The sequence below is a fragment of the Cinclus cinclus genome, chromosome Z (genome assembly GCF_963662255.1).
Source record: "Cinclus cinclus chromosome Z, bCinCin1.1, whole genome shotgun sequence".
Taxonomy (NCBI): Eukaryota; Metazoa; Chordata; class Aves; order Passeriformes; family Cinclidae; genus Cinclus; species Cinclus cinclus.
Genome location: NC_085084.1, coordinates 48,128,952 through 48,193,351, shown reverse-complemented (window position 1 = coordinate 48,193,351; position 64,400 = coordinate 48,128,952). Strand labels below are relative to the sequence as shown.

At 39.2% G+C, this 64,400-nt stretch overlaps 3 protein-coding genes across 8 annotated transcripts; all 3 read right to left on the bottom strand.

Moving 5' to 3' along the window:
• Window positions 1-6,717: 6,717 nt before the first annotated feature.
• KIF27 (kinesin family member 27) lies at window positions 6,718-30,696 on the bottom strand. The gene is made up of 16 exons (XM_062513216.1): window positions 30,393-30,696; window positions 28,180-28,380; window positions 25,930-26,867; window positions 20,569-20,712; window positions 17,765-17,971; window positions 17,043-17,218; window positions 16,501-16,634; window positions 15,868-16,023; window positions 14,666-14,871; window positions 13,608-13,805; window positions 13,135-13,248; window positions 11,926-12,102; window positions 11,074-11,289; window positions 9,827-10,033; window positions 7,304-7,502; window positions 6,718-6,863 (listed from the first exon to the last, which is right to left on the bottom strand). Exons 1-16 carry the CDS (start codon window positions 30,688-30,690, stop codon window positions 6,718-6,720), a joined length of 3,717 nt encoding a protein of 1,238 aa, XP_062369200.1. The 5' UTR covers window positions 30,691-30,696.
• Window positions 30,697-34,059: 3,363 nt separating this feature from the next.
• On the bottom strand, window positions 34,060-41,872 carry QNG1 (Q-nucleotide N-glycosylase 1). Its single transcript, XM_062513324.1, has 4 exons — window positions 40,825-41,872; window positions 39,608-39,867; window positions 35,984-36,179; window positions 34,060-34,700 (listed from the first exon to the last, which is right to left on the bottom strand). The coding sequence occupies exons 1-4, from the start codon at window positions 41,159-41,161 to the stop codon at window positions 34,468-34,470; spliced, it is 1,026 nt and encodes a 341-aa protein (XP_062369308.1). The 5' UTR covers window positions 41,162-41,872; the 3' UTR covers window positions 34,060-34,467.
• A 714-nt stretch (window positions 41,873-42,586) lies between these two features.
• Window positions 42,587-62,436, bottom strand: HNRNPK (heterogeneous nuclear ribonucleoprotein K). 6 transcript variants are annotated; one of them, XM_062512995.1, is made up of 16 exons: window positions 62,342-62,415; window positions 60,088-60,166; window positions 59,902-59,981; window positions 58,943-59,040; window positions 57,512-57,568; window positions 55,998-56,041; window positions 55,044-55,116; window positions 54,436-54,549; window positions 53,374-53,502; window positions 52,594-52,901; window positions 52,177-52,231; window positions 48,445-48,495; window positions 44,653-44,674; window positions 44,491-44,573; window positions 43,869-44,038; window positions 42,587-43,107 (listed from the first exon to the last, which is right to left on the bottom strand). In XM_062512995.1, exons 3-16 carry the CDS (start codon window positions 59,948-59,950, stop codon window positions 43,074-43,076), a joined length of 1,287 nt encoding a protein of 428 aa, XP_062368979.1. In that variant the 5' UTR covers window positions 59,951-59,981; window positions 60,088-60,166; window positions 62,342-62,415; the 3' UTR covers window positions 42,587-43,073. The 6 variants fall into 6 exon arrangements, with proteins under 6 accessions (XP_062368979.1, XP_062368981.1, XP_062368977.1 ...); XM_062512997.1 differs by having other exon boundaries at window positions 42,587-43,046; XM_062512993.1 differs by having other exon boundaries at window positions 58,943-59,053; window positions 59,903-59,981.
• Between the last annotated feature and the right edge of the window lie 1,964 nt (window positions 62,437-64,400).

Sequence of the window (64,400 nt, the reverse complement as noted above, 5' to 3'; positions counted from 1 at the left end):
GGTCACACATGTTCCTTTTGCCCATTGGTTGTGACGCTACAAGGCACTGACTTCTGTTGCAGCAGAACAGTTGGACGTGTGTCTGTGCCACATTCTCTTGTTGACTGGCAGAGTGAGGGACAACATACAGCAGCACCCTGCACTGCAATCAAGCAGTGATTTCAAGCAGAAATTAAGTCAAAGAGCAAGGAGATATTCCTCATCACAGGCTGCTTGGTTTATAGCTATAACTCATGCTGACTGTATCATTAACACGAGAAGACTTTGTACCAGAGTAGCTACAACTTCTACCTGGTTGTAGCTAGTAGAAGTTTACTAGTTAGAGGAATAATTTGCGTTATTTACTGAAGTGCATTTATTGTAAGTGGCAAGGATACTAAAAATTTATAGAAAATAGCTTGGGAGTTATTGAAAGTTCTTAATTAAGCAAGCAGGGAACTTTAACAGTGTTTTTATCTTCATGTTGGTTTTGGTGCAGATAACAGGAATATGGGATCTCATTTGCCAGAACTAAAAGGGTCCAGATGGAAAATAACCTAAACCAGAACAACATGCATATGGGCTCTCAGTCAAATAGTTGAGAACAAAGCTTATAAATAATGCATGGGAAATGAAAATGATACAGCAAAGAATTTTGAGTTGTTTCACTTCTTTATTTCCTCTTGCTTTTTCCTTTTCTTTCCCACTTTCTTTCACCTGTGCTTTTACTTCCCCTTTCTAAAACCACCTGTGCAACTTTTCTTCATTAATTGCTGATATTAGAGAACAGGATTCAGCATGTTTATTAGATAGACCAGCTTAATTTTTATGCCACTTCATTTTCCTCACCTACGGTTACTGGTGTTTACTGCAGAAGTCCAGCTTTTGAGTGTCCAGTTTTGACTAGACAGCATCAATTTAGTATTTTTTTCCCACAGTTATTTGATGTAACCAATGCATAGCCATCTAAATTGGCTTCAAACAAACAAACTGAAAATGGACATGCAGTGACCAGACAGTATTTTGAATCAAAGTGAAAGCAGTGGCTCACATCAAGTTGAATCAAATTAGGAATATTAGCAAAAGGTTTCAAACCAGTTCGACTGAATTCTGTTTCATGTTTTACCTTAGTTACACAATCTTGAATTTATATGAAGCCTCAGGTTTTCTAATGACAGTAAAACTTGCATACAGTATCTCCAAAGTTCTGCTGTAAATGGTGCATAACATTCCTTGTATTTCTGAATATTCAAACCAAAACATAAGACACACCTGTGATTTATTTTTTATGTAAAAGGGAAGAGTATAGACTTCTATTTTCATGTGGCATTAAAAATATATTCTATATATATTTTCCATTCCTGATTTCCCAGAACAAATGTTAGGACTCTTGTTTTAAGCTCAGTTAAAGGGGTTTAATTAAAAAAGCTTCATGCTAAAGTGTAACTGGATAGACAGCAATTATCTCCTACTTTGGACAGAGGGCTCACTGTGTGGATTCTCTGCCTTTAGTATGGCAAATCTCAAGCACATGCCCTTGTTAGGTCTCAACCAGAAGGCAGCATCCTTGCCAGGTCTTCATAATAATTTTAATAAATGAAATCATCTTGTCTCACTTTCAGTGGGATTTGTTTCTCAGTGATTGTTTTTCTAGTTCTTACAAAGAATCACCCATTCAAAAGTCTAGCAAAAAGAATCATCCCTTTGATTATCCTGATCTATTAGCAGGTGTTTTCCAATTGTTCTCTGCAACTTTTGCCCTAACCTGAGTTATTTTTGTTAGTTTGATTAATAAAAATCACATTTAAAGTTTTGTAGTTGTCTTTAGTCATATCCATCCCAGAATTCTTTTCTCTAGCCCCTCTCTACATGTATACTGTGCTTTGGTCTTGCCAATAAGCCTTTATCTCCCTAGCCTCTGTTATGTGGCACTTTTTGTTTTGTTGCCAAAGTTCCTCTCCTTTCAGAACTTTTAACTGCCTATTTAAAGATGGCACCAAATCTAAACTCTTTCAGTCTTCAGTAAATGAGAGCCTTTTGTTCTTCATCTTTATTTTCTCACCTCAGCCTTAGTTATGAGAGTTTGTTTTTTCTTAAATTACCTTTTGGAAAATCAAAGGTTGTATTGTGTTGCAACACAATTTACAGCTTTTTTTCAAAGTAACTAGAACAGATACAAAATATTGTTGAACATTTGTACAGGAAGTCAAAAGAATAGCAAAGCTGTCTATTGCCAATTAACATACAGTCACATTCTAAAGTGACTCATTGTGAGAAAATAATATTGAAACATTCGCTCAATTTTCCAAAGAAAGCATACAAGAAGTATCCTTCCTGAAACAGTCTGCAACAGCTGCAAAAAAATCTTTGTCTTTGTGAACATTCAGTTATTACAAATGTAAAAGGAGCTGGATATGAGAAAATACAATTAATTTTTTTCCAAGAGACACAGAAAGAATTTAAGACTAAGAACAACACAGAAGAGAAAAAAAATCAGCTGACTGAAGAATTTCTGTGTAATTTATATTGCATAGGTTTTATAATCTGATTCTATACTGGACATACTAATACAGCAAATGGTGAACAGGGAAAGGAGTTGTGTTGAGTAAGAACTGTATTAACATTGCCCAAGTTAGAAACATTAACATTAGAAACTTAAAAACTGGTTTTTTATGGACTTTTTTATGATGTCATCCACAGGCACTTCTAGAATCCAATTTTGATTTCATTTAAATAGAACTCCTGTTAATCAGCAGGCATAATACAAACTAATTATTAAGTATGTCAAACTCAATACCACAAGAAACAACACAGGTTAGTTCTACAGTGGGGGATGACAGGGCGGGGAGTGGGTGAAGCTTTAACTAAATGTCCGGAAAGAAAAAGAACATCAAACCAAATCTGTCAAATAGGGACAGATGGACAAATTAAAACTAAAGGGAAGACAAATTTATAGAATGGAAGGTAATCAGTCTTTTGGATTTTGGCTTCTGTTTCATAATATAGAATAATCAAATTACTCTCTCTAAAAATAATCTAGCTATTTAATGATACCTTGAAACAGACTAACTCATTTTTGTGAAAAGATAAATATCCTGGATTTCTTAATTCAAAATTGCTTACAAATACAAACATGTTAGAAAGGAAGTCATATTTCCAAGTTATGGGCACCACTGATTTGATTAAAATCTTGGTCTTGTAACTTTTGGTAAACATTTTCTGTGGCACAGCAAATAATGAAAACACATACCACCTCTCCAGATGAAGGGGGTTTAGTTTGAATCAGACAGGCAACAAAACAGAGTACTTCATTCCACCCAGTAGCATTCTATCTGTCAGGATATAATTATGCACACTTTATCCTGTGTAGTCACAGGGTCCACAGTTGTGAACAGTGGCATCAGTACGATCCTGAATTTATCATATTTGAAAATTATTTTCAAAGGGTTGCCAGAAAACAAGCAAACAAATGTAGGACAAAAAATTTGTGAATCTACAATAAGACTTTCAGCATTATTATGAAATCTAAATAAACGCGGATTCTTAGTTGCATTGTCTCATTTCTTTGAAAAGTCTTGTTTCTCTTTTAGCATATTCATGGTACTAGTTTTCAGAAGTCAGTAGTAAGTTGTAACAGCATTATAGATTCATGGTACCTTTATTAATAAAGACTTCTGTCCCACTTTCCTTTCCTGCTGCTCACCCAAGTGAACTACTCTCTTCACACATACTTTGCTTTGGAAATGGATTAGTGCTACAGTGTGTGGGGAAAAAAAGTTTTCTTTTGAATTACAGGTACTTTGCTTTGTCCACTCTCTGATCTCTTCCCTGGTTCTTTACCTCCAACTTCCATGTCCTTTGCTTGTTTCCCAGGTAACTGACAGATGTTTTCTAATCTGCTTCTAGTCAGCCAGCTCCTAACTCATAATTTAACATTCTGTAATGTTCAGCTTCAACAACTATCACTAAGATCGATTCCAGGATTTAGTACCGCATTCAGTGCTACACAAACAATTCTGCATTTTTATAGCTATATTGCATTCAGTGACAATTAGCATGGGACAAAATAAATGTTTGAGCTTTGTCTTCGTAGCACAAGAGAAATTGTTTATTACTAGGCTAGCTCTGGAGAGTGACATGCAATTTCCTTAACACCTAACAGGCAGGGAAGAATTTTTTCTGTGGCAGTTGCACATGCTGGCATCTGCATTTTGCAGCTGAAAATCATGTAGGTGTAAACAAGACAAAGACCATAACATTTCAGAATCAGAAACAGAACAGTTTGGGTCAGAAGGGACCTTTCAACATCTAAGTCTGTTATGAACTGTCTTGGCAGTCTCACTGCCAGGGTAAGGAAGATCTTTCACTAGGTTAAGGTGCTCAAAGCCATATTCAACCTGACCTTGAACACTTCCACGAATGGGGGGCATCCAAAACTTATTACTATCCGAAACCTATTTCCAACTTATTTGTTTTCTTAAATTCTATTCAGATTTTCTTGCATTTAAGAGCTACATATTGTTGGGAATATTTCTGTACATTCAGTCCAATACTGAACTAGTTACAGAAAATCAGTATTTTGTGAGTTTTACAAGAGGCTCCTTTAAAGCTGCAGTATAACAAGAATGGAGACCTGTCCTTTGTTGTATTTTCTCCTATTACATACAACTGAAATTGGAAATCTGAGTTACCACCAGGAAGAAAAGATTAATTCGTTAATAATCACACAGTACTGCTATTCACCACAGTGGCTAAGGAAAAATGCCATCTCTCCCTGTTTTCAGTCCAGGATACCATTGTCTAGATAGTGCCTAAAGCAAAACCCAAAACACTTCCACAAGAAATTTGCATTGTAACAAAATCTAGTAAAGCAGTATAGAATTATTTTAAAATATTTTATTACAATTTTTATTCATTGCTTAAATGAGTAAAATGTTATTCGTTACACTGAGGAGACTGACAGATTGAGAGTTCTCTGATACTTCAGAAAGTACTTTTACTTGTAGTTAGTACAAGCATGAACTTTGTTAACAGCTGTTTTCACATGAATTCTTCAGAAGCAACTTCTGCTTCCTCTTGACTGGATAACAACACCTAAAATCTAAAATATTATCTGAAATGAAATTTATCAGCAGAAAAGTAACTAAAAGTTACAGCTTCTCTGAGTGCCTGACTTAGGAAGGCAACATGGTTTTACAGCATCAGCAACTTGTAGCATGAACATGGTAAAAAGTTACCAGCACCTCACATTTTGCTCTTTCTATTCAAAAAGTTCACTATCTACAAAAACATCGGGGGTACTTGCTGTTACTCTCCTCTGAAAGGTGCTGTTCATACAAGGCTCACCATTCTAACTTATCATGTATCCTAGTAAACGGTCTAAAAACTGAACCGTGACAAATATGAAATTATTAATATATTGAAAAACAGTCAGCAGCTATCTAGTACAACACAAAAGACATTCAACAAATTTGACTGCAACATACAAACAGGGATTTTATTATTTCTAAAGCTCAGTAACAAGTTAGGGTTTTATTGCATTGTAAGCAACATGTTTCATAATGTATTGGAAAGAAAAGTAACTAAGTTCAGAGCATTTCTTATAAAACTTGCAAATATATGCATTAGAAAAGGTTGGAAACCCACAGGAGTCTTCTCCCTTCTTCCCACTGCTACAATTTGCCAAGGATAGGTGCTTCCCCACATAGATACATATCCTAAACTTCATGCTTATTTGTATATTAAGACACAGAATAATCTTTCCCATGCTCATTTATAATCCAGTCTTTGGAATACTCATGTTTACAGGTTGATAGTGTACTTCATAGTAATGAATCTGTAGGCTCATTATTTTGCCTAGAGGGAAAGGGCTGAGCCCTAATTCACTCTGAGAGTATGTGATCAGCATCTCTCTGTAGGAAGGCCTGGCACTGAGTGGAAAGAAACAAAAGCATCTGTTGGGAGAAAGAACCAGTCTTTCTGAGCCTTACAAAGTAACACCAACAGGCCAAGAAGGCTATATTGTGCATGTGAGGTATTGTGGTGACATGGAGAGGTATGAGACAACAGAAACAGTGATGAAACTGAACCTTCTTTTCTCCTCCACGTGAATAGCTCTGTTGGACATCTGGATTCTGGCAAGAAGGACATGGAACAATTAAAAACTTGTAGTAATGGTTGTAGTTTTCTGTTTGTTCAGTTGGTTAGGGTTTTTTATGTCAAAGCATAGAATGGCAATAGAGATCCTTTTTCCTCTTCAAGTATATAAATGCTCCCTTTCAACTTAAGTAAGTAAGTAGCTAAAGTAAGTAACTGAAAGTGCAGCATTTTTCACTGATGATCTCCCAGAAGCTTTTAAGAAATCAAATGCATGGCATATAACGAAGTTATGAATTACATTACCATTCAGATGCTTTCAGACAGCAAAATTCCTTTGTCTTAACCATTGGTTAACAGTTTGAGGTTGTAGATGCTGAAATTATGTCAGAATCCAGAGAAAACAGAGCAAGAATTTAAACCACTCACTGGCACACCACTGCTACAGCTATAAACAAATGTCTCTCACTTGAAACGGGGGTAAAGGTAGAATATATTCCTGAAGAACAGTTAATTCAGTAAAAATATTATTTTTTACAGCTATACAGCATATTTCTATGTGTTCACCACTCTTCAAATGATCTACTGACAATTGCATAAACATTATCAGATAATATGCTTACATTTAGTGGACGACAATAATTACTCAGATGACTGTCCAAGAAGGCCCTTCAATTTCTTTTTCAGCTCTCTGCTGGTTTTCTTATAGAAAAATAAATCTTTCTCCAGTTGTTGGATTTTTATTTCATACCCTTTCAGGGTTTCTGCAACACCTTCACTATTTTGTTCTAGGAGAAATAAAACTAGTTTAAGAACCAAGTATCTGTGTCAAAAATCAAGATGCCCACCTAGACAGAGTATCTTGATGGCATTCTGCTTGCCACGTGCATGTTTTAATGAACATGGACTAAGATCAAAAAGCTGTGCCAACCCCACCTTTTAGTTGCAACAGTATTTAGAAGATCAAGATCAACAGAACCGGTACCTTACAACTTTTCAATATCTGTCAATTCAATATGAAAATACAATAGTTCTGATACTGCTTTAAAAAAAATATTCAATTTTGCATTCATATGGACACCATGTGTCTCTTCCTTGACATCTTACATAGTGACAGCCAAAATATATCTCATAACCTTATTCTTTTTTGTTAGTTGGAATACAGTATTTCTTTGTTAATGACCAAAGAAAATATTTGGTATACAATCCCTGCCCAAGAAGAAAATACCTTTGAAATGATTCAATATAAACTGTATTTTTTTCTCATGTTCTTGGCGCTGATGAGTCAGCTGCCTGTCACACTGCAACCTGATGTGTTCAAGTGCCGATTCTAATTCACGCATCATGTTTTTCTGGTGTATGGACTTCATTTCCTGTTCTTCAATCTGCACTTGTAATTTTCGTTCAGACTCACGTAGGGCAACAATCTTAGAAAGAAACACACTTATTTTGATTTATCAAATCGTTTTACAAAAACCTTTTATCCTTCAGCCTAATAGATTAAAACATACAAAAGCAATGGATCTCTACAAGTAATTAGGCTTATACTAGAGATAGACTTGCCACTGCTACAGAACTGAACTGCATATATTTTCTTCACATGGACTAGTGGATTTTTTTTAATACTTGTGCAAAATTCAAACTGAAAGAACATTGCTTTCTGATTCTGAAGAACTTCCAACTTGCATCCCACAGACAACTTTTTTACAAAATTACCAAAGGTTCATACAAGGTCACAAAGATACCATGTCATAATGCATTCAATATTTATGTTTCCAGATGTCAGAATGATTCCTAAGCACATAGCTGCACACACTGAAGAGAGTGTATGCAAAATCAGTTTATACTGGTGTCGTGGTTTGACATTGACTAGAAGCCAGGCACTCACAAAAAAACTTCACTCATTTTCCCCTCCTCTAGTTTAGCAGAGGAGGGGTAAAGAAAAACTAAAGGGCTCACGAGTAGAGATAAGGACCAGGAGGAAGCACTCTAAGGGCAAAACAAGCTTAAATTTAAATGGTGTAATGAAAAAATTATTAACAGAATTAAAATAAGATAATGAGAACTAAAATGAAACCTTTAGAACCCCTTTCCCCGCCCTCCAGCTCCTCCTTCCTTCCCACCGACAGTATAGGGAAAGTGGGCGTGGGAGTTTCGGTCAGTTTTTTCACTTGAAATCTTTCTTCAGTTCATTTAGGGAGAGTAGTCTCTTGCTATGTCATGGGGTCCTTTCCACGGGAGACAGTTCTCTGTGAACTTCTCCAGTGTTGTTCTAGATTTCACGAGTAGCAGTCCCGCCCGACCTGCTGTAACGCGAGTCCCTCCCACGGGCAAAACTATCTTCCCAGAACTGTTCTGTACGGGTCATTCGGTTCATGCAGTATAGTCTTTTAAGGATAAGGTGTTCTAGTTTGGAAGTAAGGGCTCTCTATCTTCTCCTCTGTTCGAGTTTCCCACTAAATTACAACTTTTCAGCTGTAATCCAGTCCCTCCATTATAAGCACCTTTTCTCACGGGCAGTGAGTGGATCTCTGCATCCCCCTATGCACTTCATGAATTACAGGGAAATAGTTATATTATAATCCTCACCAGGGCTTGCAGAAGAATCTCAGCTCTGACGTTTGGAGCTCTCCCTTCCTCTCACTAACCCTAGAGAACCATGCTGTTCTCCTCAGGTGTCGTCAGCTACTTTTTTTTCTGACTCAAAAGAAAACTTGTCCGTAAATTCATTTGTTGTCAAGTTCTATCCATTGAAAAGTTCTTACAGGGTTTTGCCGCGCTAAAAGGCTGATCTCGCCTGGGCTCTGTATTGAGGAAATGCTCGCCAAGCCCCCCGCAGTTTCCCCAGCAGCCGCGTGGGCAGCGCTGGCCACCGCGGTGCTGGCACCATTCAGCGCCTCTCTTCTTGCGGGGCGCCTGAAAGGAGGCGCCACTGCCGCCGTCCCTGCCCTCGTGCCCGCAGCACGGCTGGCTAAGGGCGGCCAAGAGGCACAGTTCGCTGCGGACTGTGCCGAGATGGCTGCGCCCGCGCTGGGAAAGAGAAGCTGCCGCCGCCGCCGCCCTGCCTTTCTGTCCGTGGCCTGGCAGGCTAGAAGTGACCAGGCAGGCACAGCTCACTGCTGGCCATGCTGAGATGGCAGCGCCCATGTGGCCGGAGCGCACACCACCCCTCGGAAAGGAAAAGCCACGCGCGCTGTTTTTCCTTCTTAAATATGTAATTCCCAGAGGCGTTACCCACTGCTCTAATTGAGCCAGCGACAAGTCCATTGTCACAGCCTTCAGAGATTGGCTCAGCTGGACATAGTAAAAGCTTTGAGTAGCTTCCTTCATCCCCACTAAAAGCCACGCTGTGTTAAACCAGCACAACTGGATATAGGAAAAAGACAATAGGAATAGCAGCCTGAGATTTAGGAAGCTTTCTGAAAGCCTGCAATCAGGAAGAATTTTAATACATCACCACTATTTAAACATGTTGTTTCTCCATACGTCAGGAACACTGAGCAAAGGGGCAAGAAAATTTACAGATTAGCAGCACCTTTCTAGCTAATGACATCAAAACAAGATATACAAAGTTAACCCACAAGTATCCTATTCAAATTAACATAAAAATTAAAAATAATTTAATAGCAGATCTATGTAATCTGAAGATATGTTTACCAAAAGCTTCTTAAATTTATTTCTTGACACCATCTCAATATCTTGAATAGTAATAGAAAATGGGATAAAATATTATTAATTAGCCAAAACAAACCTTGTTGAAGTAATTGATGATAATAGCTCTGAGATCAGCAGCAGACAGGGAAACTAGTTTCCCTATTACATTATGCTTGCTCTGTGAAAGACTCTGAGAAGATGACCTAAGTAAGTGCTGGCGATTATGAATACTTTCATTCTTGTAATCAATTGCAGCTACAAGGGCTTCAATTCCTTCTTCTAGCTGGAAAAGAATATGTTCTTCCTACAGAGAAACACATGAGGGAGATCTTTAAAAAAAACCTCAGAATTAATCTTTCAGGACATTTTTAACTTAATTTTCATGAGTGAATCTAAATCTTAATGTTAAGATGAACTAGCTGTAGCACAGACAGTGGAGTGGGGAAAATAAGAGGTAGAGTGCAAATCTAAACATTTGTCTCTCCTGCTGTAGCACTCTAACCAGAGGGTGATCTAATACAGAGGGTGATCAAATGGCTCATCACAGAACTAGAAGTCATGTTTCTCGTTTTATCCTTCCCTCATCCTCACCACAGTTTGACTTCTGTTATTATCTTTTAAATTTTTGGTTGTACTAGTTTTCTGTTGGATTAATGAATTAATCAATCAATCAATCAGTAAGGATCTTAGTGACCGCGACATGTGTAGGGAAGTGGCAGAAATGCCTGAAGCACGGCAGGTGCTTTTGATGAGTGAGGCAAGTAGAGATCTTTCTGGAACATTATCACCTCAGCCATAGTTTTATATTGCTTCTCAAGACCTAATAGTAATCTACATTTTATGTGAATTTATTTTATCTTCAACATAATGATACTGATCAACACCAAGTAATGAGCCATCCATGTAATATGACTTATTTTCACTATGAAAATATGTAGTCCTTCAGGTAAAGTTTGCTTTTTCACAAGATTCTATGAAAAAAAAAAAAAATCAAAGGGCATCACTATGTGGATACATTGCTTGTTCTGTATCCTGATATTAAAATACCTGCCTGTGATAAACTTATCAACTCCTAGTTCCTTAACTTCTCATTATATGACTCTTAGACCAATAGAGTTTGGCAAGGCACTGTGACTTAAATGTCTCTGATCTTAAGCTTCATTCACCAGTACATAATTGGTGCTATCATAAAAGTATCCTAAAATTGCTATTTACTAAAGTATCCAACTTCTGCTCCTTATTTCTAGCTTACCTGATATTTGAAGACATTTTAGGTTCTGACTGGAATTCTTTATTATCAAACAATACCTAAAGCCTGTATTTATCTCAGAGTTGCTTACTTACTTCAGTTGACAACACTTTACCATCTTTCATTTTCTCATCCATACTATTTCTCCTTCTGAGCAGCTGATTCCTTTCCATTTGGAGAGCCTGAATTTTTTCCAAAATGTCTGACTTGTCTTCAGTGGTGCTGTCCTGAAGCTGCAGACTTTTATCACACAACTCCTGATCCAGCATACTTAAGCGGGTAGACAATTTCATACTATCTTTGTTTAAAGCCTAAAAAAACACCACAGCAACCACAGATATAAAAATGAGATATTCCTTTCCAGCAGGAAAAAAATAGTCATATTCTGCCACATTCTGAAGTTAAAAAATTACTTGTTTCTTGCTGTGGGACCTCATTTACTTTGAGTGGACAGATAGCATTAAAAAAAAAAAGAAAAGAAAAAACAAAACCAACAATGCTCAACATGCAGTTTTGTACATAATAAAAGTGAAAGGTGCTAATCATTATAGGTAACAATGATACTTTGTATTCACTCTTTCTACTGAAAGAGTAGAAAATTTCCCTGCTGTGTTCTCTAGATTGCAGAAGGACTTATTCATATTCATAAATAATATATAATAGATATCATATCATTTAATGCTCTGCAATAACAGAATTCCACAGTTCAGAATTGTTTTGGTTTCTGTTTTGTTGAAATTTTGGGGAGAAAAAGTAAATAAAAATGATTGTCTGTGTTAATTACATTTTAAATGTCAATAGGTCAAGCTACATAATATTTACATCGCAGTGGTATAGACACAGGAGGTCCTTTGAGCACCCTCCGCTATTTTATCTGCCCTCCCTCACCACCAGTCTTTCAGTTAGCCTTATGACTGAGGTGAGTTTTGTGGGTTTTTTTTAATCACCTGGCTAGATCTCAGTTTCTTGATTTCCAGGTGGCTTTTCTCTTGCAATAATGCTTCTTTTTTTGCTATAATGGCTTCTCTTTTCTTTAAATCTTCTTCTAGCTCGGCTAATTGTTGGTGCTGTTGAAGAATTCTTTCCATTTCTTCATCCAGCCACTTCTTCTGCTGTTCTAATTTCTAAAGTTTCAAGAGAGACCCAGATAACATTAGCCAATACATTTTGAGTCAGAATATTATGATTATGTTTCACCTTTCTTCAGAATTAATGATAAAACTGTAGAAGACATTAACATTTCTAGTGTCAATATTAACTCTGCAACAGAATCCTTACTCAGAATAGTACGGAAACTGGACTGATTAAAAGGGTCCCCAGCAATGTTACACTACTACATTTCATATAAAGAAACTTGTATCAGATGCAGTATATTTTCTGAAGAATATCTTTTTAAAACTAGTTATATAAATAGATGTCATCTACCCACCCACAGCAACTGTGAGAATTCAGCTAGCCCAGCCTCACTGCAATTTCGTTGCCAAAAAACACCTCTTTGTGGATAAACACTAATTGACAAGAAATAATGATGTTGAAAGAGTAAAAGGCAGTAAAGGACAGCTCTGATCATGCAAGCATGGTCCATTATAAATTTATTCTGAAGCCACACTTTATACGTGGATATATTCCTGTTAAGGCTAAAAAGTTTCCCTTATTTAACCTTTCAAATTTCTTTTCACCTTTAGGGTTGACTTAGCGTAATTCATATTCTAGCGTTCACATCTGAAATAACGCAGGTGGCACTGCTACATAGGATACATACTTTTCTAAACCTGTTATCAACAACCAAAACCAAAAACTGTACTGTAATTTATTTCAGAGTATAAAAAATAAAACAAAATAAAATGCCTGAACAACCCACGGAACACTTAAAACATAGCACATCAAGGTCACCCTCAAACCTACCAGACAACAAAAGCTGCCGAAAGAAAAAAAAAAAAAAGACACTAAAGGTGGTTGTCCTTTCTTTCATTCAAAAAGAGCAGAGTACAAGAACTGCTAGGCTCTACTCCCAGATTTTGCTACAGCAAAAGAAAAGAAGACAAAACTATGATGGAATATTCTTCTTCCAAACAGTTTACAAAACTAGATAACTAGGGATGAAGAAAGGCTTTTTTTATTTCAGGGGTCACACATATTTGGAATAGATTAACTACCTGTAGTTTCTGTGGAGTTCCCACTGAAGTATTTTGCTTTTTTTTAAAAGCAGCAATTTCTTTATCCTTAAGTTTGAGGATCTTTTGTTGTTGCTCCATCTTAAGTTGAAGTTCCTGTGAACAAACAAAAAGCACCATTCTTCCTACATTACCCACTCAAATACTTTTCATGTGAGAGTCCCTACAAGATATAATCTGAAATACTGACCCTAAATTTATTTGTAAAATTGCAATGCAGAACTAGACATCAGGTAATAAAACAAAAAAAAAAAAACCCAATAAAGCTGAAAGAGAAAGGCAAAATGGAGATTAATGTAAAATGTGTATAGACAATTTCTTTGGTGCATTTATCAAGAAATTCATTAAGTCATTACTGAAAATTAGGGAAAGCCTGATGGTGTAGTTAACTGGGGAAGCATGGGCAAAAATTATTCATCCTAGTCTTTGTCACAGGGAAACAGGAAGAATCCTACTTTAATTTGTTGCTGGTCCTGCTGAAGCTCTGCTTCCAGTTGCTTCTTCTTTTCACTCTCCTCACACAGTCTCTTCTGTATCTGGGATTGTTGATGCTTCATCTGAGCCACCTTCTGCTCAAGTTCTCTTGCTTCTCTCTCACTTTGTTTAGATAATGAAGCCAAATTCTTGGTATCTTGCTGCTTCTTCTGTAAGGTCTGAATATTCATGTCAAATTTCAGCTTAAGAACAAGAAAATTTGTGACTAAAATATGACTCAGGTTCATTCTTTGTTTCACTGAATTATTAGGGTCAGCAAAATTTACTAGCTTCTGCCCGAACAATGACTTGTTATTGCTGTAGTTTCTGAGCTTCCTGATAAAGTTGGAACAGGCAGAATTAAACAACACAAAAAGGTACAGTTCATGCTTGGGAATACAGTGAAAGTACTAAAATATAGCAGAAACCACAGTTCTGGAAAATTTGCAGAGACACGGTGGTGTCGGAATGCTGGTCCTGAGCTCAAGTCAATAAGCAAACTATCTCTTTCTGTATGGAACTTTTCTCACCTACCATTCTAAGACTGAGATGCACAGAACATCTAAGATGGCCCTATGCAGAATACTAATTTAGATACAGAAGAACTTAAAAATAGAAGGTCAGTGTCAAACAAATACACCTGTGTTGGGCCTGATATTGCAAAGCATCACAGGGATTTGCTTAGAGCTATAATTTATACAGTATTTTCATAAAACATAAATTTTATTTATGGCAGGTAGTAAATTTGTAATACCCTCTCTTAGATAAGTTCTTCTATTGGACTATATACAATGATGTATGGACATCTCATATTTCCCAATACTTTCTTAGCTTCTTACATACCAAGAAGGTATTTTACATAGCTAACCAAGAAGATGTTAGACAGCACTTTGATTATAATAGTATTAAGTTTCTCACTAGCTACTTCAATCCAACAAACTTCCAGTGTGTAAAACAGGTAAGAATTTTACAAGCAGAGTGTTAAAGTTCAGACATGGAGACAGAGATTTGCAAATCTTAATAATCAGATCAGAAATACCTGTACTTTCAACTTAGCTGCCTCCATCTTCTTCTGGCACTCTTTCTGTAACATGACTTTCTCAGGAACATCTCTCAGCTCTTTACTGTCCAGCTCCTGAAGCTGCTTTTGCGTTTCAGCCAGTTCTCTTTTGGCCTGCTCCATTTCTTGCTCCAGTTTACTTATCTTCAAAGAATACTGCCTGCTTACAGACTGAGCATCCTTACCTTAAAGACAGCATGTACAAATAGTTTAAAATTAACATGACAATCAGTTGAAATGTAATACTCTTGGAGTTGAAACCTTACTTACTTTTTTCTGGCTAAGTCAGTAATTTCTGATAAATTTTCCAACACTAAAGCACCCTACAGTTCCCTTCTAACTCTGAAATGGAGATAAGGAGAGTCTTATATCTGAATGTTTCATGAGTCGCCTCATGCCACCAAATAAAGTGCCACCCGAGTGTCAGAGTTTAATTCTTCTGCCTACTGTAGATTTTGGCAAAATGGCTATCCTGTACTTCATAATTTTGTTTGGTTGTTTTGGAGTTTATTTCCCCAGAAAAATATGCCATTTATTTATTACTCAACTTCCAGTTTAACAATTGGTAAATAATCTTGGATTGTGTTTCTACTCTGTAACTTGTCCTGTTTGGGCAATCTGGGACAGCACAGAATCTTTCTCAGATCACCTAAAGAAGAGTGTGATTGAAGGGGCTGAGGAAAGAGATTCTTTCTATCATCACAAGGCTACTTTCTGTATCAGGACAGATGTGTAAGGGATGTAGGCTACCAGGGACACTGACTTTTTCCTTCATCCACTTCTGAATCTCATTTCTCTACTGTTACAGAATATACAAGATACAGTGATGTATCTTTTCTCCTATCCCAAGACTATGTCACAAATACATCTACAAAGAGAACAGAAGCACTGACCATACATTAAAAATTACACTACTGTTGGATAAAAGCAATAATCAACAAAACACAAAAAATATTTAACAAATAATCTTCATATAGTAGTAGAGTAGGCTGTAATAAAAATTTTCAGTGAGATCATGGCAAGCAGTTAGCAATATTTATGGATTTTTGGGTTATTAAGATAGTAATGTAAAAACTAAGTCATACTTAGGACTAGGGACTTCAGGTTTTCGGTGCCTTTTCTCTTGTTCACGAACATCTTAATTCCTTACAGTGTCCAGTATCCCTACAGTAGCCATTTACCTGTTCTTACTAACTCCTTAATGAGGTCCTCTTTCCTTTTGATAGTAAGTGCAAGTTCTCTTATTTTTTGCTCAGCCTCAGCGAGTCTCAACTCTGAATTCTTTAACTTCTGCATGTTAAAAACATGGATTTTCTGGAGGCTGTCAATCTCTTTACCTTGAAAAAAACCAAAGGAAAATAGAGTTAAAAAATCTGGAATAGATGCTGGATTCAAAAGCTAGTGCTCTGCAATATTGACTGTGTGTAGTTCTTCCATATGAAGTACAAAAAAAAAAAGGAGAAAAGAGAGAAAGGTATTTTTCTCTGCCATGTGTCTAAACAAGAAAAAAAAAGATGGTATGCAATTCAAGCATCCATTTTCTTTCACTGAAGCAGCACTTAAGATTTGCACTGAAGATTTAGATCTGACCAGCTTTTTCATAAGTGAACTGCTTTTAGGTATTACTTAGAGGTTACTAAATCAGTTTCAGAAGGGGAAAGAAAAACAGAAATGGGAAAATTTATATTGAATTACAACAAAAAAAAATTTGTAAGAATACACATATTTTGCTGGGAAAACTAATTACGTGTGCAAAAGAATTACTGCATATTCTGATACTGAAGTAAGATTTGTTCTAATGACTTCCATTATACCTGTGGTTGTATCAGTTGGTAGTGCAGATTTATTGGACAAACCAGACTTGTCTACTTGACATTTCATGTCTCTTATATCAGGAAGGAAGCACAGAGAAGTGTGATTTTGTGTCCATGTCCGGTTCATGGAATGCCTATGGAAGAATGATAAACATGCTACTCTGCAAATACACAGGGATTTTTCTTTCTTTAAGCATCATGCAAAGCAGATGATCTTAACAGAGAAGAATCTCAAACTTACAAAAGCATTTATTCTTCATTATTCACCTTCTTTCTCATTCATGCCATTCCCACACACACCATCACCAAACCCCCAATCTTCAAGGTAGATTCTGACCCCCAAGCAAGGATTATACAATCTTTGCTAAACCTACATATATTAAACTTCTTTTGCAGTATGCCCAGTTGGTCCCTCAGGTTTACTGTAAGTATCATTACAGATGGTCTCATATCATGGAAGGACTAGGCAGTAATACTACCTTTGATATACATTTTTCTGTAACAAAAATTAAAGAACAGAAGTTAAAATAACAAAAAATTACTTATATGAGGTTTTCTCTTCACTGCCTGTATTGTCTTCCTCTTCATCACTCTGATCACAGAGGTGGTGATGAAGGACTTTATCTTGATCTTCTAACTTGCTAAGTACAATCTGTCTACGAACATGGAATTCTGCCATTATCTGGGCCAGGGACAAGACAGGGTGACTTGTATACCCCTGTCAAAAAGCACACAAAAATAGTGATGGGTAAATATGCTTCCAACAGTTTAGCAACTCATTACTCATATTTTAAAAAATATTTCACCACCTGAGCTTGTAAGCAAAATCACACAGGTTTTCTATAATAACTCTGAATACCTTTGTAACAAAAGGTTTTGCAAAAGCCTAGAGGAGTCATTCTAAACGTGAAAGAAGACACTGTTAGCAATTCATTATTCCATGTACTCAACATATTGGTAAAAATAATAACTGTTTTTTTAATAATGTTTCATACTTGAACCCTCAAAACCCCCAGAAAACTAGCTGGGGATGAAAATACGAGAGCCACAACACTTGTAAGTGGGAATTTTAAACCTAAATATTTTCAATAATTGTGACATAAATAAATGTGACATAAATAAATGTTACAAAACTAATTTTTTAGAGTCTTCAGTGGGAACTTAAGCACTGTCTGAAAAAGCCACCATATGTTATTATGTCATGTCTAATCACTGGCCTATAATCATTACGAAGTAGAAGGGGCAAAATTTGGGTAGACCTTACCTTTTGGATCTTGGTCCCTGAAGGCAGGTGAAGGGGCCGTACCAGGTTTTTTGTGACTGGGACACTGTAGGGCCTCCTAGCAAATGCCATGACACCTGGCCCATCTTCATAAGCACTTGGGAAATCTAAAGCTTTCACATCTGTAAACTTCTCTAATTTCAATTTTAGCTGATCAATGAGCATTTGCTGTTCCACCATTTTCTCAGTCTCATGGGCAAAAAAAAATAAAGCAGAAGTAAAACTTAGTACTGTATCATATTCATGACTTTTAATTCCTCACAAAGATCGTGAATCTTGTAAATCACCTACTAACCCTAACTTATTCTGCAGGGCATAGGCAACTTCTGTAACAAACTGAGAATTCTATGACATATCATCAGTCTCAGCCCACCCCCCACCCCCCCCCCCAGTCCAGTAAAGTTTAGGCAGATTTTTGTTCAGCAAACCCCAGTGTCCTGGAGTACTGAAATAGTGCCAATGCGGTGTGTAATTCTACACCATTTCTGACAAACTATTATTGATGGGTTGTTTGCTGTAGGTGCCCAGTACACAGCTGACACCTCAGGCTACAATCTGTGTGTTAAATGAGATAAGGTAGAAGAGCCAAACCCTCTGAGGATGGGAATGTTTTTTCTTCACAAATTACTCTGCAGTGCTAACTCCTTCTGGGGAAGCACCAGCACAGTCCCACCGATCCTGAGGAGGTCATCTCTGCCAATGTGCCATGATGGACTCAATGGCACCAGCATAGTGGACAGCTGTAACAATGTAGACCACCAAGGATTCCCAAAAATATCATAGGACTCACAGGATTACATCATTCCCATCGTGCACTGTCTGCCGTGGGGTAGGCACTGAATACTCTCCCCTGAACCTGACCATATATAAATTTGAGACCCCCACCACCCCTGGACGAATCCAGAGGAGGACCAGAACTTCCACAGGACTACCACAGGATTCTATGGGTCTAATCCACTTTTAACGTGTATCATTAAATTTATTTTAACCTTTCTATTAAATTGTAACTCTGACCTGAAATCTCTCTCAAGGTAATTGTGCGGGTTTAATTTTCTACACTGGTTTACTTTCAAACCATCACACCCAGTTTAGTTACACTGGCCTATCTAGGCATCTAGTGAAAAGTGGATGACAAAATTAGGAGCTCATGCTTGTTTTATATGTGTGTTTATGGAGAAATAAAATGAGAATTAAACAAACATTTTAAAATTAAACTTATTGTCTTATTAATTAAACATGTATGTGGGTTTACTCTTCCACTTTGAACAGTTCCACTTTAAAGATTACTTGTATTAATAAACTAAACATGTACATGATCCCAGAATCACTTGCTGCTTTTTATTCCACCCAGTCTCAGGTTTGTTGATAATGCTAGTTTGGACACCTTATCTGCTTCTCCTAAATCATTCTCCATACATCGTTTAAAAGTACTAATATTATCTAAACTGATTCATCCACAAAGCCAAGATTTTCTGCATTTTCAAATCACTCTATTGTTTATTTTTGAAGTATGGTTAAAATCTGGCCTAGTAACAGTAGGGAAGTTGAAAAACAGTTCATGATACATTCTGCATTCTTCTACTTCAAGAAATACTTTTTTATTCAGTCTTTATGTTGTTGTCTTAGATTGAAAGTTCCTTCCAAACACAAATATACAATGCCTTACAAGTTGACATTGTGTTGGAATACAATACATATTATTCCTATGTCATAGAAAATAGAATATGTGTATGAATATCACATTCGTCACCATTTTGGAAGAAGTATCAGCCAACTGATCCACCTTGAAGCTACTTGTCCCTGATACAATTGCACATACAACTCCACAATGTAACACCCATTGCATAAATGCATATGTGTATAAACATTTATTACCTCATATCTCATACCTGCTACTCTAAAAGTCCTTATTCTATCATCTATCATTAAATTACACATGCCTGTGAATACAATGTAAAATATTTGACAGAAGCACTTGCTTTTCATAATTCTTCCTACATCATATGTTTTTAAATAGAAGTGGCAGTTTAGTGAACTACATGCCAAAATGGTGCCAGAATGCTCTCAAGATCCCTTCCTGCCTCTGATACTGACATAACCTTCTATCTACACTGTGACAGATACCTTGTATCCTCCAAAGTTTATATAAACATTTTCACAGTATAAGTTGATACTATGTTGTGCAGGCTAAAAAAAATCTGGCCATAAGTGACAGAAAAGAAAGAAAGTGACAGAAGAAAGAAAAAGGTCATGATTAGTTTACATATCTTGCATGCACTGACTGTCCCCAAGCCATTAGCAAAGAAAATGAAAAAGGAGAAAAAGTATAATGAGAAGAGCATTAGGTATCCATGGTTATGCTCTTCTCTTTTAAAAATTCATATAACTTTTATGTAAGGCAACACAAGCAGAATATTAACTACTTTATTTGCCATCTTATTGACCTTGAAATGTGTCACTCCAAGACACTCCTTAACAATGGCACAAATCTGGGGAAAGGGTTGTGTGTTATGCTTAGGAGGCACGGAGAGCATGAATGGTTCACTTCAAGTTATGCAGGAGGCTTCTGGCACAGCTAGGCTCATATACAATTTCCAGGAATCACATTCCTGTCATACATTCCCTAGATGAACCCAACTCATTCAGTAAAATAGCTTCAATTAAAACAAAATGTCCCTAATATTTACCAGTAGTTAAGTAAAAAAAAAAAATTGAGGGACCTGTTGAATGTATTCACGTTAGAAGGATGATTCAATACAGATAAATGTGTACTGGTGAAAAAATACCTCTAATCTTTGTGTTTCTTGAGCCTTCTTTAAAAATTCCTGTAGTTCTTTCTTTTCTTGTAGTAATGTCTTTATCTGGTTCTGCAGTATCTGCACTTCATGATTCTTCTGGCTAAATAGTTCTTCATCCATAACTAGTACCTGCTAGATAATAAAAGTTCAACGGGGTGAAAGGGACATTATTAGTCCTACAACTGGAATAAGAATCAAAATAAAACCTCATTTGTTGTTAAAAGACATGACCAGAGCTGCAAAGTCTTGAGGTACGTATAGCAAATTGTCTAAGTGGTTATCTGCAGTTTCCAGCAGCTATTTCTTCACTTCTGTCTCATCTATTGATTTTGTTCTGACAAGTTTCATTCTTCCAAAGGAGACAATGTACTCATAACCAAACCTAATATACTGAACTGTATATTAAATACAGTTATTCTCTTCAGTATGCTGTTACATGTAGCTACAAGATCACATAATCTTGTGATTAATACACTTCTCAAATGAAAACATACGAACAGCTGTCCTCAATCTGCAACTTGGGTAACAGTTTCAAGAAACCACAAGAATGCTTCTTCATATGTTCTTGTAAATGAACTTGTACTTATTGATGGAGACTTGCAAATGTTGTTACTCTTCCAGAAAGCCTGAATATGCCAAATACAAAGTACTGAAATATTACTTTAACCCACAAACCTTCTCATTCCTGCTCTTCCTGTTTTTTCTCCAAGAGTCCTGGTGGTGGATGTATGAATGAGTTTGGGTGTTAGCTACAACCAATCCACTATGCCAGCATTTTAATATCACGTAAGATAGCATTATTCATACAATAATAGCTGCTAGCAAAGAAATGTGTATGTATAGACAAGATTGTGTCCACTACTAGTTATTAAATCTGTCTATATGCAAACCCTGCTCTAGAGCCTGTAGGGTCTCATCTATTTGAGCCTTTCTCTAACCATCTCTTCCTGGATGTGGATGGCATGCTCACATGGGGAAGTGAGTTTAAACTAAGTTAAGCTCAGTTTCTACATGGTTTTGAAACAGAGAAAAACAGAGAACCCTGGGAAACAGAGGTTTAAAACAAGCCACAGAAGAAAATCAAGAAGAAAGAAAAAAAACTGTGATTTAAACTGCTTGAGAACAAAGAAAATACAAAATTTGTTTATGCAATTGCCTGATAACAATTCATAGGTTTATCAGTTTGGTTGCAAACTAAAAATGGGTTGATGTTACAAAATTCTAAGTTACTGGAGCAATGCCTCCTTCTACACATGACAAACTCAAATTAGTTTTTCTGAGGTGCTCATCTGGCATCAGAACTTCACTCGGTTTCCAAGCAGTTTACAGTTGTTTTGAGTCATAAAATTAATTTTGATTTGAGATTATTTTCACTGTACAATAATCTGCATGTCTTTTATTTTGTTGTTCACAGTCAACATTTTAATTCAGCACATCCAGTATATGTACTTCCTAAATGTATACAGGGATGTTTCCAAAAATAATTATTTATTTGATCACGTGTCAGTTCTGTTAGAAGACATGCTCTCAGAAGGCTGAGTTCTTCTCCCCATAGGTCATCTCTAGGACTATTATCTGCTGTGAAAGAAACAGCTAATCAGCACTACCAGGATCCTTATGGGATATCTGCATGCTAAGACTACCAGATGTTGCTTTGAAATTTTCACCTCATGTAGAAACCCATAGTGAAGTATGATGTCTCCAGAAAGCAAAAGTTGGTGTTTAACACAAAAGCAAGTGTTAGAAAGTGATTAGACAAAGTAATCTGCAAGTAGTTTAGAAATTCAGTTAGCTAAAGGCATGGCAATGGAAAAATAAATACAGTAAGTTTTGTGAGTCCATAGCTGAGGAAATACAGTTTAGGAAATTACTAAGAGGTAAGAGATGAGACTGTAATTTCATAATATTAGACAGACTAGCACATTACAGACATAGTATTAGATAATATTAGACAAAAGTTGCAAAATCTAGTCCCTCTGTTATCTGTAAGTTCACTGATATATTTGAAAATATCTATATTGTAACTATATCTGTGATACTTCTGAAAGAGTAATATATTTGCAAGATTCAAAACAGTTTCTGAGTTCACAGGACAACTGCTGAGGATATGCAATTAAATACACACTTCCAAGAGAAAAGGAAGTTTCCTTTCCCTCTTTCTCTCTCTCCTTTTTCCCCCAACTAAGTACACTCCCTCACTTCCAAGCCCCCAGTCCCAAGGAAGAGTAAAAGAAAGAAAATTTGTGGATCAAGGCAGAAGTTGTTCAGTAATTGAAGGTGAAGTAAAAGAAGAGAGAAAACAACACAAGTAATGCAAAGGTAGTTAATTAATGCAAAACCAATCACTCTTTGCCTTCAAAAGGTAGAGTGATGCCCACTAGATCCTGCGCAAAAAGACAACTAACATAACTAAATCCCCCTCCTCTCCCTTTCAGTTTCTGAGTACATTATACGATGTGAAATATCTCTTTGGTTGACTTGGGTCATCTGCCTGGTTGTGCTCCTCCTTGTCGCTGGATGCACTCACCTATCTCTTCACTGATGTCACAGACAGTCAGTCCCTTGATGCTGTGCACTCTGCAGCAAGACCTAAAGCACTAGTGTTTTATCAGCATTGTACTAGACAGAAATGTAAAACATGGCACCCTGCGAGCATTTATGAAAAAAATTTACTCCATCCCAGTCAGACTTAGTACAACCCCCACTTCATATTCCACACCATTTATGTCATGCTCAAGCCCCACAACCTTATGGTTGTGCAACCTTATTCAACATCCTTCCTTCCCTTCTCATCCTTTGACTTATGCACAGATATAATTCCTTTAGTCTATAGGCCACTCCTGTAAAATATCCATTAAATGTTCACTGACTTTATTTAGTCCTTGATGTGGGCTCTCTTTGGTCAGAGTGATCACTCAGGACAGGAGCCCAGGCTATGCTACAAGAATGGTTGTATAATCCTTCCATGGTGTCAGAGATTGAAATGTTACCACTCATGGCTTAAACATTTCCCTCAAACATTAAATATACTCCTCTGTGGCAGTCCACATGCCTCACTAGATGGCATTATCTTCATTAAGAGAGTCTTTGTCTTCTTGCTCAGTAGGAGTCACCTCTGGAACCTGGAGGTGACTGACCCTCTTCTTAATCCCTCTGTCAACCTCACAATCCCTAGCAAAGAATCCCAGCTGATGAGGTAGCTGATTTCCCTGCCTTTTAGCTCCAGACTATTAGTCCTACTATTCCAGCTCCGGAGCAACCAGGTAGCAATTAGTTCATCTTGTCAGGCAAAATCTTTACACATTATCTTGCAGCTAGGTCATATATAGGGACCAGCTTCCACTACCATCATCCACTCTTATGGTTTCTGTCTCTTTCCTTTTCTATCCTGCTGTGGAACAAGATGCCTGTTCTGATTCTTCCTCTCTCCTCTGAGCAGGAGCTGCTGCTTCTCTAACTTGATTACTGTTTCCGCTTCACTGTTTCTTTTTTATTACAAGATCAGCTATTACAGTTGAGGATTCGGTCTCTGGTTTAGTGTCTCTATGGCCTCATACCAAGAGACCTCAGTCTCGGACCACCACAAACCTGTTTGTGGGCTTTTAGACTAGAACCTCTTGCAATTATAAGGGCACTGGTCACTGACTTTATATACATGGGGCAGATCCAACACAGCTATAGAAGTCACTGTGTTTCATCTTCACCCCTTCAAATGATGTATTAGTTTGATGGGTTAATGAGCCTGTTCAGACATTAAATCACAAGCTGTCAGAGGCAGCAATGGCCCTGTGCTTCTGCCCAGCTTCTCCCATATATACTGACACCCCAGAGATAAATCACCTTAGAGCATGTTCCTGTGTGGCAACCCCAAACAGCTGTTTAACCTTATGAACAATAACCAAAATTGGGATCACAACATACCGGTATGAACAGTCAGAACATAAGGATACTGAAGGAACTCAGAAGCCACTACATCAAGGCTAATAAAAACTGTCCTGGAGTAGAGGAAGGGATAGGTGCCACTTTTTACCCTCTCTCCGCAACATGTCTCTCAGAAAAGAAGAGGGGAAAATTATAGTTGCTGGTTTTATCCATGAGGTGGTTCATTGTGGGACATCCACAATGTAAGATCCAAGTACCAGATTAGGCTGATGGCCAGTGATTTTGTCATAGCCCTCCCAAGCAAGGGAAAACAAGGTGATAAAAAGCAAACAAAACAGCAAAATCTGGAAATAGTCATTAATGATTTTTGGAGGTTTGTACAACTAGAAAGGAATCAAACATCTAAATATTCAAGGACACATACAAATCAGCATCCTAAGCAAACATGCAGCTTCAGGACCTGCAAACAGTTATCCAACATCTTAACTAAACAGGTATTAACAGCTACAAATTTAATCTAGCACACTCTAATCAAACCCGTTATTATCTTGAAAGCCTTGAGCCACAGGTTGAGTACCAGAACAGACTGTTGTGGGTTACCCCAGTAGTAGCTAAGCACACGGAGCTATCTTTTCACTTCCCCCTACCCCCATCTCCTAGGAGGACAGAGGAAAAGCAAAGGGAAAGTGAAAGTAAGAAAATCTGTGGGTCAAGAGAGAAACTGATCAGTAAGTGATGATGAAGTGCAAGAGAGAAATAAAATAAAATAAAACATGACACAAAAGCCCACCACCTCCCAAGGCTGACTAGTGTTCAACCAGTTCTGGGCAAAATACACCTAATCTCCCTAAACCTTCTCCCTTTTACTGATTGCTTGGTTGCTGAGCATCACGTTATGTGGTATGAAATCTATCTTTGATTGGTGCAGATCATCTGCTTTGTTGCATGTTTGTGTCTCCAACTATTCATGCACTGTCCAATCTATTTACTGGGGAGCACAGGCAGAAAAAAAAAGGCCTATCACTGTACAAAACACTGTTCAGTGAGAGCAAAAACATTACAGTGTTACTAGAATTGTATTGGTCACAAACCTAAAACACAATACCCTCAGAGATGCTATACAGAAAACTAACTCCAACCCAGCCAGACTTAATATACTACCATAGCTAAACCCAAAAATCTAACAGATAAAACAGCTCAGCCTCAAGAGCAATCTTGAAACCGACTAGAGAAAATATAACATTACTTCACTTATCTCTGTTGTTACTGATTGTGTATTCAAACACCCATTAAAATAAACCTATGTCCAAGAGATTAGCTGAATGAAATTATACAAAACTGTACATTAAATTTAATTGTCAAATTAAGTACATGTGACAATTTTATCCATCTTTCAAAACTCAGTTCAAATTTTGGCAGATTGCTTTTTCACTTAGTCATTTAAATAAACAGCTTATAGTTAAATACCTGGCATTTCTTTAGCTCCCTCTTCAGCTGAAGAATTGTGATGTGATGTGGTACTGGGCTGGTCTCAGTCCCTGTGTCAGTTTCCTGGATGGTGAGAGCTTCCTTCCTTACTTTCTCTACCAGAGTGATCCAGCTCTGCAACCTGTCCCGCTGACTTCTTCTTAAGCTAACATCATGATTCAAATCAACCAGAAAGGGAAAGGCTTCATCTACACAATTTCTGTAACTGAAATATTGAACCTGAAGGCGGGCGAGCTGCTCCTCAAGTGAACTGATACGGGTTTTTTCTTCATTTAAATCATGTAAATGCTGATTACTGACCTGCTGGCTCTGCAAAGCTTCCCGAAGCAATCTGATTTCAAGTTCCATTTCATCAATTCGGTCTTTTTCTGGGTTGTAATTTACTACTGGTTTATTTCTAATATTTTTGGCTCTGTTGGCATATTTGAGGGAACTTAAAGACTCATCAAAGTCCAGTGAGGATGGACTTATACATGTTATCATAACAGTCTTGGCATTTCCTCCAAGGGAATCTTTCAGAATACGAGTGATTTTAGCATCCCTGTATGGAATATGTACACTTTTCCTTTTAGGGTCTCCAAGGGCACTGATGACATTTCCCAAGGCCAAGAGACCACTATTGATCTGAATTGATTCTTTGAAGCGTTCACCAGTATTTCCAGTCTTTGCTACCCTCTCTGATCCTGCCAAATCCACAAAATGAAACTTTGAAGCGATTGAATCCTGTGCAGCATCAGTATTTTTCTGATACTCTGCAGACTGCTTCTGATGAATACTGATGGTAAAAATGGCATGAGATCGACTAGAGTGCTCATTCATCTGTGTTGTGCCTGTGTGACGAGCTGCATTGCCACTTTCCAGCAGGCTTATCACTTCATCTGCACATTCTACTTGGAATTCCTTAGCACCGACAATCACTTCAAACATTAAAACAGGTGAAAGTAAGAATAATTTAATTAATTCTAAACTCTTCAGCAAAAATAACTATAAAAACGTATTAGAGAAAAATACAAGCCTGCATTATTATGAGGTCATAGCATATAGCTATAGAAACAGAAGACACAATATGTGAAAAGCATGAGGCACAACACATCTGAAACCTGCAGATATTTAAGGTATGGGTGTATTGTGCCATAAGATTTGAAACAATATCATAGATACAAGACACAACTCATTTACACATTGCACACTGCACATTACCTTTAAAATTTACACATTACCTTTAAAATTTACACATTACCTTTAAAATTTACTAAAAAACTATGAAGTTTTTAGTAAAAAATATTCCCAGCCTGTACTAAGAAAATAATTTTAATTCTGAATAGTGCAAATAGTTGGGCCTTTGGGACAGGTATCTGTTAATAATCTAATAAAGTGTTAAGTGTACTTCTACCAAATATTCTTACTAATTGTATTTTTTATCATATTTTTCTTTTAATGAGAGATGGACAACATCCTAGCACAATTCACTGAAGCTGACTCAATTGTACCAAAGAAAAGAAATAATTTAAAACATATTGTGGGATTCTTTTGAAGCAATGATATTGTCTGCAAGATTTATGCTAAACTAGTGCTTTCTCCCAGCTACAGACAAAAGGACAGCTTAATACAACAGTATAAGACTAGAGTAAACAAAACAATTAGAATCTAAAGAAAAAAAAAGCTAAACTGAAAACAGATTAGATACTTTCAGAACAAAATACCTCTGATGTGGATTCTTCTAACATTTTCATGGGGAACAGGATACCTATAGGGCAAGTGTTAATCTCAAAGCCCCTAAAAATATCTACTCCCCCACCTCCTAATGAAATGGTCTCTTCCTCTCATTTCATTGTAAAAGGGGAGCAGATGTGTACAATACGATTTACTTAAGAATTGCAATTTTGAAGGAAGAAGCAATGGTTTAATATTAAAATATTTATTCAAGTGAATAATCACACATTATTTTGTTTCTAGACAGAACTTGCAGAAACAATAATTGTCTATTTACTTTATCATTTCTTGCCATTTCCATCCATATAATAGAACATCTATATTGGTCACAGGAATCTCAACCCCACCCTGCTTCCAAACAGCTAAACTGAGCTTATATTCTGAAACTGAGTTTATATTCTTTAACTTTTTCCCCTTTTATTCACTGGTAGTGAATAAGCACTTCCAAGAGAAAGTAAGAATAATTTGGACACAAACTGAAATCCAAAACTCCAAATTTAACAGCTGGAATCCTACCTGTATTTCCCTTCTCATCTTCTCGGATATGTAGTTCTTTTACAGAGGTCTCCAAATCCAACAAATCTCGAAGTTCTTCTTTGTAAACCTCTATGTAGGATACCTTCACATGGAAGTTAATATTAGGATGTTCAGAAATATGATGAAATAATTCCTGAATAGCCCGTGGGATTATGCCCCTTTCATCCACTGCAAGAGATGCTAAAATAAATATAAGCACAAATGTCAGAGACTTGCAGTCATTCTGTGTCATATATTACAAAGACTGAAATTTGAGAGAAGCCTGTGATATTTAGTAAGCAACACACTAAGGAATCTGAAGAGCTCATTGTTCACAAGGATTTTTGTAATTTTTTATGTGTGTGTCAGAATTTTTGTTTGCATCAAGTACTAGGATCCAAATTTAAGTTCTAAATTACATAATTTTATAGCCATCAAAGTTATGAAAAATATGGATTCTGCTTTAAAACGATACTCCTCAGAGTACATATTTCTTCTTTATGCTTACTCAATATGGCCAGCAATGACATCACAAGGGCTTGAGAAACTATGAATTCCACTTACATAAAGCAAAGTCATCAGTAACTTGATGAGACAAGATATGTGACCAACATTAACAGTAATTTCCTGTTTTTTCATAGACATGGAACATCAGTGCCAAACTCTACTTTTTTCTTTTTTTTTTTAATATTCAGCATAGGACAATGCTTCCATTAATAATATGTGTTCATTATCCAAGACAATGGAAGCTGTTTGCATATGAGACAATACCAAGAACCCTTTTTTACCAAAAAACTAACATGTCGTTCACATCTAACAATTAATTTAGTAAATCTATTCATTAAATTAAAAAACTGCAATTGCAGAGCTATGATCAGCATTAGACTGTGACATCCACTACCAAAGCAATTTAGCTAGCAATGGTACTTACAGCAGCATGAAATGACTACTAGTGAAAGGAATAGAAGTGAAGACACAACAGTAAGCAGGCCAATGATATGAGGTTCAACAAAGCTACATGTGGAGTCCTGTCCTTGAGTCACAACAGTCCCTTTAAGCACTACAGGTTGGGCGGGAGCAGAGTAGCTGGAAAGATGTGGCCAGAAAGGACCTCTGGGTGCTGGTTGGCAGCAGCTGGATAAGGGCGAGCGTGTACCCAGATGGCCAAGAAAGTCAGTGGCATCTGGGCCAGCACCAGCAATAATGTGGCCAGCAGGAGCAGGGCAGTGGTTCTTCCCCTGTGCTGGGCCCTGGTGAGGTCACTGGTGAGTGCAGTGTTCAGTTCTGGGCCCATCTCTGTAAGAAGGACATTTTGGGGCAGGAGTGTGTCCAGAGAAAGGCAACATGGCTGGGGAAGGGTCTGGAGCACAAGTCCTGTGAGGAGCAGCTGAGAGAGCTGGGGGTCTTTAGGCTGGAGAAAAGCAGACTCGGAACAGACCATATTGCTCTCTACTGCCACCTGACATTAGGGTGCAACCATGGGGGATCAGTCTCCTCTCCCAGGTAAAAAGTGACAGGACAAGAAGAAATGACCTCAGATTGCACACGGGGGGGTTTAGATAGGATATTAGAAAAAGTTTCTTCACTGGTGGTCAACCAATAGCACAGTCTTAGTTGTAGACCTGGAAATGCAGGGTTAATGGTTGGACTTTTTGATCTTAGGAGTATTTTCCAACCTAAATAATTCTGTGATCCTATGATTCTAAATCAAAGGAAGAGTCTACCAAGATATTTACAATACTCTATTTATATCAATTTGGAAGAATTAAATAATAAATTTCTTTGACGTCACAGAAATTTCTCTCAAAAGCTCCCAGAAAGCAAAGAAAAACAACACAGAATTAGCAAGCAAACAATTAAGTGCCTAATGAAGACATTTTCAAGGTAAGATAAAGAATTTTCAAAAATTTTTGGCAAAAATTTTCAAAACCACTACATTTCAGAAAAAAGTTCTAATGGAAGTCGTATGTTGAAATGTGGAATGTGAAAGAACATTTAACAAATTGGCTTTTTTTAATATATTTTGATATAGTCTAATTTATGGAGAAGTTTTTAGAATTTTAGTTAACACATAGATTTTGGAAGTTTTGGTTTTTTACTTGGTCCTTAAAATTCTGCGGTATCGTCTGCTATGTAAGAAATATTCAACTTCCACAAATGAACCCTTCACCAATTGAAAAACCCCAAAACGAAAAAGCCTTTCTATAACCTACCAATGCGGTCACCACCGATGGTGTAAGTCTTTCCAGAACCAGTTTGTCCATATGCAAACACTGTGGCATTGTATCCTTCAGTCAGAGACACTAGAAGAGGCTTAATGCAAACAGCGTAAACTTCTTCTTGGGTTGAGTTTTTGCCAAATACAAAGTCAAAAGTGAAGACATGGTCCTTTCCAATGATAACTTGTTTAGCATTTGGGACTATTCTGACACACACTTGGTGGTTATGAAGTATTTCTTTGGAAAGCAGAGGTCTGACTCGGACTGCAACTTTAACTGGGATCTCCTCCATGCCAGACTCCACTCCTGCACTTCCCACTCAGTATTCACACAGTCAAGAAGAAATCTGTTACTGCTGCTCTGTTCATCTCATTCACAATTGTCTGCAACTAAGAAAAAAATGTTTTCCATGTTGTACAACACAAAATGAAGGAATCTCCTGAAGTGGAAAATTGAGATTTCCTAAGGAACATGTAAGCACCATTACAATATTGAAAAATACCTGATATAAATACAGTTCTATTAATAACTATATAATCAATTAATAAATTAATTTTGCATATCTTAATTTCCAAGCTAGCAGACTTAAGTCTGAAAGTTGCCTGATTTCCTATTTGAATATAACAGTCATACAAAGCAACAATACCATAAGAGCTAGTTAATAAACACTGCTGATAAACCAACAGGTTACAATGGATCCTCTCATTTTCCTGCACTCATATTGCATAGGCAAGACAAATTAGTCAAACAAAACATTTTTCTCCAAAAGTTGTATGTTTCACTTCCACTTACCAAGCACCAAACACCTTTAACTCAACAAGCACAAAGAAGTGTGGTTTTAAATGTATCTATTTACTACATGTAAAGCATTCCTCTGATTTTCATCCGAAACTTTAAGGACATAAATAATTATTTTTTAGTAATTATAATTTTAGCATACATGGTTCCTTATACTGCCTGGTGCATATTTATTTTTAAAGCATAAGCATTGCAATTGTAAATTTTAAGGGATTACCTTTCTTTATAGCTGTTTTTCACTAGAAGTCAAAAATTTGCATGGGATCAAACTGATGTCTGGAAAGGTTGATCGGGAACAGAGACTAGACAGAGCAAAAGGAATAAAATAGGCATTTACTGAAAGGATACACCTTGGGCAGTGCAAGAGCCTGGCTGAGGCTATACCCAAATAGAATCCAAGATGGATCCTGGTCACGAGTTTTTACACTTTTATAAGTTTTGGTTCACCTACATATTGGGGTCAATTGTCCAACCACAGCCTCAGGCTATGAAGTCTCAGCCCCCTGGCTAGCCCCCTTTTCCCTTGAATTGTTTATGCTTTTTGGGTAAGGGGTGTCCTTGGTTCTCTAGCTAGGAAGGGATTGTTTTGTCTAACCACCCTGTTAAGAGACCTTACTAACACCTAACATGAAATTTCAGAGTTACACACTAAGCAGCAAAGAATTGGAAAAATATAAAAGTTAAAACCTAAGGCATCACTACACACATCTTTTCTGTTGTGTTGCTAATTCTGAGAACCTTTGTCATACAAGGTAAAGTTTGCTGAACTTCCTGCTCTCACACACATTGTCTTCAAGAAAGTTGTATTACTGAACTGACAGAAATCAGCTAAGCCCCCAAACTTCAAGTTTGCTGAAAACTAATAGCTTAAAACAGTGTTGTCTGACAGCTGCAAACAGAATTTTATTCCTCTTAGGTTGAGGACTTGGCTATCCACAACTGAAGTTCAATAAAAAAGAAAAGCCCATTTTATTGACTGAGCATAAGAACAAGTAAGCAAAGCACGAGAATGAGCCAAGACTTGTATCATAAGGGACACGGCATTCAGAAACAGATACACAAACATACTAACTACAGATTAACATCACATTTTGATTGATAAGTGCGTGCATTATTTTTTTACCCCCTAGCAACTGCTGCTCTCAAGTGCCAACATTTCCTAATCTCTTTTTAAAGTTATATTAATAAACAAGCAAACAAACCAATTAACAAACCATGTCCCGAGTGTGGGAGGGAAGCCCTATTTCCTGACAATCTATTTTGTTAAAAGAACGTGGGAATATTAAATACTCCCAGTATGTCAAGGCTGGAGAGACACTTCGCTGTGGATGCCCGCGGCTGCCATAAGGCAGAGGCAAACATACTGGCAACCTTTTCGTTTGCAGGGATGTTGTGAGAGCGGCCCAGCAGATTCTCCGTGTTTGCAACATATCCAAACCTGGGGAACAGCCGGGATCCTACCACGCGCGAGGGTCGGGAGCCGCTAGGGCCGCGAAGGCCGCAGAGAGCCGTGAGGTGCCGCGGGGTGCCGCTAGAGCCGCGGGGAGCCGTGGGGTGCCGCGGGGAGCCGTGAGGTGCCGTGAGGTGCCGCGGGGTGCCGCGGGGTGCCGCTAGGGCCGCGGGGTGCCGTGAGGTGCCGTGAGGTGCCGTGAGGTGCCGCGGGGTGCCGCTAGGGCCGCGGGGTGCCGCTAGGGCCGCGGGGTGCCGTGGGGTGCCGTGAGGTGCCGTGAGGTGCCGCTAGAGCCGCGGGGTGCCGCTAGGGCCGCGGGGTGCCGTGGGGTGCCGTGAGGTGCCGCGGGGTGCCGCTAGAGCCGCGGGGTGCCGTGGGGTGCCGCGGGGTGCCGCGGGGTGCCGTGAGGTGCCGCGGGGTGCCGCTAGAGCCGCGGGGTGCCGTGGGGTGCCGCGGGGTGCCGCGGGGTGCCGTGAGGTGCCGCGGGGTGCCGCTAGAGCCGCGGGGTGCCGTGGGGTGCCGCGGGGTGCCGCGGGGTGCCGCGGGGTGCCGTGAGGTGCCGTGAGGTGCCGCGGGGTCGGTCCAGAGCCGAGGCGGCAGCGGCGGCGGGCGGCCCGCGCCGTTTGCGGCCCTCGCTAGGCAACGGGCGCCATGCCCAGCCGCGCGCACAGCGCCCCCAGCGGCGGGACGAGCGCGGGGCCGCGACTGGCGGGCTCCCGGCCCTGCTTCCCTTCCGAGCTGCCCGGCTCTCGGCCCCTCCGTCCGGCAAGGACAGCGAGACGCTGGAGCGTGTCCAGAGAAGTGCAGCGGAGCTGGGGAAGCGTCTGGAGCACAAGTTCTTTTAGGAGCGGCTGAGGGAGCTGGGAGTGTTTACCCTGGAGCAGGCTCAGGGGAACCCTACTGCTCTCTACAAGTGCCTGAAGGGAAGAAGTAGCAAGATGGCGTTTGGCCTCTTCTCACAGGCAATAGGTGCCAGTTCAAAAGGAAATAGCCTCAAGCTGTGATAGGGAAAGTTTAGGTTAGACATCAGGAAAAATTCCTTCACGGGAAGGGTGATTAAATATTGGAACAGGCTGCCCAGTCAGGTGGTGGAGTCACACTCCCTGGACGTGTTTAAGGAAAGACTGGATGTGGCCATGGTCACATGGTAGATAAAAGTCTGCTACGCACTAGACTCTGCTCAGTCGTAGGCTGGATTTGATGATCTCAGAAATCTTTTCCAACCTAAGTGACTCTGTAATTCCTCCCCTCCCTTGCTACCTCCCTCCCTGCACGGACTGAGCATTTCTCCCCCGCCACCATCTCACCCCTAGCAGAAAAAACAGAGATACACCCCCATGGAACATCCACCACTGCAGTGTTTATTGAATGAACCGATGGGTTACAATTCCATATCTGAGCAGTAAAGCATCTGCCAAGCACCTGCCACCTCCGTGCAGGTGTGGGAGGGAATGGGCAGGAACAGGGAGTGGCCAAGGAGCAAGGTATACCACAGGATCTGCACACACCTGGCTGTGCGCACAGGCAGCCATGTACACCAATACAGAGATCAAAGCAGGAGTAATAAATCCTACCTTAACATGGAGCAAGGTTTACACTGTTAATTGCAATCAGGGCAAGCCAAAGATTTTAAAAAATGTAACAAAACAGTAGTGGGGGGGTAGGGGGGAGGGAAAGGCACAAAAAAGGCACATTACTACTACATCACCAGAAAACAAGCATTTGATTTTAACAGCTCCAAATGCATGACACACCACCATATGAAAAGCAAAACTGCACTTCAAAAGATAAGGCAACAACACAAGAGCTAGCAGACTGTACTTAGTAATATATACACCGTACTCGGTGGAACGGGATATCTTTCATCTCTTCTCTGTGATCCCTGGCATAGTCCCAAAGATAATAATCGAGTAAAACTGCATTGATCTTTTCCTGCATGTCCTGACCCTTCTTCTGATAGAGCTCCTGCAGATGCTTACAAATCAATGCACAGCACCAAATAGAACAGCCACGAATCTCTACCTCTTCTTTGTCTCCAGACTGGAAAAGCGTTCCTGCAGACACAAGAGACAGCAATCCATTTATGCACAACAGACAGAAGGTCAAGGACTGCCTAAATTTGCTTGTTTTTTTCCTTTTACATTTTTTCTGTTGTGGGATTCCAGTTCTCACTACTTACCCTGCAACTGTAAACAATGTTGCTATATATTTTCTAATGGTTACTTTTATTTTACCATATTGCACATAGAAGCTTCCCTCCCATTCAATCAAACAACATCCTACATTCTCAGGAACTGCTTTAGGAGCACAGTGTACTGCAAATCATGTGATAATTTCTTTGCTTGTGGAGACAAAATATGTAGTCTTATATTACAGTATACTTTTTAATATATAATTGTTATACTTCATAGTATATTTTCTGCCAGGATGACTGAAGTCTAAGATTTTAAAAAACAAACAGCCCCCCAAAAGAACTGAAGGCAAAGAGAAACAGAGAAACAGTGTAATTATTTAAATGGGAATGTTCCCATTAGGATTCATGGAAGGATAAAATGTCTATTGAGTTCTATTTAATATATAGATATGCATAAAGATATAAATACACATACAGACATTCTTTTAAAATTCAAGGGCAACTGCATTAATCTGTTTATCTTCCCGAGTATTTCTGAAATTGCATAATAGCAGTTATACATCAAAATACAGTCATTTTACAGTGCAAGAGATTGGCTTTCTGTTATTCAGTAAAATTCATGGTTACTAAGTATTGGGAAGATGAAATCATGCTTTAAAAATGAAATCCTAGTCATATGCAATTAACTTCATTTAAAGCAGTATTTTTTTAAAATGCTCAGATGCTTATAATATTTCTTTGCTTATTTCTTTGTAATTAGCAGTACGGTACAAATAAAGAGGAATTCCCATGCTTTTACATCATATGTGAATTAATGACAAAATCATTGTTTCTTTTATGTAAACCTCAAAAATCTTAACTATTTTTATGCTGAAAAGTGGTTTTGCAACAACAGCTTTTCAGAAATTAATTCAGAAACTCATAATTATTTTTGAGTTTCTTTAATCCCTCCCTTATCAATGTTCAATCCACAAAACAGTTAGGTCTTTATAAAAAAAAATTAACCTTAAGATCTCACTCAAGATCATGGTTAGAGAAAAAGTTCCTTCCTGTTACTTCATCACTACATAAGAAATCTTTGTTCTCTGGAGGAAAAAACTGACACATAACCCTTACATGGACAACATACTACATTATAGAACTAGCCTTAGTCTACAATATCAGGCAGTAAGATTACTTGATGTTAGCCAGGACAGAACAAACCTTCACGCAGTTTCTTCATTAATTCTTCTGAATAATTCATTGCTTTTAAGTGAACAAGAACTTGTGGAATTCTGTAGTCAGCAAATATTGTCAGACTGGAAATATCACCAAAAGAGCCATCTCCTTTGCCTTCTAAAACACTCCATGTGTCAGCCACAAGTATTTGTGCCCGTTTGTAGAAAGACACCTTCTTTTTCTGAGGAAAGAAATTGATGGATTATTTAAGTTCCTGTTTAATAAATACAGCAATAACACATTAAGCATATCATATTGTTAAGCAAACTTTAATAAACTAGAACAGAATAAAACCGCAACACTCTTAAACATATTAAAATCTAAACAATATCATACTACAAACATGAATGATGTGGAATGCTCATAAAAAACCAGAAATTTAAAAAATAACATAAGAAGAGTTACTACAGCAAATAAAAATAGTTTAGAATATGCCTGGATCTCAGAACATGTTCATGGTTGTTTACTGACACTTGGCAAACACTATAGTTGAATGTCCAGCAGCATTAATTTTCAGAAACTATACAGTACATCCAACCTTTTAATTTGAAAAAATAAGCATAATAGGCATGTTTTGTACTAGACAATTAAAACATTTTGTTAATCCATTTATCTGTACCATTAAAGGAATAGAATTCTAGTGAAAACTTTAATGAATGATCCTCTTTGTTTACTGCCAAGATGCTCTATTTCTGACAGCAAATTGCATTTTTTGTCTTTGAATTATATTCTCCAAAAACACTGAGAATTTCAACTACATTTCAAAGAACAACTTCTGCAAACATCCTCAAAACCCCTGCCTTCCCTGTGCCTCATTCTGTACTTGACATAGGTGTGCAAATTTACTTCTAGACAACATATGTGGTTTTGTATAATAACAAATAACAAACATATGTGGTTTTTGTTAAATAACAAAACACCACTTCAAACATCACACAAGAAGTGGTAACAAGAAGTGAATTATTACCAGACCAAATTTTATCATAGCTTCTACTATCCCAAAGCAAGGGTGCAATTCTTTCATAGCATTAAGACTTTTCCAGTGGTAAAGAACTGATTTTCTCTAGCACCACACCATTTCACAAGAGCAGAGGAAGGCAGAATTAGAATGGAACATTTAATTTCATTCTGCAGTTTAATTAAGAAGAAAAACATTGTCTGGGATTCATCACTGAACAGATAAACTTATAATTTCATTGTTTCAATTGTTAACTTCTGTGTTGCACAGAATTTACTAAGTTTATACAGGAATCTCGATATAAAAACACTATGAAGCATTTCAAGTAACTTTCCTCACTATTTATCAGAAAGCAAGGAAAGCACTAGGTGGATGATACTACATGTCAAAGAGGAAGAACTAACTTTTTTACTATGCAACTGACTTCACTGCCACAGATTGTCTAGAGATTGTGAAGTCTCCCTCACTGGAGATACTCAAGAACCCTCTGGACACGATCCTGTGTGGTGTGCTCTAGGATGACCCTGCTCGAGCAGGGAGGTTGGGTATGGTATACCCACTTAGGGTATGGTCCCTTAAACCCTTACCCAATCTCTGATTCTGTGTGTGAATGACAGTAAAGATAGTACAATTTATCAAAAAAATGAACTTTTTTCAGCATGGCAATACAACTATACTTCTTTTATCTTCTTTTCTGCAACATCCTGCCTTTCCAGGAAATAGTACCATATACAGGAACATTTGCATCTTCTCTGCAGTACAATGGGCTAATATTAAGGGATATGTCTAATTATGACCTACTGACATTAAAATAAAGGAGGAGTATTGTGCAAAGAGCAAAATGTGATAGCACAGGCATTAAAAACAAAAGTAAAGAATAGGATCATGAGAATTTTACAACCTCAGTCCCAGGTGATGGATGGTAAATAAAAGATAAATACATGGAACATATGGGAAGATCAAAAAGGACTCTACTAAGTCTCTGTCAGAACACAAAAACCCTGATAAGTGAGTACAATATAGTCTAAAGCTTAAACTGCTTTTGGGAATCAAATGCAGCACAGCATCTACATATGAACTATCGACCTAGGAGAAAAAAATGTTTTGGAGATTTTTGTTTTGGTCGGCATTTTCTTTTTCAGAAAAACAAACACTGGTAGTTTCAGTGATTACATGTGTAATTATTAAAAGTATTTTGTATATGTATTCAGAAAAACATACATTCAAATAATTGTGCTAATTTTAGAAGCCTCCCTAGAAGGTCAGCTATAGGTCTGTGATAGTATGATTCTATGTAGGACTTATCTTACAATCATATACATTTCTCCTTTGGAGAGTTACTGAACAGCACTGGTTATTGGATATTTCACCACCTTTCCAGTTCCCTCCTAACCCTTCAGAAGCCTTACTTGTGAGAGCTCAACCTGCTGCCGTAAAAATAATGTGATCCATGTCACCACCTTCAAAATACCCATCTTGCTTAGTGAAAACAGAAAAAAAGCTTCTATATTCATGCAACAGGCTTTATTACTAAGTCAGTGCTTACGGTCTGGGATCATTTTTGGAACACCTTTTCATTCTGTAGTCTGCTGCTTGCTTTATAAAGCACTCATCATCATCTCATGAAAGATATAACGTCAATGAGTACAGTCACTATAAAGATAAGAAAATACCACTTTACTTAGAAAATATTCCTTTTTTGGTCATTAAAATTGTCAAAGTATTACTTTATGTGTAAAAAAAACCCCAAATAAATGAAATTATTAGCTTCAAAGATTAATTCAAAAGAACCTCTAACTTTTTATGTAAACATATTTTGCTTCACAAGCAGGAGACAAAGGAAAATAAAATAACACCTCCTACTGAAAGGCAATAAATGCGATAGATTCAAACCTTCACTGATTGGTATTCCAGGAGGTTGAAAAGACTGCACAGACTAGTAATATAGGCTGTACTGTCACTAACATAAAGTCTTCTGCATTCAGTGATGTAATAGCTGAGTACTACTGCACATGTAACTTAGCACACAAGCTGCTAAGTCACAGGTGTTAAATGAAAATCATGCCTGTATAGTTGAAAATATATTCCTGGGAGACAATACCAGATGATCATTGTTTAATTCCCATCAGTTTCTTTTAGTAAAAACTTCAGTACACTGTCAGAATTTGTAAAAGTGTGGGTTACTACTAATTTGTAGTCATTTGAATTAGTTTGTAGACATTGTAGTCATAACAACTGTTAAAGGGTGGAGTCCCACTAGCTGTGCACTAATTCTACCAGTTTCATTCCTTTCACTAGCTGCAGGGAGCCTTACAGTAAAAGAAAAAGAAGTGGGGGGAAGAGGGTTGTCAGCTATTCAAGAGAAGCAAAAAAACAAAAGGAAAAAAGGATTCCCATTTCTCAGGCAGGCATTATCTCAAATACTGTGCATTTTTAAAGAGTACAAAGGAGGTGTGATCTAATTGGGAACTCAGAGAATACCAAAATACATTACAATAAAGTGATGAAGAGACAGCAGATGAAAAAAAAAAAAAGTACTACTCTGATGGGAATAGGAAAGTGACTCTTGTCCTGGCTAGTTGTAAATTACCAAGAGTCTTTTACTGTTGCCAAATAGTAGGATTTTTTTCAGAGCTTTTGAATTAGCTTACCTCAAATACAGCTTCATCTCTGTAAGAAGGAAAATTTTCCAGTACGAGATGCAGCAGTTTCTGAGCACTCTTCTCACTCATTTTAACACAGGTGAGGAAAGACCCTCCAAACTTCTCTAACAGAACTATTCCACTTTCATTCAGTACCCGATGTCTTTCTTCAATCAAAGGCAAAGGCACTTCTGTGTCAGAGCGAAATATATGCCTAACTTGGTCAAGCGTCATGGTGGCAAAATAGGATGCACTGGTGATAGGTATTCCTTCAGAAAAGTGAAAGCAAGATATTTAGGCTATCACATAACATAACTAATTGCAGTGGTCTGCTAAAGGAAAACACTTCTTTAAGAAGGTCGAAGAAGTCCGTCACTTTTTTAACCCACCTTTGCTTTCAGCGACAACCGCACCCACAGAGCTGCTCACAACTGAATTTGTGAGTGCATACAATGTTTTCTTCTACTGCGGACAACCACGGAACCGTTGTTACTTTTTGTACGTAATTTCCCCCAACTGCTTAGTCTTCGAATTTTAGGTGTGATGTTTACATAGCACATTGGCAAATACAATCAGTGTATCTAGTTTAGTCAGAATAGGCCTGTTTTCCCATAGATCCTAATCATGCTGTGCATTCACAAAAAGTGTCTTTGTTAACACCCCCTCAATTTACAAATAACTATGCAAAAAAAAATAATTAAAACTTTCACCTATACCTACTAACGGTTGGGTTTTCTTTATTGTTGTTGTTTGTTTGTTTTTTCTTTTTCCTGAGACCAGCAAAAGTGACTGCTAAAGTGCTAGGTTTAAATATAAAACTTAAAATTCTGGTTTAAAATACTGGTTTGAGCGCCATCTGGGTTTTCAGACTTACTTCAGACGCTCTGATATTTGGTTAGTCCAGAGGATTCAAGCTTTATGCCTCAATTTTTTCATTTGCCTTGGAAATACGGAACTTAAGAATACACGTGAAATAGCCCAAGTCACGTACAGCTGACTACTGCCAATCCTTAAAGTCTTTCGAATGGAAGAGATAACCCAGTTAGAACCACGAGTTAGGTAGTTTCAGTACAAGGGTATTTGGAAAGCACTTCCAGTTGCCTTCCCCAAGCTCTACGGGACGCCTGCACATACAGAGCTACTGACACAGGGAGCAGCAGCTCCAAAGGCAGAGCTTCTGACGCCCCTCGCCCCGGCCCGGCCCCGCGTCCCCGGCGCTCACTGACCGTCGTCCAGGGCCCTGTTGACGGCGGCGCAGAGCGACCAGTAGCCGCTGTAGGTTTTATCCTTGTACTTCACAAGGTACTTGCGGTCCTCCTGCTCGGACCAGAAGGAGAAGTTGAGGGTGTCCACCAGGAACACCCAGTCTACAGCCTCCTTGTCGGCGGCTCGGGGGTTCAGCTCGTGGAGGCTTTTCCACCCCGCCAGCCCGAACTCCTCCGCCGAGGCTTTGTCGAACAGGCTCTCCGCCACCCGCCGCGCCCCCTCCTCGTCCACGGAGACATCTTTGCTGTGCTCCGCTATGAACTTGGCGGACTCCAGAGGAGAAGGGAACACCTCCATACTCGGCAGGAAACACGCACACTGCCGAGGCCCGGCTCTGTGCCGCGCTTCCCGAGGGGCGTGCCCGGGGAGCGGCTCTCCCCGCCCTGCGGAGCGGCCGCTGCGCGCAGGCGCGGGGCGCGGGCGGCGCTCAGGGCGCGGGCGAGCGCAGAGCGCGGCCCGGGGAGCGCCGGGGCCGGCACGGCCCTGCCGAGAGCCGCCTCCCAAATCCTGCCAGGCGGGAGCAGACGGCAGGCGCGCTTAGCTTCCTGGCAGACAAGTTTTCCAGAAGATTCTCACCATTAAAAAATAGAGGGATTTAAAAAAAAAAAAAACACAACAACAACAAACAAAAACCTGTCAGAGGAACGAACAAAAATGTGCGTGTCGAGTTGTTGAGCTCTTTTCCCAATCAAAACAGAAAAGAACCAAACGGAAGTCCGTCCACAATCCCTTTCGCATATATACTCAAGGTGGAAGCACAGAGAAATTCAACGCCTGTTTTAGCTCACTTGCGTCCTGCCCAAAACCTTAGCCTCAACTGAAGACTTCTCTAATTTGTTACGTACCCACTGTACCAAGGCAGGTGCCTTCCCCCTGACTAAAGAGAGTGATGGCATTTCTTCCTGCGGAATTCACTATGTGCCACAAATCATGGGAGAGGAGACACACCAAACCAACCGACCAAAATTAAAAAAACAACCAAAACCCCCACAAAAACAGTAAAAGAATCCTCACTTAATCTGGACCCATCATATCTACATGTGCCACACACCTTTACACTTTTTAATCTGTTTTTATTCAGGAAGTGAAGTTAAAACTTTTAACTATAAATACAAATGCAAAGGTATTACATGAGATATTCAGAGGCTTTATATTTTTTTAAATTTCTCACAAATAATTATTTTTGGAACTCAACATACATCTGGGAAACAAGTTGTAGTATTGCATACAAGGAAAAACAAGTTACATAGTTGTACTGTCAACTTGCCAATTTGCAATTCCTACCTCATACAAATAAAAGCTCAGGAAACAGGTATAATTCAGTCAGTAATGGTAGAGCAATGCTGCATTAAAGCAAGCTGTCTAAAATCAGGTGTACTTTACCACTGTTTACTCAGTGACATCACAAAGTTTTAAAATATTTTATTTATATACTGTCACCTATATGTATTGCAGAGGGCCAAACACTTGCAAAAATTTCAAATTTTACACAATATTTGCGTATTTTCACCTTTTCCCCATCCCCAAAAAGCAAAGAAGTCATCATTTCCACACAATCTCTTTAATTTGTCAAAAAACCCCACATAACTCCATCTATATATCAAGGAAACTGAAGAGCAATCTTAACAGCAACTTTAATTTATATGGGGAAAAAAAACAAACTAGGTGTATCCATTTTAGTTATGACCTTATGTAGACCTGAAGAAAAATGACCACCAAGAATAGGTTCACTAAATTTATTGAAAAATCCTAAAATGTTTCTTACAAAAATGCATTACATTCTGCACACTGCTCTCAACAAATGCTAGGGACATGTGGCCTACCATATTCTCCCCCTTCAAAGTAAGATACAGTGTACATAAAGCAGGGTGTTCACAACAATTACAGAAAAACAGTACAATTTACCACCAACAATGAACAAAAATATAATTCACTCTCTCTGCTGCTTAAAAATTTCCAATGTTAGTCTCGTGCGCCCTCCCCCCCCATGTATTTGTAAGGATCTAAAACATTACATCTGGTGTACAGCAAAGATTCCACTACACCTCAAATGCAGAACACCTATGAAGCAGAGGAATGTTGGCTTTTTAAACAGAAGCAGATTAAAAAAAAAAAAAAAGGGTGCAGGACTCCTTCAGTTCTTCACTAGTCTTAGAAAAACTTTCCAGAATACTGCTTCACACTATAAAAAAGAAAAAATAATCTTGCATTAGAATCCTTCAACATCTGCATACTGCTTCACACTATAAAAGAAAAAGAAAAAAAGCATGTATTAGAATGATGGACCATACATCTTGCATCAACATTCATAAAGCATATTAAATTACAAATTACTAACACATTTAAAAGTACATAATTTTAAAATGTCAACGGCTAACAATTATGTTAGTGTATTTCAGGCATAGTTAAATATTAGTAATCTAAAGCCAAACATTCCAGTTAAGATACTAAAATCTGCTATAGCAGCCAGAATGTTAATACAGCAAATGCTATCTGTAGCTGTTAATATTTGGCAGAAAAGGCAAAGTACTGTCAACAAGGTGTGAAATGCTGCATAACAGCCCCAAATCGATTTCAACTTGTCCTGTAGAGGCATGGTCTGTGCCATATGGCAGACTGTGATTTGTTGTCAATTTAGTTATCTAAAAACAACAAAATCACTAGTCTTCCACACAGAACTAGGCCAATATTCACTGAAATCTTCTATATTTTCTACAGGCTCTATGTAATTTATTACAGGTAGTTTTTTTGCAGCAGTTTTCACCAGAGAAAGGAGAGGACTGCTTGGTTAAGATGTCTTCCAGCAAGATTAGTTTTGAGGGTGTCTTCATTTTAATTACAATGGAGAACAGAAGAGAATCAAGGCAGAACTACCACTAGCAAAGTTAGGTTCAAATAGTTACTTAAAACCTGCCTTCTTAAAGAAGCTGGTTCACAGAGGAGAGCAGTTTTTATAATATATATGTTAATCTGACACTACAGACAACATTAAACTTTAACTTGCCTGTTCTGCAGCAAATACTGTGCATTTTGTATCTGGTCCTGTGTTCCTGTAATAGTTATTATCCGATCTTCTGAGCCTTCTAGTGGTTCATCAATTTTGATTGAAGCTCCTGACTCATGACGTATTTGTTTGATTCTCTGGCCTCCCTTTCCAATAATAGATCCTGCCAACTAGGGAAGAAAGCAAAACCATTCATTTCCTGATACAACTCTTTCCAAAAAGTTAGAAAATTCCAACAGCATTGGAGTAGTTTCCACAAATTAAGTTTCAAGTGTTGCAATGGGAGCTTATTTCTTTATAGTCTAAAAATATCCCCTGCAGTATTAATTGTATAAACACAGGTGACATAAAACTGGGAGAACCAGGTCTCATTTACAAAACTTAAGTTACAAGGACCTACTTATACTATTACTGAGTATTAGCCACAAGTAAAATTGTTCAATGTGTCTCTGAAGGCAGAAATCAAACAGTAAAACAGTACACTATTGGTGATTTAGAAACACTTGTTCTATATTAGAAGTACTTATCAAAGCAATTTAACTTCTGATTTACTTAAACAGTCTGAGAAATGGCTTTTTTTTTAAGAGAAAGCATGAGTTGAAAGTAAATCAACTTTACTTACATCTTTGGGAATCGTTACTTGTGTTGTGATGATGGGTCCACCAAGATCTCCATATGAACCACGCCCCCCTGCGTAAGAATAATCTGATTTAAGTGTATGCATCAAGCCCTTTATATTAACTACATAATGAACTACATGCAAAGGTTCTACATGAACACTTACCATAACCAGAGCCACCCTCGAACTGTAAGAGAAAGAGAAAAAAACATTAACATGAACAGCCATGCTTCATTTACACATTTTTATCTTAAGCATTATATTGTTAACTTTGATCCCGTTTAATCAAACATCACAATCCTCAACCTGATATAAAAACAACAGTTTTGTTTGCCCATCAAGGGCATCCTGAGGCAAAGACGAAGACCAGAAACAAAAGGGGTGTGTGGGAGAGATCTTATTAACCTCTGTCCATTTGGACCACAGGCCATCTTGTGCAGGACCACAAGTTGGATACGATGATTCTTGTGGGTCTCATCCAACTCCAGATATTCTGTTATTCTTATCCTGCCCTATCAAAACTTCTACGAGTAACACATAAAATGACAAAGGATTCAGCCATGTCTGTTTACCAAGGCAACCTCACTATCTCAGCTTCTTGTAGACAGCCGTCAATTCTGATCTACTTGGGAACCTCTGTACTAAAAATTAGTATTTCAAAATCAGAATAGAGCCTTATTAATACTATCAACACAGTTCAAGAGACTCCAGTATATACTTCCAGGGCAAGAAGTATGTGCAGTAAATCATCCTACTACATCTACATCTTTTATTCTGACTATGCGGCAACCTTTTACATCCTTGAACAAACAATCACAGCATGAGCTACTTCTGTTACATTTAAACCAATGAGCTCTCCTGGCCCTTTTATTTTTAGGATTTGTAAACTTGTATTTGGTATCAAGTTCTCATTTCGTGTAACATGTTCTAAGTGTGCAAGATCCCGTATTTATACTTTCCTACAGAAGCAGAGAATAAATATACATGGTTCTCTCAAATTCAACTTCTAAAGAGACTCTTGGGGTCTGTGAGAGGCAGCTGGAAGCTGCCTAAGGCTGAAACTATCAGCCAAGCTGGTGACATGTTAGTGGCAATATTTAAGAAAAGAGTGAAAAGTTCCCAGTGTGCACTGACCACAAGAGTGAGCAAGGATAAAAAAAGTGCTCCAGGCACTGGAATGGAGACTGCCCTACAGCCCACGGAGAAAACCACTCAGATCACTACATTGTAGCCTACTGAGGGATGCTACGCTGAGAGCAGGTAGATATGCCCTGAAGGAAGCTGCACAGGCAGATACTTGTGGCCTGCAAGGGAACCAACACCAAATTAGTCTTTTCCATGAAGGGAACCCACACTGAAACAGTTCATAAGAACTGCAGTCCACTGGAAATAGATCATTTGAGCAGTTCACAAAGGTGTATCATCCCATGGAAGGGACCTTACACTGGAGGGGGGGAACAGTGCAAGGAGGAAGGAGCAGTGACAATTGTGATGAACAGACTTGGAACCTGCCATTCCTTATCACTTCTGTACCATTCATAGCAGAGGACACAGAAGAGTAATGAATGAAGGAGAGGAAGTTGAGTCTGTGAAGAAGTGGAAGATGGGTAAAGGTGTTTTCTCACATGCTACTCAAATTGGCAGTAAACCTACACCAGGCCAACTCTGTTTTGCCTATGATGTTAATTAGTAAGTGATCTGCCTGTCTTCGCCTGCCACAGACTTTTCTGTCTCCCTTTCTCCCCTCACTCTACTAAGGAAGGGGTGTAAGAGCAGCAGGGTTGGCCCCTGGCAGCCAATCATGTTCAACCACTCACAATTACTCGTTACAATGTACAACTTTCCCAAAAAATATTCCTTACCATCTTTCTTTTTACATCAAAATGTAAGCTAGACAGATCAAAGTGTTGAGCTTATCCTCTGTCTCTAAGCAACCCTTATTATCATGTTACTAAGCAATACATCTTATAAAACAATATAGAGCTCAACAACAATAGAGCTTACAGTGGAGTCCAAAATACAAGACAATGATTCTGCATAAGGTTTAATTGAGAAGCTAATCACATCATACACTGCATAAAGAAATATATTGCTATTGGTATTTGTCATAGGATTCCTTTTTGGACTATTTTCTTTTAAAGAAAATACCTTTCCTTGATCGCATCTGCCTCTCCAGATTACAAAAGAATAGAATTTGATAGAACTTGCTGTGTATACAAACTAAGAGCCGACTTTTCACATGGATTATTCTAAAGTACTGATTTGGCAGCACTTTACCATCTTAAAAAGACATTGCCAACACCTGAGGTACTCCGTAATTTCTACAATGATTACATTGATGAACAAGAGAAGAGCTACAGCTACCATTTACCTACACTTCTGTGAAGGCTTTGACATAGTCCGCCCATCCTTCCCTTCAAATCAGGGAGGGATGGATTCCATCAGTAGACTGTTAATTGAACAGGGGTAGTTGCATCCAGAGGGCAGTGTCACTGGCTCAGAGTTTCAACAGACATTAAGTAGTGTCCGTCAGGGGTTGGCCCTCCCTGGGACCAGTGCTATTCAACATCTTCATCAATAACACAAACAGATTAGGTGCACCTGCAGCAAGTCTGTAAACTGAGTGATGCTGTTGACAGACCTGAAGGACAGGGTGCCATCCAGAAGAACCTGGACAAGCTCAAAAAGCTTGGAAAGCATGGAGCCCACGGAAATCTCATCCAATTTAACAAGACCAAGAGCAAGGTGCTGCACCTGAGCTGGTGCAAGGCCTGGTACCAGCACAGGCTGGGGGATGAACAGATGAAGAACAGCCCTGCCCGGAAGGATGTGGGGATGCTGGTGGGTGAGAGGTGGGACATGACCTAGCAGTGACCATTTGCAGCCCAGAGTGGCAACCGTGTCCCATGCTGCATCGAAAGCTCAAGGGATGTGACTCTGCTCAGCTTGTCTACTCCTCTGAGACCCAACATGGGTACTGCATCCAGCCCTGGGGCCCCCAACACTAAGGGCATTGACCAACTGGATCAAGTCTGGAGGAGGACCACAAAGATTATTAGAGGGATGCAGCATCTCTCCTCTAAGAAAGCCTTACAGCTGGGACTGTCCAGCTTGGAGAAGAGAAGGCTCCAGGGTGACCTTACTGTTGCCTTCCCGTTCCAGAAGGCAGCCTACAAGAAGGCTGGAGAGATTTCACTCCTCTCTACAGGCATGTAAAGGAAGGAAAGGGGCAACAGCTTTAAATTGAAAGAGGGTTGGTTTAGTTTAGGTATTAGAAAGAAATTCTTTCTTGTGAGGGCGGTGAGACACTGGAACAGGTTGCTCAGAAAAGCTGCAGATGCCCAGTTACTGGAAGTGTTCAAAGCCAGGTTCAGTGGAACCCTGAGCATCCCAGTCTAATTCAAGGTTCTCTACCCAAGGCAGGTTGGAACTAGATGATCTTTAAGGTTACTTCAAACCAAAATCTTTTATGATTCTGTAGTAAAATCCCAAAACCGATCTCATCAAATAGATAGATTAAGATAGATTAATAGGTAAATATACTTTATTCACAAATAAAAGTGAGAAGCTACTTTAAATATTTGCTGCTTGAAATAAAATCCCACAACATTATGGACGTAATGCAAAATGTAAATCATAAATGCATGCATCTATGCTACTTTAGTTATGGAGAAAGCTACCATTTATCAAAATAAAGTGTATAAAAGAGACAAAAGAGGTACAGAAAAGCTGCTCTATTTTTAGCTGCTGCATAATCCCACATTTCTATTAATATTACCTGTCTTCAAAGGACACACCATTAAGTCCGCTGCTAAATTTGGAGCCAAGAAGAAGGCTTTATAAATTCTAATTGGTACAAGCTGCCATGGAATACACTCAGGATCTCTTGAAAATTTCGCTTTATCACTTAACTCATTCAATAAAGCAGTTTACAAAAAACAGGCTGATAACACTTACCAGCTCTGGTGGCTGCATGTCATCACAGGCATCCACATGACACTGCATCATCTTCCAGACACAGCATAAGAGGAAGAAATGAAATCCAGGTCATACAGACTTTCAGAGAATGTTGCAAACAAATATAATGCACAGTGGTACAAAGAAACCTTTCTACTATTAACAAAGACTTAAAATATGTGATTTAGACAACTTTCAAGACTCACTGGCTTTTAGTTTTACTTTGGGGCAGCTTCTGTTTACCTTCTCTTTCTGTGGTATTAGCAGATTTCCCCCCTAAGAAGCTCAGAAACTAACGGCAAGGCAAAAGCCTTTTTTTTTTTTTTCCTTGTAGAAAAACTGTTTACATTTTTACATGTAAAAATACTTCATCAAATCTTTTATTTCTGCCATCTGCTAGAAAAAGGTTTAGTATGATTGAAACAAGTAACTCCAAGTGATTATGCCAACTGTATAATCACCTGGAAGGACTAAACTGGAAGGACACTGCTTCTCAAGTTCTACATATCCACATACCTCATCTGGCCAGTAAGGAGACTAACACTCTACCACTGCCTAACTGTACTAGAAACTTAATCATGTTTCTAAAACACATGATATATGGAATTACCTTCTTCTAGAATTTTACAATTTCAGCAATTGATGTTTATTTGCTCAAAATGAGTTTCTGAAACAGGGTGTCTTAGCATACATCACATTTTATGCCGCAGACTAATTTGTCCTAGTCAGTACTCGGAACTGGAACAGAAACCAGATGACAGATGGGTTGGATAAGGCAAAGAGCTTTACTTTTACACCTAATAATCCCACATGCTGTCCTAACTGATGTCAGATTCTTTTGTAAGAAGTTTTCCTGGTTTTTAAGCGTGAACCAGGAAAGTGAAAATTTGCTGCTTCCTTCCAGCATCTGCATGAATAAATAGCACAGTTGTTATACATTCCTCCTTCACTAGTTTTTTACATGTCCCTGAGAATAAGTGTGCTAAAAAAAAATACAAAAAACTCAGGATTTTTCAGACCACAACTGCCCTTATGCTCCACAGGATTTCATCTGAAGTAGTTACACGCTGAAATATATACTTTTATATGCAGATAAACAAGCCTGTTCTTTGGAGAAAAAGCTTCAGAACAGATTGGAAGTTAAAGGAGCATTTAAACAGCACTACATATTTATACTACAACTTTAAGCCAGGCTAACAACCAAGTATCATATTACATGATTAATTTGGTATGGCCAAGACGAATTTACCCGTCTTTTAAAATCAAAATGGGTTTTTCTCATTTCAGAATTTACAAGGCTGTCAATACTGTCATATCTCTGGAATTTAGGAAAAACCACAGTTCAGCATCCAGTCTTAAAGGCTGTCAACTGTTCAATCTTTCTGCCTTTAATGAAAAGGAGAACCGGCAAAAAAATTTTTCTGTACATTTTTCCAGTACTTTTGAGATGTTTATCAATTCTTGCATTTAATTACACCTGTGTAGGACAGAATCCATATGAAAAGAACACTTCTACTTTCTTAAGAACAGCTTTTTCCACCATTAAATCACAAACCACAGTAATATCGGTTTAGTTGAAACTTTTAGCTACACAACAGTTTCTAGTTGAAACAAAGTGTAGCACAGAAAACCTTTTGGCATAATACTTGAAGCTGTGATGTCACACTCAGTGTGAAGACTTCCTTCCCACTTACACAATTTACGATACTAGGACCATGATTAACTACAACTAGAAATTAAATAGTGTCTTTGTTGGGAAGTAGTCCTCACTTTAACCAGGCTATAATACTTGGTCACAAAGGAGCCAAAGTCATGAGCAGCTTTACTATGAAAAGCAAATGAAATTGCTTTTTTTCCATTAAAGAAATCAAAACTAGTAAAAATGACTCCAATTATGTGTACAAACTCATGTCAATAAAGTGAAGGTCAACTTGACAGGCTAAACCTAAGTCAAAATGAATTTTCTATTCTAGCTGGACTGGAATAAAAATAGAACAAAAATAGAACACACCACTGCCCAAGAGTCAAGCTAAGTAAGACTGTGCTCAACCAAATACCCAAAGAAGGGAAGGCTGCTCGTTTTATGTACTCTAGCACAGGCTTTATAAGCTACAAATGGAAGAACATAAAACCTAAGCTCTGAAAACATGCAAATATATCTGAGATATGAGATCTTGAAGATGTACTTCTCCATTCTTCCAGTTTCTCAGCATGTAGAGTAGCACGGGAAACTTTTTTTGTTTCTCTCCTTTAAAAAAATCTTTTATTATTTCTAATAAGCACATGACATTCTTGCTATTTGCAGTTCCAGTAACTCTTATTCCCAAGGAGCACATGCAAAGCCCATTTAGGTAGCCAGTTTCATAGTTCTTTTTCATTTCTTTTATATTTTTTTATTTCTAAATAAATGATGTGTCACCTGTCATCTTAAAGAAGGTGCCAAACAAAGCCAGAAGAGTAAAGATTGTTACTACAGACTCTGTTGTGGTTTAAGACCAGCTGGCACAGCTGCTTGCTCACACCCCCGCCCAACCCCTGCTGGAACTGGGATGAGAATCAAAAGTAAAACTTATATCCTGAGGGAAGAACAGTTTAGTAACTGTGAAGTTAAAAAACAAAACGAAGAAAACCAACAAAAAATTAAACAGCACACTACCACCGTGCCCCAAAACAATAATGAAATGAAGGGTACATGATACAACTGCTCACCACTTTGCTGACCACTGCCAGGCTCTTCTCAAACCCCTATGGACCCCGTTTCTGGCTAACTGCCCCAGTTTATATACTGGGTATGATGTTATATGGTGTGGAATCTCTGTTTGGTTTCATCTTGGGTCACCTGAATTGATTATAATCCCTCCCAGCTTCTTTGTTGTACCTACTCACTATCAGGGCAGGAGACAGTAAGTGCTTGACTTAATATAAACATTACATAGGAAAAACAGAAACACCAGCATGCTATCAGTATTATCCTCATACTGAATTCAAAACAGCTACTGAGATGAGAGTAACTATCCCAGCTGAAACTAGGACAACCTCCTGGATTTTCTACTGAGCAAAGAGGAATCTTGTCCTACAACAGCAGAGCAGTTCAGAATGCAATGTAGAAGACTAGCTGTAGTGTTTAAACCTCCATACACTAGAAGATTTCTTTCTCTCCTCAGAAAGAATTGATGTAGGACTCAACTAAGCAATGGCTTTACCTCCAAAACATCTGGAATTAAGAGTGGATTTTCTCCAAAGAAACTAGAAAATACAGAAGAATTGATTCATTAAAGCCATCACTTCCTCAACTGGAGTTCTTCAGATACTCTTCCATAATCTGAATTACTGTATCAATGCTCATGTTTTCCAACCTTTAGTGTTAAGAATCCTTGTGTAACTCATTAGAGAACATGGTTCTGACATACTTTCTCTATCTTAAAAATCTGCCAGTTGCTGTTTCTGTCATGCTGATTAAACAAATCTGAAAGACGGCCAGTACAATAAAACCTACAGGGCTGAGCAGTCAAGAACTCTGGATCTTTTTGATCTTAGGGAGAAAGAAAGAAAATAGAAGAGGACCATTTACACCTCTAATATTCGTCCACAGGAGGACCGCCTGAATGGAGAAAACATTTTGGTTTTACTATCAGAACCATGTCCCACATGAATGTGCATGCGGCTCAGCAACACAAGGTCAGCACACTAACTGTACTTAGGGACACAACAGAGCAAATTTTAAACTCATACCATGCCATCGTAACGGTCTCCTGGTCTGCCCCTTCGGTCATAGGACATCAGATCTCTGAAAAGAAAAAGGCAGCAGCATGTTAATTGTTTTATGCGTGTTACGAACTAGCTTGCTTATTCTAATCTGAATTTTCCCATTCATGGTTCACGTGTAAGTTAGTATCAAACTACTCCACTCAAGTACTGAATAACAGAAGTTCCAGAACTACTGGCTATAGTCCTGGCAACTTACTCTACAGTACAGCAGGTAATTAAATTTCAGTGAATTTCAGAATACTCTTGTCTAATACAGGCTCAATCCGGCATGATCACTACCAACATGCAAGCATGGAAAAATCACTGAAATGTGAGTAAATGTGAGTATGACTCAGGTATACAACAGGAGTTTTTGTATGATGCATTTATGCAACAACTCACCCGCCACGAGGAGGTGGTGGTGGAGGAAGAGGAAGATTACGAGCTCTGCTGCCACCTCTAACACCCCGACCCGGGGGAGGTGGAGGAGGTCCTCTGCGAGGGCTCATATCATCATAATCTCTTCTTGAGGGAGGCATAGGTCGCCCACCACGACCAGGGGGCATTCGATCAAAACCTCCTCTTCCACGCATCGGAAAGCCCACTGGCCGTCCCCTTCTATCATCAAACATCATTGTGAAGCCACCATAGTCATATGTCTCATCATAGAAATTGGGATCATAAGGCTGGGCCCGTCCTTTAATTGGAGACTAATATAAACAAACAAAACAATTTACCAAATCAGATAGTTCTATTACAACTGACAAATTTAATTAAACTAACACATTTATGCATTTGGAACATGTTCTTGATTTCACAATGCTGCCAAGTAAGGAGATGTTGATATGCTTCCTATGAACTTAACTATGACAGTAAAACTACTCAGAAGTGGCAGACAGATTTTGTTTCCCTTCCTCTTCAAATCTTCCATTCTGATGGCATGCAAAGCATAAATGGCCCAGGAGTACCAAAAGTTGTTTTCCTCCCTCATAATGTGTACCCCAATTGTAAACAACAGAAACAGTTCACAAGGTTCACAACTGTCCTTCACTTTGCTTTTGAGGAAGTAAGAGGTACTGAATTTAAACTAGAAACTGAAAGATATCATTTTTCATCCAACTAATGCCTAAAACATTCATGAATGCAAATGAAAAAAAATAAAATAAATTTAATAAACATTACCTCAGAGATAAGATCCAAGATAATCTTGATGCACTCAACAACTCTATCAGGTTTTCCACCAATAAGCACCACTCTATCAGTTGAATGAGGACAACACTCTTGAAAAAGCTTAATGGTGGTCTGAGTGTTCTGAAAAAGAAAAAAATATCTAAGATTATCAAATATTTTAAACCACTTTATAAAACCATTAAAATATTTTAAAACTAGATTCAAAAGACAATTAAGTTCCCACCCACTTAGATCTGCATGCTTGCTTCTGAGTTACCACACAAAATGTGAAAATTACATATTTTAAGGATCTTGCTGCTGTAAGTTGTGTATGAAGATGAAAAATAATTAGTCTTCTGTTTCAATTATGACTCATCTACAAAACAACATTTAACTAAGTATTAGAAAAACGACCACATGACCACTGTGAGCTTACAGGCTGTATTAGCTTTCAAATTGAACATGCTTTGAATGCTAAGACAGCAATGCTGCTAGGATTATGTCTAGTTAACTTGCCTTTCTTAATCCATACAAACAAGTAGTGGCTTATACCTAACTGACCTGAAACTGCCTTTGACACAAGAAACTCAATCATGTGTTTTCAGTTCACAGAGACCATTAAGTTTTTAAAATCTTACTCTTTCACTTAAAAAAAATCATCTTGCAAGAGTTAGAATGAAAACTGAACATGAAGTCCTTTCACAGCACAACTACTGTGCAGATGCTTTCATTCTTGACTATTTGCGTGTCCAAACACACAAATAATTCTACACTATGCAGAAGTTTGTTCTAAAAGGAGAAATACAATTTTAATAAAATTAAGTAAAAATCCTTTCTTTAAAAACAGTACGCTACCACAAATAATGTTTTACTAAATCCTGGCTCTGCCACTGATATTACTTCTAAGGTCTGCAAGAAAGCTGCCCTCCCAGCTCGATCTCACAGCATCAAAAGCATGTATGCAACATGTTTGGAATGAATTACTGCACAGCAGACACTTACACATGCCCCTTATGAACAGAAAACATTGCTCATTGAACAAAATCAAACCTCAGAAGAACAGAAAACAAGTACCTCTCGGAGTTCTTTAATTTTAGCACCCTTGACACCAATAATGCCTCCTGCCAAACTCTGGTGAATAAGAAGTCGAAGCTCGCAGTCGAAGTCACTGCCTTTGTAGTGTTGATACTGTAAATAAGATGCATATAGGGAGAAGCAATAAAGATTAATTACAAGAATTCAAAATATTTGGGGTTTTAAGATTTTTCTTCGAACACAATGGAGCAATTTAATTTATTGCTGAACTGTAGTCCTGTATTTCTTGTGATCAACCACAATTTGAACACCTCACTTCAACATAAACTATCATATTTCCCTATTTTTTTTACATTACTTATTAATGCACCACTTGCTATAAAGTTTTAAGACGGTAACAAACAGTGCAACACTTGTTATTTGGAAAACAGGAAGGCTGTTCAAAATGTTAATTTAATAAACAATGACAACTTTGCCCTCTACCCAAAGAATGCCAACATGCAGTGTGACAGCCTTCTTTAAAAGGCTTTTGTCATTTTCCACTTTTTAAAATTTTCTGTATTTAAAAAGTAGCAAATACTGTAGAACCATCTCATTCAAAAGCTAATATTTTCATTCTAAACAGAATAAAATTTAAAGATAAATACCTCTTCTAAAGTAGGGATAATCTTCTTCAAGATTTCTCCAATTGTCTCTATATCTGCGCTTATACTCAAGATGCTGTTGGATGCCACAATGACAGACAATATGGAGAAGGTAGAAAAGAAAAAGCAGAAGTAAATTTTTTTTATCATCACACACAAAATTTTAACAAGATTTACTATGAAGAAGAGTTTATAAATATTCCCCATTTAAAGTAAATCTTTTGTTTGATCAATTTACAACACATGCACCTTTGTTTATGCCCAATATATATGCATGAAAAATTTAAGTAGGTAGGTCTTGCAGAGAAAGACAGAATGGGCTTTTGGAAGGGCTCAAATTAAGTGGGCAAGAAACTGACACAGAACTGAAAAGTAGAAGTGAATATTCATGTTCCCCGCCACCACTAATTAGGATACCCTCGCTATTACATTTGTAGAACTGGCACACCTTCTCTTATTAAAAGTGAGGATATGCAAGGGGTGAACGTTGTATCTGGAATAAGGTTATGGAACTCAGTTTACTAATGGGCCCTCCAAGAAAACAAATACAAATGCAAGACAAAAAAAAGACGGAACAAATGAGAAGTGAAGGAAAGCGAACCGGAATTAGCGCTTCATCAGAAATAATTATGAACAGGCAATGTTGAGGGGAGCAAGGTGGGCCACAAAGACAGAGCGAGAGACTATTTTGAACCAATCTGATTTACAATGCAGCAAATATGCAACACTTGAAGCTGTGCTCCTTCCATTGAAATAAAATTAGTGGATTGTTTGGGTGGGCAACTCACGTAAAAGTTCAGTGACAAAAAGACTTAATGGGGAAAATAAGACAGAAAACTTGAAAAAAAACAATACACCGTCTATAAGGGGATACTATTTAATTATATCAAAGGCAGGTAATAAAATACATTTCTCTCTTTCTATTCAGGCAGTGAGGCATAAACTGTTGGGACATACCGCTCGGGGCCACTGCTGTCTGGGACTGAAACACTGGCATTGTACTGCATTGGTCATTGGCGTTCGTGGATGTTGGCATTGGGCATGGGTATTCAATCGGAAGTTGTCAAGTATGGTACCCGTTTGGCAACGAGCACATTTTTGGGCATAGCCAACCAGGGTTTTCACATGGGCGTTCAGGGGCGGATGGGCCAACGTCATGGTGGGCAACGCAGGGGCAAGTCGATCCAGTACATGGGCAACGGAGATATATGGCCAAAAAAACAAGGAGAGGGAAAAGGGGGAAAAGCAATAAATTTTAATTTAATACAAACTATACTCATTACTCTCAATTAATGAAACAAGCTTAAGTTGTTCTGAAGACTAACACAATAACGGATTTCTACACCGACTGTGGCCTAACAGTATGGACTTTAAAAATGAGTCACTTGACCTGACTAAACTACTTTTTACTGTTAACAAATGATGTTTCAGTAGCAGGCTGGCTCATGAGGGTAGACGCAAAAACCTGTCGAGACTGGTAGTTACTAGAACCATGGGCAAATTGGGAAAGTTTGTGTTCCAGACAAATCTAAGTTATCTGGACTTGGGTGACGTATCGATTTACTCAAAAAAACAAACAAAAAAAAAAGGCCAAACAAAAAAACCCGATTAAAAAACCCTAAAAGAGGAACAACTAGCTGCCAAAGTTAGTGAGCGTATGTATGATTCCTGACCATTTCAACTAAAATCTCAAGTTGCGGTAGTTAGTTGGAACTGATTTGTACTGGTATATTGCCAAATCTTGTGCTGAACAGAGTCTTGATTGGAAAAACCGTTGAAATTGTAGCAGATGTTAAGTACAGGAGTGTAAACAAATGGAATTTAAGAAGCGTTGCCAAGTTTTATAAATACACAACATTAATACTGAGCATGTGTCTAATCACCAGAGTGAACCTCCTTTAAAATGTGAACAGGCATTAAGTCATGACGATTTAAAAATCCTTCCAAGTAACAGAATAGAATGTTCCTTTAGTGTTTTATACTCATACCTTAACATTAATGCTTTTGTTCTTCATGGGCAAGCTGTTAAGGAACAGATGGATGTTTTATTTTGCTTTTTTAAAGGAAGTGAAAGAATTCCTCTATCACTGGGTTAAGCCAGCCACCTGTAAGGGTTTCAGCCGGGCTATAATTGATGCCCACATAAGGGGAATGGTAGTATTAAGGGGTTTAAGCTTTGTCAATATTTTTAATTAGGATGGTAACTCACTTCAAGTGTGTAATTTGGTAGAATCCTATTAAAAAGTGAAGAGATTTAATATAAACCTCTCCTCCCATGCATCAAGCTGGGTTTTAATTGAAATAGAAATTGAAGAACTGTTATCTACTCTGACAATCAATACAAATGGTTTGTAATGTGGATGTCTATAGAGTTGAATTGCTCCCATTTCTAGAAATGCACGCAATCAAGTTTTCGATGTAGTGCTCTGAAAGAAGCAGTGTTAAATTAGTTCAAACTCATATATACTCACGTCTGTACGAAGTGCTTTAATATTTTTGCCACCTTTTCCAATCACTGCTCCAGCATTCTGGAAAATAGTTTTCAGAAGTTACATTATGACAACACAGCACAGATTAAGTTTCTGAACTCAAGACTAAAAACAGTAGGTCTATTTTTGCTGGCCCAAAAGGTGGCAGCAGGCACTACTTTGGAAATCAAACTGAAAACAACTGAATGTTTGTTCACATAAAAAAAATTACCAAAACCTCTTACAACCATAGAACACAGCAAAGAGAGAAAGATAACTCAGCTTTGCCACTAATACTTCAATTCCAAAGAGAAGTTTCTAGGCAATTCTGCCCATGTCAAACTTCTCCTAGACTAGATCTATTTAAAAACAAAACAAAACAAAAACAAAACAAAACAAAAAAAAAAAAAAAAACCAAACAAAAAAAAAAAAACTAAATGGATGCAATTCAGGTAAATTATTTCCTCAATTCTCTGATCAGCTTTTTCTTCCTTACAGAATACATTTACAAATTCCACTTTTGAACTTCAAACATTTGATAATTTCAAGAGCTAATACTGTTTTGCACATCTGTAAAGTAACTCATTTCTCAGAGCAATATAAACTGAAAAAGGCTGAAATTAATGTTAACAGCCACCAACTTCATTCAAGCCATCAACATGAACAGGAATAAACTGACAAATAGTAAAAAATATTAATTGCAAAACTGCATTTTTACCACATTCATTCAAGGATTCTATGAAATGTATTGCTTTTATTACACACATACGTTATGCTAACAGCATGCAAAACATTTCATGGTACTCCAAGTAACTTGGCTGTTGGTCAGAAATGCCACACGGAGTTAAGGCAACATTCTTTCACACTAGCACAAAAGACTGAGATGCTTCAGAAATTATAAATCATCTCTAGCAGCTGGAAACACCAGACGAAATTCACATAGGGCAAATTTAACTATTCACACTTGTCAACAAAATCACTGCAATCCTTGAAGCACTACTCCCACACTTCTTCCTGTTGTAGCTGAACAAGTTTAGTAGATGTATTTAGGAGTTACTAAAATCATCAGTTCTTGTCTCACTATTTTATTTAAAATCACTAATTTATAATCTTCTAAATACCTTCTTTTCCAAAGACTCATATACAGTCACTCCCTTCAAAACAGCTGCCTTCCACTCAAATGTAAAAATATCTTAGAATCTTTACTGCTCTACTTCTTAGCAAATGTATCTTTTTAGTAAACCCTGTATTGACCCTTAGGGAATAAATGCTTTCAAGAGAACCCCGAGGACAATGCCATTGCAATACACCTACATTCCTACACAATGGAAATTACTCTAATTTTCAAAAAAGGACAGAACTTCTCTACACTTATATCCCAACATAATACTTTGTCATGCTACAAACCAAACCAGTAAAAAGAATACAGCGTACTTTGCTCTGAAGCAAGATGCGCAATTCAACCATCTCATCAGTGTTCCGAGATCTTTTGAAGGCCTGCTCTTCCTCCATATCTTCTGCAGGACGTTTGCCTGTAGAGAGGTCCATAGGGGGAAGCATAAACATTTATTTAACTTTCTAAGTCATAATTAAGTGAAACATGTTCCAAATCTATGCTCTGTACTATTAATACATTCTTTCCTATTAGCACAAAATTCATCAGATGTCTATTCTGAGCACCCATAGCACAGAAACAAGTCTTCACTTCAACAGCTTTCTTACTGATTAACAACTGAAAATGCACTTAAAATCCTATGAACTATGGCTTAAATGAGAATATTGCACACAGGCAGTAAGAAATTCATGACACTTTGTCTAAAGAAGTGCAGCATTACCCACTTAGAATTTATTTATAATTTACAACTGGGAAAAACTTCCAGGGATAAAGCTGAAATGTAGCTTGTTCACCACTGAAATATTGGTGAAATAATAGTAAAGTAGCACTTCACATGCTGTTTGGGAACAAATGGCACAAATCAACAACAATAATGCCCAAACTCCCCTGGGAATTATTCCCAAGAAATTTTCCATTAAGCTCTTTAGCAATATTTCATATTTGTACTCCTGCGCAAACTGCAACAAATAAAACACAATTAACAGTTACGTCCTATAGCATTCATATTCACATTCTTCATACAGCTATGAAATATTTTCAGTATTTAGTCAAAACTTTCAGTTCTCATGTCTAAAACATGCCAACAGAAACATTAAGTATTTGTGCTTCAAAAGCACGTGCAATGACATGTTAATTAAAACCAAAGACATTCAATGCAGAACACAAAATTACTGCTGACGCAAACATATGGTAACGTTAAATCATTATAAAATTCTTTGAAATACTGAAATGTTTAAGAAGTTCTTTCTACAAAAGAATATTCCTTTAAAAAATTTACCATTTGTCTCTGTGTTGGTAAAGGTCTCCTCCTGTTGTTCAGTCTCCATTGCCTTTTTTTCTTACGTGGACAAGCAAAATCTGTTGAAAAATAAGGACAGTACATTTTTTTTGTCAAAAGGCAAACTGTACCTCATGCTAAAGTGAAAAAAAATAACAAAAATAAACGCCTGCTGCTAGAACTTACCGCTATTATATATTCTTGCTGACAAAAACTCAAGTATTCTGGGCGGGATCAAAATCCAACAGCCTATTGCTTCAAGAGCCTATGAAAACAGCACATATCAGTTGTGAGTCTCCTCACATTAAGAGTCTGGTCCTCACTACAGCCAGAAAACAAAGGTTTGACCAAAGCTATTGCTGTGAATTGCTTATTTATAAAAGAAAAAGCATAGCCCAGCCAAATACACCACTAAGAGATGATAAAGGCCAAATCTGTAGACTTATATAAACTCCTAATGTCTGAATTACAGTTTTTGGGCACATGCTAGTTTTAAAAAACCACATAATCTCAACATTATATGATATATGCCTTGGTTTCACTTTCTAAAGGGCACTAGACCAGAATCCGGTCCTGCTATTTAAGTCAACACTATTTACACTTAATAAAAAGTCCTGCTGGGATACTTGTCAGCATTTGTTCTATAAATTCTCTACCAATGTTCTAGCACACATTTAAGCGTGTGGTCCTCTCAACTACAATTGATTAATAAAACAAAAATTTCAACTTCCAACTACACTAAAATAATATTTTTTAAAAAATACCATCCACTGTAATTACATACAATCCACTGTATGCACACCAAAACTTCCAAAAGCAGCTGTACTTCAGTACAATTTTCTGAAATAGATTTTGACCTGCTTTTAGCTACTAAGTCCCACTACCGGGAAGTGTAAATAAGAAGCAAGTTTGCAACTTACTATCAGTAAAAACTCGATTTACAAACACAGCCTAACAATCACACATTTCCCCTTGCACTTCACTAACTTCCATTGCCTCAACACACAGCAGGCACTCATGCTTGTTTTCATAATCGGGGGAAGGGGAATGGGGGTGGGGAAGTAGCTCTTTCTAACTTATTAAACATACTCTCGAACAGCTATGTAGTTGTTGCCCTGCTTGTAGGGACTAAAAGCAGGCTCTGCCTTCCCAACATACGCCGGTATTTCCAAGCATTTGAAGCTGACTGACGGGCATGCACAAGTTCAGTAATAGTGGGATCTCAGGCAGACATTGCCAAAATTGCGTTTTTACGCGGACGGGCAGTAAGGACGACATGGACAAAGTGTAATAGCCCTTTCAGACACCGGTTAATCTACTTCCAACTATCCCAAGAATTTCAAGGCAGCGGGGAGCAAACTGTTATCAGCTACAGTTAAAATTCACGGCTTAGTCTCCCTAATCAAACCTCTCCGTACGTCATGTGTTCTCAGTCACCTCGCTCAGCTAGGTAAATCGAAGACATTCACACTAATAAAGGCAGGTTCCTTGTAAACACCGAAGGGTTAAAGTGGACACGAGAGGTGGGACCAACGACCATAGACCTAAGAGCTGAGGAACGCCAGAGCGCCTCCAGGGCGCAGCAGCACTTCTCGCCTGCTTCTCTATCTCACCCCGCCTCCTTTCCTGCGTCTTCAGCCGCCGCGACACGAGCGAGAGCGGCGGCGCTGCGGAACCCCCGCGGAGCAGAAGAAATGGCGTCCTCAGAAATGGCGCCCGCCCGCCTGCCCGCTGCGAGGCGGAGCCGGGAGCGGAAGGGCCACCGCCACCACCACGCGGCCGCGGGGAGCGCTGCCCGGCCGGACACAAAGGAGGTGCCCGGCGGCTCGAAGCCTGGCGCAGCGGGCGGAGCAGGTCAGCCCTAGCGCCACGGGCACTTCGCCCGCTCCCGAAAGCGAAGCGGCGAAAATGCGGAGCCTCCAGCCCCCAATCGGCCTCTGCGGCTGTTCCGCGAAAGCCACGGTCCGGAGCGCCCTCTCTCCGCCCGCCATAATCCTCAAGAGGAGCTCGCCCTGGGTATAGTTACCACGGGCGAGCGCGGGACGGCGGAGGCGGCCGCCGCGCACCCGCCCTTGAGGGGGATTTGCCGGCGCTGCGGAACCCGCGCTGACCCCCGGGGTAACGGGGACAGCGGACATCTAAGGGCCCTCAGCAATAGACGCGGAGACACAGAAGTATCCTCCACGCAGCGCCTTCCCAGTTCTACCGCCAACCCCTCGGGATCCCACGGAAGCCCTGAGGCCACGGCAGCCCTCGGTGGCTGAGGCCCCACGACAAGAGATACAGGCCCTCTCGCGCCGCTGTGTCACGCAACGTCGCCGAGCGGAGTACAGCGGCGGCTGTAGCGGCCTACGCGAGGCCTGGACCGGCCTGGGCCCTTCTTCCGCCCCCCTCCCCACCTCGCCGGCCCTGGCCGCACGGCGCCGCGGACTGCGCGTACCTGCGCCCGCCGCCGGCCCCGCCGCGTACGGGAGAGAAAGACGAGCAGCCCCGGCCGCCGACGCGCACATCCACCAGCGCCACCCGCGATTGGCCCCGCCACCGCCCCCCGCGCGGCGCCGCCGCCGCCTCGTTGGGTGAGGCCCCTGTCCGTCAACTTAGGAGGAGGCGCCGCGACCCGCACCGCCCTCCGTGAGGGAAGGGACGAGACGGGCCGGGGGAAAGGATGACGCCGTTAGACCCATGCGACGGCCAGCTGGCCTTTCCTACCTGGGCTGCGGGAGCCGCGCTGGGAGCGGCGCCGGCAGAGAGGGGGCGGCCCAAGTAAGCGTGAGCGGTTGTGGCCAGGAGGCGAGAAAATGGCGCCCGCTAAAACCCCGCCTTGTGTGTGCAGCCCGGCGCCGGCCGTGGCGAGACTCTCGCGATGATTCGACGGGCGCCTCCCATTGGCTGGTGGGTGCGCGCGGCGGTTTTGGGGAGCGCGGGCTGGGGCGGTGCCGTGTCCCTCAGGCCGGCGGGGTCCGGGGTCTCCCTGCCGGGACTGCTCCTTCGCCCCGGTGAGTTGGAACTCTCGGCCCCTCCGAGGGGCTCCGGGGTGCGGCCCATCTTCAGTCTGATCTTCCTCCTCTACCCCGCCTCTGCTTCCCTGCTTCCCTCCCGCACCCCTTTCACCTCCCTCATTGAAATCTGGCGCTTTACTTACGTTAAGTAACTACGCGGTATCTTCCGAGTGGTGGATCTTTCAGGGATAGCTTGGAGGTAGTCTGTTCTTTTGTTCGCTCTGAAGGCTATAAGGGCAAAAATACCCAAGAAACACAGCAAAACCCACGCCTGGTATTTCTTAAGTGTTCTTACTGTAGGTTTTTTTTTTCTTCGTGTTCTGCAGAGGCTGAGCTCCTCGGTAGCCCTTTCTAAGTGATTGGACACGGTCCATGCACAGTTAGGCAACCTAATATATCTTTCCAATGCTTGGACTAGTGACATGGATGCAGAACTTGAGTGCACCAGGAACAGGTGTGCTAGCGATACCAGACTGGGAAGGGCTGCTGACTCTCGTAACTATCAGTGGCGTGAAATTTAACAAGAACAAATAGAGATTCTGCCCCTGGGATGCAGTAAAGCTGGGCACAAGTATAAGCAGGGGGAGGAGTGTGCAGAGCGGCCCTGCCAAAGGGATCTGGGGGTGCTGGTTGGCAGCAGCTCAGGGTGAGTCAGGAGTGTGTGCCTGGGCAGCCAGGAGGGCAAACCCCATCCCAGGGAGCATCAGACACAGCATCACCAGCCCTGATTGGGATCATCCTGCTGGATTCAGCCGTGGTGCGGCCTCACCCTGAGTCCTGTGTGCAGTGCTGGGCCCCACAGTCTGACAAGGGTGGGAAGGTCCTGGAATGGTCCAGAGGAGGACAACAGAGCTGGTGGAAGGGCTGGAAGGCACATCCCTGTGGGGAGCGGCTGAGGGCTCTGGGTTTGTCTGGTTTGGAGAGAAGGAGGCTCAGGGGTGACCTCATTGCTCTGTAGAGCTCCTGAGGAGGGCACCTGGAGGGGGAGTGCTGGTCTGTTCCTGGCATCCAGCAGCAGAAGATGTGGGACTGGTTTAACGCTGTATCAGGGGAGGTTCAGGCTTGACAATAGGAGTAATTTCTTTACCAAGGATAACAAAGCTTGTGAAAGGCCTAAAGAGTAAGTGTTGTTTGGAGTGGTTGAGGGAGCAGGGCTGGAAGCTCCAGGGAGATGTTATTGCTCTCCACATCTACTTGAAAGGAACTTGTTGCAGAGACTGACCTTAAACTGTACCAAGGGAGGTTCAGGTTGGACATCAGAAATTTTTCACAGAAAGGTTGTTTAAGCTTCCCAGGGAGATTAATAGAGTCACTATCCCAGGAATTGTTCAAGAAGTGATTGGACATGGCACTTGGTGCCATGCTTCTACTTTTGGTCAGCCCTGAATTGGTCAGGTGGTTGGACTAAATGATTGTTCAAAGTCCCTTCCAACTGAAATACTTCTGTTCTACTCTATTTGTGCAGAGCTACTTCCTAAATTAACAAGAAGTTAGAGTTTA

Coding starts and splice junctions, on each gene's coding strand:
- KIF27 (XM_062513216.1), bottom strand. CDS start 30,690: ATGGAGGAGATCCCAGTTAAAGTTGCAGTCCGAGTCAGACCTCTGCTT. Junction 20,713..25,929: donor GGGAGCTAAAGAAATGCCAG/GTATTTAACTAT, acceptor TTTATTATCTAG/CAGGTACTAGTTATGGATGA. Junction 16,024..16,500: donor ACCAACTGATACAACCACAG/GTATAATGGAAG, acceptor GTTTTTTTCAAG/GTAAAGAGATTGACAGCCTC.
- QNG1 (XM_062513324.1), bottom strand. CDS start 41,161: ATGGAGGTGTTCCCTTCTCCTCTGGAGTCCGCCAAGTTCATAGCGGAG. Junction 39,868..40,824: donor CAACAGGGCCCTGGACGACG/GTCAGTGAGCGC, acceptor ACTTTTCTGAAG/GAATACCTATCACCAGTGCA. Junction 34,701..35,983: donor AATGAAGAAACTGCGTGAAG/GTTTGTTCTGTC, acceptor TTGTGTCTGCAG/GAACGCTTTTCCAGTCTGGA.
- HNRNPK (XM_062512994.1), bottom strand. CDS start 59,950: ATGGAGACTGAACAACAGGAGGAGACCTTTACCAACACAGAGACAAAT. Junction 54,550..55,043: donor TTATCCCTACTTTAGAAGAG/GTATTTATCTTT, acceptor TCTTATTTACAG/TATCAACACTACAAAGGCAG. Junction 52,902..53,373: donor TCTTGGATCTTATCTCTGAG/GTAATGTTTATT, acceptor TGTTTATATTAG/TCTCCAATTAAAGGACGGGC.